At 39.4% G+C, this 72,089-nt stretch overlaps 1 long non-coding RNA gene across 1 annotated transcript; it reads right to left on the bottom strand.

Moving 5' to 3' along the window:
- Window positions 1–21,808: 21,808 nt before the first annotated feature.
- LOC118487388 lies at window positions 21,809–47,900 on the bottom strand. The gene is made up of 3 exons (XR_004881722.1): window positions 47,746–47,900; window positions 46,983–47,072; window positions 21,809–22,041 (listed from the first exon to the last, which is right to left on the bottom strand). It is a non-coding gene; the product is annotated as an uncharacterized LOC118487388 (long non-coding RNA).
- Window positions 47,901–72,089: the final 24,189 nt, after the last annotated feature.

Here is a 72,089-nt window from a genome sequence, read left to right as displayed (position 1 = left end):
AGTGCAAACTTATGCACTTTTTGACACTTTTAGTCCCTGAATGATCCAAAAGTTTATTTTAGCATACCAAACCCCTCAAAGCCTATTTCTAAGCTATGTAAAGGATATTTATGGTATGTTTAACTTATGGACATGTTCCGGAATGCTCGTTACAGTTCAAATTGGCATACTTTCGCAGTTTGTCAAGTTTAGTCCCTGTAAGCGAATTAACTTGTTTATGCTATACCAAAGCCTTCAAAACTTATTTCTAAGTTATGTAAAGGTTATTTAAGGTACGCTGAGTATATGTTGATGTTCCGGAGTATTTGTCGTATTAAACTGAGTACGTTTACGCACTAGTTTGCGTATAATGCTCCAGAAAGCGATGTAGAGTTTGGAATTGAATAAAAGTCAAAACATGAAAAATGTGAAACATAACCAAACAAACATTGGGATCAAATAACATTGTTTTATTGATAATAGAACTGTTCATGACGATTACAAGCACAAATGTTACAGTCTCCCCTACTTGTGGAAATTTCGTCCCGAAATTTATTTAGAGGAAACTGATTGAAAAAGATGCGGATATTTTGCCTTCATTTGATCTTCACGTTCCCAAGTAAACTCGGGTCCACGCTTAGATTCCCAACGAACCTTGACCAAAGGAATGCGCTTGCGTTTAAGCCACTTGACTTCACGTTCCATGATTTCTACCGGTTTCTCAACAAATTTCAGTGTTTTATCAACACGAATTTCATCAAGCGGTATGTGGAGGTTTTCATCGGCTAAACACCTCTTGAGATTGGATACGTGAAAGGTTGGATGAACATTTCCAAGTTCAGGAGGTAACTCAAGTCTGTAGGCTACCTTACCGATTCTTTCGACGATCTTGAATGGTCCAACGTATCTAGGTGCAAGTTTTCCTTTCTTTCCGAATCTGATCACACCTTTCCAAGGTGAGACCTTAAGTAATACACGATCACCGACTTGAAAATCCAAGGGTTTGCGTTTCAGGTCCGCGTAACTCTTTTGACGGCTTCTAGCTGTCTGAAGGTTATCACGAACTTTCTTTACCTTTTCTGTTGTCTCTAGAATGAGGGCAGGTCCAGTAAGTTGAGCCTCACCGATCTCATTCCAGCAGACTGGTGAACGACATTTTCGACCATAGAGAGCCTCGAAAGGAGCCATGTTGATGCTAGAGTGATAACTGTTGTTGTAGGAGAATTCAATCAACGGAAGATGTGAATCCCAACTACCACCAAAGTCGATCACACAAGCTCTGAGCATATCCTCCAGTGTCTGGATTGTTCTTTCAGATTGACCATCCGTTTGCGGATGATAAGCTGTGCTCAAATTAAGTTGGGACCCCATAGCAGATTGCATGGTTCTCCAAAAATGAGAAGTGAAACGAGCATCTCTGTCAGAAATGATGCTCAAAGGAACACCATGTCTAGCTACAATTTCATCTACGTAGATTTGAGCAAGTCTGTCAGCTGAATAATCCTCACGGATTGGCAAGAAATGTGCTGACTTGGTAAGACGATCAACGACTACCCAGATGGCATCGTGACCTTTCTTTGTGCGCGGGAGTTTAGTAATGAGATCCATAGTAATGTTTTCCCATTTCCAAACTGGGATCTCTGGTTGTTCCAATAAGCCAGAAGGACGCTGATGTTCAGCCTTAACCTTAAGACAAGTAAGGCATTTGGATACGTATAAGGCAATGTCTTTCTTCATACCAGGCCACCAATACTGAATACGAAGATCCTTATACATCTTATCTGAGCCAGGATGAATGGAATAACGAGACTTATGGGCTTCATCCATAAGCAAGGTACGAAGATCATCTTGGCTTGGGACCCACAAACGGTCCATGAAATAGTACGATCCATTGTCTTTCAGTTCTAGAGCAGGAGTTATGTGATAAGGAAATTCCTTATCCATCAAACCTTGTGAAACACAAGCTTGTTGAGCCTGAGAAATACGGGCTTGGATATCAGTTTGAATAACAGATTGGACACGTACACAATGAAGCTTAGTACGTTCCTTGCGACTCAATGCATCGGCTACGACATTCGCCTTACCGGGATGGTAGCGGATCTCGCAGTCGTAGTCATTCAGAAGTTCAACCCAACGTCTTTGCCTCATGTTGAGTTCCTTTTGATTGAAGATATGTTGAAGACTTTTGTGGTCAGTGAAAACCACACATTTTGTACCGTACAAATAGTGTCTCCAAATTTTGAGAGCGAAGACAACTGCACCCAACTCAAGATCATGAGTGGTGTAGTTCCTCTCATGTATCTTTAACTGCCTTGATGCGTATGCTATGACTTTGTTTCTTTGCATTAGGACGCAGCCGAGACCTAATTTAGATGCGTCACAATAAACGACGAAATCATCATTGCCCTCAGGCAATGTTAGGACAGGTGCGTCGCAAAGCTTTTGTTTCAAAGTCTGAAACGCTTCCTCTTGTTTGACTCCCCAATCAAATGGCTTGTTCTTCTGAGTTAGAGCAGTTAGAGGAACTGTAATCTTTGAGAAGTTTTCAATGAAGCGGCGGTAATAACCCGCTAGACCAAGAAAAGAACGAACTTCAGTAGGGGTAGTAGGTGTATTCCAATCCTTAATCGCGCTGATCTTGGAGGGATCTACATGAATACCTTGTTCGTTGACAATATGTCCTAAAAATTGAACCTCTTTAAGCCAGAATTCACACTTGGAGAATTTGGCGAAAAGTTGTTCTTTCTTTAGGAGTTCCAATGTAAGACGAAGATGTTGCTCATGATCAGCTCGCGTCTTAGAATATATCAAAATGTCGTCAATGAAAACGATGATGAACTTATCTAAATAAGGCTTGCAGACCCTATTCATTAAGTCCATGAAAACAGCAGGAGCATTAGTCAAACCGAATGGCATGACTGTGAACTCATAATGTCCATAACGAGTACGGAACGCTGTCTTGGGAATGTCTTCTTCATGTACACGAAGCTGATGATATCCAGATCGTAGATCAATCTTTGAAAAGTAAGATGCGCCTTGTAATTGATCGAAGAGATCATCAATGCGAGGTAGGGGATATCGATTTTTGATGGTAAGCTTGTTAAGCTCACGATAATCGATACACATCCTAAAAGATCCATCCTTCTTCTTTACAAAGAGAACGGGAGCACCCCAGGGTGAAAAGCTAGGACGGATAAAACCTTTGTCGGAGAGTTCCTGCAGCTGTTTAGATAATTCTTGCATCTCTGACGGTGCAAGACGGTATGGAGCTCTAGCAACGGGATTTGCACCAGGTACGAGATCAATACGGAACTCGACTTGGCGTGCTGGAGGTAGACCAGGTAAGTCTTCAGGGAATACTTCGGAATAATCCCGAACGACAGGAATATCTGAAATAGACTTACCCTTGCCCTTATCTGCTGTAACATGTGCTAAAAAGGCTACATAGTGCTTTCGCAGATACTTCCGTGCTTTAAAACAGGACATGAGTTTGAGACCACCGGCAGGCTTCTCACCATGGACCTGTAGGATCTCACCTGTCGATAGCGGTACACGAACAATCTTCTCAGAACAAACTATCTCTGCGCGATGCTTGGATAACCAATCCATTCCCACAATAACGTCGAAGCTTCCAAGTTGCATTGGCGTGAGGTCAATAGGAAAAATATGGTCGTTAAGGTTCAACTGGCAGTTGCGTAGAACAGAATTAAGAACAATGGGTTCGCCACTGGCAACCTCTACTGTCAAAGGTTTACCTAGTTTCGTTCTAGACGCGCGAAGCATTGTCTCAAAAGACAATGACACAAAGCTCTTGTCGGCACCCGAATCAAAAAGAACAGATGCTGGCTGATTATTAATAAAGAACGTACCGTTCACCACCTCGTTGTCTGCTTGTGCTTCTTGTGCATTCATGTTAAAGACTCGACCTCGAGCCGGTGCCGGATTCTGGTTTGCATTCTGGTTCTGGTTGACTAGTCTTGGACACCGATTTCTGTAGTGGGTCAGATCCCCACAATTATAACATGCACCTGGTGGGTAGTTTGGTCGTGCAGCCTGACCCTGTTGTTGAGCAACTTGTGGAGCAGGGTTCTGGACTGCGTGATTCTGAGCAAACCGACAAACATTGGCAAGGTGACCTGACTTCCCACAGTTAGTACAGAAACGACACTGATATTGTGGCTGGTGGTGACTGTTGCATCGATTGCACAAAGGTGCACTTCCTGAGTAGGGTTTCTTGGCTGGAGGCTGTGTGGCTTGGTTGGGAGCTGCCTGGTTAGCTTGGGCAGTCACAGCAAAATTTTGGGAAGCCTTACGCTTCCTTGACCCCCTTGAGGAACCAGAGTCCTTTCCCTTCTTGTTCTGACCTTTCTTACTATCCTCCTTGTCAGCCGACTGCTTCTTGCCCTTGTCACCCTTCCTGTGTAGTTTATTCTTTCGGATCTGCGACTCAGTCAACGTCGCCGATAACTCGATTGCCTGACGGAGTGTGGTAGGGTTGCTACCAGTAAGGATGTCTTGTACTGAGTCAGGTAGGTCGTCGATGTATCTTTCGATGGCCTTATCGAGTGGGGTAACCATGGTTGGGCAAAGCAGACTCAACTCTTCAAACCTATCAGTGTAAGCCCTGTGCTCACCACTGTCTTGCTTCAAATCATCAAATTCCTTCTCCAACGCTCGTTGTTCATGACGAGGACAAAACTCCCTCATCATAAGAGCTCTCAGCTGAGCCCATGTCTGAGCTAGAGCAACTTCTGCACCTTGATCCCTCATTACCCCATTCCACCACGTAAGAGCCCTCTTCTGAAACACGCTTGAAGAAAACTCGACTTTGCGATTGTCAGGACACTGCACATGACGGAAAGTGTTCTCGATGCTCTCGAACCACTGAAGAAGCCCAGTTGCTCCTTCAGAACCACTAAACTTGAGTGGTTTAGCCTGGTTAAAATCCTTGTATTTGCATGTACCATTGTTGTTGTTGGCCTGGTTCCATTGAGCAAAGAGATTCGGAAATTGAGCAGCCATCTGCTGCGCAATAATCTCCGCCAGCTCTGCAGTAGCTATCTGGTTGTCGCGTCGAGGAGGCATTCTAGAAGAGAAAAACATGAAATGAAACGAGTGAGATGATTGGATGAAGAGAATGAGATGAAGCAAAAGCAATCAAAAGCAAAGATGGCGGTTATGCATCGCAAAGCAAATAAGCGACTTGAAATGTCTAGTCAAAGTAAATGGGTCAGGATTAGTGTTTCGCGAAGACATGCTCGCCTATAAGTGAACACTCACCCCAAGAGTTCCCAGGTAAGAGTGACTGGTCCGATTATGTGGATTTGTACGAACACTCTAGCCTTAGACAGAAAACTCAGGGTACAGGCATTCACCCTTCCAGTTCGCACGTGTTCACACTATTAACCCAACACTTTGACGGGATTTTTGAAAATCCAAAGGGGTTCAAAACCTTATAATAGAGGGTTCAAAACCTAGTAATCAATCATCCTAGAACAGATGATTAATTTTCAAAGCGGATTCGGAACCGAAGTTCCCGTTGTGGTTATCACCTAAGGATAAGTGATGTGCATGTTTTAAACTCTAAACACAAGATAACTTGTGTTAGGGTCCTAAAGTTATAGTCTAGGTCAAAGCATTACTAATAACCTAGTTCCCTATAACCATTGGCTCTGATACCAACTCTTCTGTCACACCCCGGCCGCGTATAACATGCAACCGCGGCGGAAACGCCGGGGAGTGTCGTGGACAGAATTAAATTGTTTCATAACCACGGCAAACAAGTTGTATTTTATTTATAAACAAGGGTGTTACATTGTCTTGGAAAGAGAGTACGGAAATCAAAACATAATTAAGCTAGTTCAAACTTCATTTTTAGGCTCTAAGGCACAGGTCCGCCCTAGAATCATGATCATCGTCCTATGGAATAGCTCCTGAAAACACATGTGAAAGTAGGTACGTCAGCATAAAAATGCCTGTGAGATACATAGGTTTTGTGAAAATGGGGTTCATGACTCGAGTTTTAAAGAATGTTTAATAACAGTCAGTCATGAACTTTGTAATTTGTTTTGCTTTGTAAATCATTTGAAAAACGATAACATCAAACGATATGTATAGATAAGTGCAAGGTTGAACGAATAACCAAGTAAAATGAGTTGAATAAGATAAGTTGTTTGTGAAAATAATGTCTTGTGAAGAATATGTTACTTATGTAAAGTGTAATGTGTCTAAACTGAAATGACTTAGATAACGCCACGATATGTAATATTATACAAACATTTATATATAGGAAGTACCAGCGGCGTATCCACCATGTTTGTATCATATTACATACGCCACGTTACTTAAATCACTTACCCAAACCAATCCACCATGTAAATTGTTCATGTGTAAACCAAATGTCAAGTGTTATTGTAAACCATGTCAAATGTTTATGTTCAAGTGTAAACCACCAAATGTATATGTCAATGTCGACGTGTTTATGTTCAATGTAAATCATGTAATGTGTAATCCCAAAATGTATCATGTATGGTAAGCGAAATGTATCAACTTAAACCATATGCACAAAACAAGTCGTTGAAGTAAAACGTGGTTTAAATCAGCGTTATGTTCTGCGGGAAATGCATGCTCTATTGATATTAACATTTATGTGGTATTGTAAACTATGCATACATCCAAGCCTTGAGACTGTGGCGATAAACCCTTAAACAAATTAAAGGTTTATCTAAGTTATGTATATCGAATTCGGTCATTCCTTCCAGTCCTATCAAACCCAGGACTTCAGGAATGGGAGTTGTCAATTCCTATGGTACCACTACCTACTAACGAACGGCGTAGCTAATGTTAATGAATGTATTGTCCCATGTTAAACAAACCAAATGTCATAACAAAATGAAGGCATGTGCCCATATGCTGAGTAAACATATGCAGCAGAAATGTTCATGTAAATCAATGTGTCCATATGCTGAGTAAACATATGCGACAGAAATGTTTATGTAAATCAATGTGTCCATATGCTGAGTAAACATATGCAACAGAAATGTTCATGTAAATCGATGTACTAAGTACGCACACAATGGGCATACATAGCATAAAATGTAATGAAATCGTGTACTATAATGTACTAACAACATAGCAGGCATATGATGTGGAAACATGGAAAGCATGAATGTAACGGATAGGCACATGTGTTTCACCCCAAAACAGTTTGGAAAACAGTAAAAGAGGGGTTCTATGTACTCACCTGAGATTGCTTTGAGTTCCTTGTATAATAACCAGATAATGCTAAAGATCACGGAATATCAACGGCACCTAATAGGTAGCTTATGTTAATATACCGGACCAAATCGGAAGGATCAGACAGTACGCGGGTTCGAAAACCAAACGAGTATGGAGACTCGTGTAATATGGTTTAACAAAGCCTACATACTAAAATGAAACTTAACCTAAGTGCTTACGGTCCATCACGACCCGTTTAGGTAGCTTATGCCACCTTACGCGTCGTTCGCGTAGAACGCGTCTGGAACGCCTAACATTGTGACCACAAGGTATAACCTCGGAAGGTTATAGCTATGGTCACGTAATGTGTTTGGTCAGGTCCTAATGGCCGACCAAATGGGTCGGGTTCGAAAGCATAAGCGATGGTTTAGATCGCTTACCTTACGACCCTATATAAGCACTAAACTAAAAGTGACGAGCTAAGCATGTTAGAACATGCTTAACTAAGTTTAGAAACAGGTTTGACATCAAAACAAACGGCTTTGATGCCCACGAGTAGTTTGGTTACAAAATATGCAAGAATGCACATTTTGGCCGAAACTACGACTCGTCACCGAGCCTAGATAACGTGGTGATCAGTAGGTATGGTCACTATGGACCATAACCATCGTGATCACGCTCACGTTATGAAGTTCCATGAACTTCGCATCGACCATAAGCTGGTCAATGCAGAAAGTCAACAAAACGTTGACTTTCGGACTCGAAAAGCGAATAAAAGAGCGAAAAAAGACTTACGGAGGGTCCCCGAGTGCTAATCAAGATCCAATAGCTCAGGTATGAAGCCAAAGCATCAACTTAGAGCATTTAGATCTGAATTGTGGGTTTTTACACAAAAAAGGGGGGGGTATTTATAGGAAAGGTGGAACCGTTAGGATCGTTTTATCGAATAACGTGCTTTGATCTCGTGCGTACATGTGTCCAGGGGTTAGATTCAGTGAACTTGACCCTTGGCCCTTCATTTGGGTGAAAAGGCATTGCCCTTTGATCGAACGAAAGGCCAGATTCTGCATTAAATGCAGAATCTGCTGTCAGACATGTTCACGCGGCCCGCGTGAAAGTGGGTGCAGGTCTTACGCGGGTCGCCTAGCCCCGTCTGATCTGCACCACTTGCAGAATTTACGTATTCAGCCCCTGTTGCGTTTTAAGCTATTTCCAGCCCCTTTAAGACCTGTAAAGTCACCTTTAAGGCCCAAAAATGATGCCTAAACATTGTGGACATGAAACATGCCCAAAAATATGTCGGATGTCGGTTCGTTTGGCCGTACGATCGCGATGTTCGCTTAATTACGACGGAATGCGCATAAGCGTGAAAGACGAACCAAATGACGCGACGAATGGATTTTTCTCATGCCAACCACTAAGGCATAATATAAGGATGCTTACATAAATATTTGGATGTCCGGATGTATTCAGAACGTAAGTTATGCGCGAAAGTGCAAACTTATGCACTTTTTGACACTTTTAGTCCCTGAATGATCCAAAAGTTTATTTTAGCATACCAAACCCCTCAAAGCCTATTTCTAAGCTATGTAAAGGATATTTATGGTATGTTTAACTTATGGACATGTTCCGGAATGCTCGTTACAGTTCAAATTGGCATACTTTTGCAGTTTGTCAAGTTTAGTCCCTGTAAGCGAATTAACTTGTTTATGCTATACCAAAGCCTTCAAAACTTATTTCTAAGTTATGTAAAGGTTATTTAAGGTACGCTGAGTATATGTTGATGTTCCGGAGTATTTGTCGTATTAAACTGAGTACGTTTACGCACTAGTTTGCGTATAATGCTCCAGAAAGCGATGTAGAGTTTGGAATTGAATAAAAGTCAAAACATGAAAAATGTGAAACATAACCAAACAAACATTGGGATCAAATAACATTGTTTTATTGATAATAGAACTGTTCATGACGATTACAAGCACAAATGTTACACCAATATTCAGTCTTACAGGTGAATATACCACAGATGATATCTGTAAGGGGTTAGGTGCGAAACCGTGAGAGCTCGGGTCAGAACTTCCGTTCAGCAGAGAGATGATGGCTCGACTTTTGGTGGGTCCCCTTTAGAGGATCTTTTTTACAACAGCAATGACTATCAATTTTATTGTTTCATCGATTTGCTGAGGGCGGCGCTTTTCAAGCATTTGCAAAAAGTATTATCCGGGGACTAGGTCAGTACTTCCATACAGCAGAAGTCCCGGGATAATACCCCAGATATCACTGAGCATAAAGACCTAGTATCTCAGAATAAGGGATCTTTCAAACAAGATTTCTGGGGTTACCTATATATCCAAGCTTGTGTTAACCCACAGAACAAGCAAGTTTGAACTTTTTAGATTTATATCTCGTCACAATTTACTAAATGTGTAAAAACCTACTAACATATCCACAGTAAGACTGTTTATCACTATTAAACCTTCCAATTCTTTAGCATGTTCTGATAGTCCACTGATGTACTATCATTTCCTCTTTTTCACAACAAACTCATTTTTGGTTTTTATCATGTTTTTGTCTTTTTTAAATTTTCTAATGTTTTTGGATTTTCTGAAAAATTTTCTACTCCCCCTAAAATGCAAACACATTAACGAAAATTGAAAACAAACTGTACAGAAACATGACAACCGATATTAAATCGCCTCAATTCGCCATTCACTTGGCATAAACAATCAGAACTCCCCCTATCAACAAACTATTTTCTCATTTAGATTTCAAAACACTTAAGTTTGTTTTAATCAAAATGATTTTTCCAGAAAATGAGTTTGTGTTTACCACTTTTAAGTTTACCACTTATGAAGCATGGGGATATGGTTCATCATCTTGTTTATCAATCTCATATGAATAGTAAATCAAGTACAACTTAATGTCCCTGATTTACCATTTGCAGTTAAACACCCTTTATACCACTTGTAAAACAACCACTTGTAGGATCACAACCAATACCACTTGTATGTATAGCAAACTAATACCACATGTAGGAATGAATCATCTACAATTTACCCATCAAAGTGCCGATTCCTGCTTCGCACTTATCAACCTGGAAGCTCCGGCGTAGTCATTCAACCTGCAAACATCAAATACTATTCAAAATTTTCAAACAAACTTTTAAACACTAGAATGATGCCGATTCCTGATCCACGATATAAACTTGGGATCTCCAGCATAGTCATAAGACTATCATGGAAAGCAAACTTCCATCCAAGTCTTTTCAGACTTGATGGTTTTTAATTCTTGCTCAGTGGGGTTGTATGTTGCCTTTTTGGTAGCATAAAAATCTTTAACCCCCTTTGCTTTTCCACTCAACATTTTCCCAAAAATCTTTTTAACATTCCCGTTGAATGTTTTCTCGACATCAAAATCCTTTTTCTCATTGTAAAACTGATTTGAAATCTCTGTTTTACCAACTTTCTTTTTAATCTCCTCAAATTTCAGCGATGGAAAATCATCATCATTTACTGAAATTTTCTCCTCAACTTATGGCTCTTCTGGCTTTGTGGAACCAGATTCATCGCCGACAATCACATCAACCTTCTTAGCAACCCACACTTGGTTGTCTTTTCCTTTCTTTTCATACCTATTCTTCTTTGAACATTCACCAACTTCGTATGTTGAATTTTCAAAAACTTTAAGTTTTTCAGTTGGTGGTTCAATATCAACAACTTCTTCTTTTGGTTTCTGAGAAACTCCCTGTTTTGTTTTGGCATTTTTTGTACAATTCCATGCAATGTGACCAGCTTCATTGCACTTGTAACAGGTACGATTCTCTCTTGGATGAAACACTCCAGTTCCATTCCTTCTCTTCTCAGCAAGAAACTCCTGGTTCGATTGTTTCCAGAACGGTTTCTTCTGTTCCTCATTTGAGCTTCCACCTGACACAAATTCAGTTTTTGTTTTAGAATTTTTCTCCTTTTTATCATTTTCCGGTGGAACAAAACTAAACCTTTCTTTTTGTAGCTACGATTTTGGTTAGGTTTCTTTTGAAAACCAGGACCAGAATTATAACCCTTTTTCTTGTTTAGACGTTGTTGAACTCTTGAAGTATATTTTTTAGATTCTTCAAAATTTTTTAAAACTTTCAATTCAGGAATATTAATTTCTATTAATTTGAAAGTTTTGTTAATCAATTCCGTTTTAATACACATAATTGGAAACTCTTTGTTGTAATATAATTTGTCAGAACCATTCAAAGTATAAACAACTTCGAATGTTTCATCATTCAAATTTTCTTTTGATAACAAGAACTCTTTACTATAAGACCGTTTGACCGACGAGTTTTCCCTGTTGACTGACGGTTTTGACTTTCCAGACTTAGATTTTGACTCGGACTCCTCATCAGTATCCAACACTTGATCGACCACCTTTTTGATTAACTCAGACTCATGATCAGTATCGGATGAGGTAAACGTGACATCAATGTTATCTGGTAATGCATCAATTGTGTCGGTTTTTAGCTTTATATTGACTGCTTTTTCAAGTTGTTCCTCATTTGGTTTTCTAGGAGAGTATCCTTCCCAAATTGGAGGCGGACATTTGTTATAGCTAACAGTCGGTTTCTTACCACAATCTTTCTTTTCTTTCGGCTTCTCTTCTTGAAAAGCTTCCATACCTGCAACAGTTGGGTAAATACGAACATTGAGATAATCAGAACTAGAATAGCTAAGCAGTAAACGTCTAATCCTCTCACTTTCGATCTTCTCGGTCTCAAACTCTTGCTTCCATTTAGCACTCTCTTCGATGTAAAAGTTTATGGCTTTTTGCTTTGATATCATGACTGCATTCATCATTGTTAGTGCTTGTTCTCTCTCTGAGTTTGTCTTTTGGAGGCCAGTTACTGTTTTGTTCAACACATCATAAGATTCTTTCACATAATTGAGATTGAACAGTAACTTCTCCTTCTTCTTCTCGTACTCAGCTATTATATCATGTTTTGCTGCACATTCCTTGTAAGCTTCCAAACACTTCATGCAAGGTTTGATAATTTCAACAATCTTCTCAACTTCGATTGTTTTCACAACTTCAATCACCTTTTCTTCCTCGTTCACCTTCTCTTCTTCACTTACTTTATCAACTTCAGTAATCTTCTCAGTAACACTTTCAACATTTTCATTCTGAACAACTTCTTCAATCTTCACTTGTTGTTGTTCTTTGGCAGCTCGTTTCTCCTTCAGTTTCTCCATTCTATCTGCAAAATAAAAATGAAAACTTTCAGGAGAAAGATGAGATTTAGCAATATTAATATGTTTCTCTTCCTCATCATCACTGCTACTATCAATTTGTGACTGATCAAACTGTACAGACTTTTCAGAATCAGCATCTGATGAACCAGAATCAGATGGAGTTTGATCAAATATAACTTCCTTTTCAGAACTAGCCACATTTTCAACACTCTCATCTAAACTCACTGAAATTTCCTCAACATTTTCTGAAAGTTCATTACTACTTTCTGAAATTTCATCAGATGTAACAGACTTTTCATCTTCACTCGTCACATTTACACCGATAGACTTCATCCAGGTAGCAAACATGTCTGGCTCTCTGACAATCTTTGCAATGAAAGCCTTGAACTCTCCTTTCTCATCAACAAACATATCCCAGCTAAAGCCATCAGGTAGTTTCTCATCATCTTGATCAACTATACAGGCTTTGCTATCAGGAGATATGTATTTGTCCCAGCTGAAAACAACTAAACATGCTCTCTTAGAATCTTCGATCTTCCTACCATGAGCTGTCTGTGATTCTTGTGATTGACCAACTTGCTGATAAATGGCTTTCCGGTAGTAGTCGTCTTTTCTGAATGGATTCTGAGCACCACTAGCTTCTCTTCCTTTGCATTCCCGTTTGAAATGGCCTTTCTCCCTGCATCAAAAACAAGTAACTTTAGATTTATCAAAACCTAAAGTAGATACATGAGCATCAAGAAAGTCATTTCTCCCGGTAATTGTTTTAAACTTTTCAGCACGCCTAAGAACACTAGCAAGACACCATTTGATATCCATCAGTTCCATTTCTTCGGCGTCTATCTGATCGTAATCCTCCTTTGTGAGCATAGGATTCCCGATCCTACCAGCTACAAGGCCTTCAAAAGACAACAACACAGAACCAAGAGGTGCCATGTGGTCTTTAGCAGTGTCTTCTGAAAAGCTTTGACCTTCTGGAAGGTTTAGAGCTATGTTGCACTGAATCACATATCCATTTCCTGTCTTTGGGCCCTGAGACTGAAAACTTGTCTTAGACTCTTTGGGATTGACACTCGAAAATGATGAAAATCCACTGTTGCTGTTGCCCGACCCCTGATCAGCTTTTTCTGATGAATCTCCAGCACTGAACGCAGTTTGAATTTTCGGACTTCTCTCAGATTCTGGAACTGGAATGCTACCTTTGTAATACATCTTTACATCCTGTTTACCACTCGGACTATTCATCCTGGCGATCTTCTGCTGTTCCAGATCCTGACTCTCAATCTTCTCGATGAACTGAGAAATTGTCAGCCCGTCATAAACACCCGTATTCTTCAATATCATCAAATTTGTTCCCCACTCCTTCTTAGGTAACGCATCAGCCAACTTGTCTACCCACTCTTCACGATCCTTTTCAACTCCCAACATTGACAATGATCGCACTAAGTGACAGTATCTCTCAATTAGCTTCTTTGTATCCTCTCCCGGTAAGCTGCTGAATAGATCAAACTCTTTCTTTAACAACGCCTTCTTGCTTTTAATCATGTTCTCGCTACCTTCAAACTTGACTTTAAGAGCATCCCATATCGACTTTGCAGTTTTGTCATGCTGTAGCAGAATGAATATATCTTCTTTGATCGCTTGCTGCAACAAACTGATTATCATCTTCTCGGCTTTGTACATTACACGTTCTTGATCCGTGAACTCCGATAACTGTTTGATAACCTGCAACTCCGTTCTAGGTAACACATACTTCTTCAATATACACTCCCATGATCTAAGATGGTTTGCCTGAACCCAATTCTCGAACCGATCTTTCCACCCGTAGTATTCTTCAATACTCATCAACTTTGGAGGCTTTTGGGTGGTTCCAGTCTCGTTCTCTAAATTCATGGCCTGAGCAATCGCAGCTGGAGTAGTCGGCGTTGCGAACGCGTTGTAAAACTCTGAATCCATGATGACTTGGCACGTTTTTCAATAACAATGACAAATAAACGAAACTATAATGATCACAGAAGCGAAACTATTAAATGCACTTGAAGCGAAAACAAGATGTTGTCCGGACAAGCGAAAACTGTTGAAATGAAACTTTGATGATCACTAAAGCGAAACACCAAAACAGTCTCTTGAAGCGGAACCCTTACTTACTGATGTCACACAAGCAGAACTAGTACACAGTTTCAAGCGGAACTGTCGAGCGGAACTACAAAATGTCACTAAAAGCGAGACCTTTCAAGCAGAACTACTAAGTGTCCAAACAAGCGGAACCTAGTTTGAAGATGTTTTGACCCATTTTTAATTCGAATTTTGGCATGAAACTTTCCAGGATTTGTCTTTGATCTATTGCACACAATCTGAGAAATTTTGAACCAATTCTGACCATTAAATCTTTCTGAAATGAGAATAGAAGGTGTAGAAGCAAGAAAACAAGATGAAATCCAGCTAATTTCTGTAGAAAACCTCCTCCCAAGCTCTGATACCAATTGTAGGATCGTGATCTTGACCTAACGAGTCGTTCAGAGGCGTTCTACTATGTTTCAGATGCGGAATAATAAGAAACGTAGGTAGAAATAGCTTGTTCTTCACTTTAATCTCCTTGTATATTGATTTATCAACGTTTACAGCTCAAACATCACACCGGCAGCACCTCGGTATGGAAATCACAAATGTTACAAATGAATTCGCTTCAATGGTATATATAGTGATCAGGTTTCGCTTGAAGTGTCATGTTCACACAAGCGAAACCTTATGTGAACATGCAAGCGAAACCAATCACTTGACATACAGGCGAAACCTTCTAAGACCATTTAAGCGAAACCTTCTCCTAAACACATACATTCTCCTATTTTCTCGTATATTGAGCCCTAATCTATACAAAACAATATATGACTCGATCCAAGACGAAATCAACAGATGTAGTGCACCAACAGAATGGATGAGATGCAGGAAGAGTATGAGAGTGTTGTCAGCAACAGAAGATGGGATAAGAAGAGAGAGTGTTACTACAACAAAGAAGGAAAACCGGTTGTTCCAAAGAAAGACATAATCTTCGAAGATGTTCTTCTCATAATTCCTTCAAGAGTCGAGTACTATAGAAACGTGATGAAAGATGACAGATATGCAAAAGAAATCAGATATGCCATGTTATCGTGTCTGAGAAAAAGGGATGAAGAGAGAATGAAGAAGAATGTTGAAGAAATGGTGAACAATCTGAAGAAAGTTGCTGAAGATGTTAAAACTAAAGATAGAAGAAGAAGTTGTAAAAATGATTGTTGTGAATGAAACGTTTGAGAAAGCTGTTACTGAAGAACAGCAGATTGGAGAAGAGGTGAGGAAAGAAGAAGGAGAAGTTAAGAATGAGAATTTGGAAGCTGGTAATGCTGGTAATGAAGTCGGTGTTGAAGAAAAGAAGAATGATGCTGAGATGAAGCAGACAGAGGCAGCTAAAAACACCGAGGTGCCAATCACTAAGGTAAATTCTGATTCTGAAATCTTAAAAATGATTTATCAGTGCAAGAAATGCATGGAACCGTGCAGAGCTTGTACTGAAAAAGATGAGGAATTCAGAACAAGAGATCTTGAGTTCACAAAAATTGAAAACATTTTCAAAGAAAAATGCAAAGAAATGCTAGAAATAGAAAAAGTTTTAAAAGAAAATGATGAAAAACTTTTAGAAAAATGTAACAAATTAGAAAAAGAAAATGAAGTTTTGAAGGAAAACGTTTTGAAAATGACAAATGAATGTTCACAAAAAGAAAATGTGGTTCAAGAAATGAAGAAAGAATATGACTCAATGAAATTAACATATCACATTACAAAAGAGTCATATGAGAAAGTGAAAGATGAAATGAAATATGCTCAATCAAGAATGAATTATTTTTCTGAAACAACTAAAGAGCTTAAACGAATGTATTCTATAAAACAAGATGTTGTTAATTCCTATATTGAGGATGTTGCTAAGCTAAAGCGACAGATTGCTGGTTTAGAACAGGATGACAACAAGTTAAAAAGTTATCATGTGTCGTCATATGTGCTTGAACGAATTTTCAATATAAAACTGGGAGATGGTGAGTCTGAGCAAAACAAGAAAGGCATTGGCTCAGAGTTTCAATAAGTTCCACCACCGGAAAAGTTTGCATTTTATGATGAAGAAAAGGTCGAAAAAGCTTTCAACCTGGTAGATCAATTGCCAGACAACATTGACGTAACCTATTCCAAATCTGATGATTCTAGTGATTCAGAAGTGGTAGGTAAAGTCGTTGAAAGTGTGTTGAAAGAAGAGTCAGTTGATACAGGTAAATCTGAATCACAGGATGAAAATGAAGGTAATTTTCATGATGGATATCTGAAAAACACAAAATCTGAGAAAAATTTGAATGATGATTCAAAAGGACTGGTTTATACCATGATTGGATTGGACAAATTATTCTTAGATGTTGTATTCCCGATTCAGAATGTGATTTTAGAAAAAGTTGATAAAGTCTTCAAAATGGTTCAAATTGAAAAGTCTGAAATTTCGAAATTTGCTGGAAAATGTCAGAAAACTTTTTATAACAAACATGGTTTCAAAAAGAAAAATATGAAGGCTGGGTTGGGTTATAAGAAGAAACAAAGTAGGAATAAAAATGAAACTCCAAATTTTCAGGCAAAAATGAACTTTGTTCACGGAACAAGTTCAGAAAAAGAGAAAGAACTCCAATTTAGACAACAGTCTAATGAAGAGTTTCATGCTCAGAAAAAGCAACAACAACAGGTCAAAGATGTCTCAAAGAGAACATGCTTTAAATGTGATCAAACAGGACATCTTGCACGCAAGTGTCCAAATCTGAAACCTGTTGGTGTTGAGACGAAAAAGAAGTCTGTTTATATTCAAAAACAGAAATCTGAAGTTGTGAATCAAAAGTCAACCAAGTTTGACTCAAAGCAAACTTGGAAGCCTAAAATGTCAAAGACTGACTCACAACAAACATGGAAACCAGTGACACCTAGACTTAGAACGACATAAAGTTGGAAAACAACTGTTGATGCAACAAAACCAAACCAGTTTTGGAAACCAAAAGTTGTTGTTCAAAATCAAAATGTTCAAAAAGAGTCACATTTTTACAAACGGGGTACTCCAAAAGGTCAAACATGGAGTGTTAAGAAACAAATGACTTCGGTAAATGATGAAAAAGTTAAAATTAAAATTGAAAAAGTCTTTGTTCAACACGACAAAGATTTTCCGAAGTTGAATGAAGCATATTGTGTTGAAATGCCTAAGGTCAAACAGACCTGGGCTAAATTGTTCAAGTAATTGAATACTTTGAATGTGCAGGTGCTTCTGAAGAAAATTGAATGTCAACAAAAGAAGAATCGAAGCAGCCTGGCACGCGAGGAGAAGGCTGCTGAACCCTGTGTTAGTTGAAACAGGGAGTTTGTTTGTTTTCTGTACATAAATAAACAATATTTTCAAAACCCTAAAAAATTGAAAAATTTAAAAACCAAAAATATGTTTTCATTTTGTCAAAATTTGAAAAATCAAAAATATGTTTACTTTTAAATTTGTCAAAAAATTTCAAAAATTGTTGATTGAATTTGCCGGAACTCCCAGGTTGGTAATTGGGGAGTAGGAATCGGCATCTTTCTTGAGAAATGTTTTATCAAGGACATTAAGTTGTACTTGATTTAACTTTCGTACTAGTTAATGAAAGAACAAGGTGATGAATAAACCCCGTGTGTGAATCAAACAAAACTTATTTTCCGGAAAAACCATTCTGATTAAAACAAACTTAAGTGTTTTGAAATCATAATGGGAAAATAGTTTGTTGTTAGGGGAAGTTCTGATTGAATACGCCGAAACCCTCATGGCTGAACAAACATGATTAATTTCACAAGATTGAAAAACGGTTTTCAAACTGTAAAAAATCAATGGGTTGTAAATCATGGGGGTATTTACTGCTTTTCATGCAATTCGGTACACATAACGCAGAAAATGGATGGCGAGACAAAGCTATCAGTATCAGGTTGTCAAATTTTCTTTAAATGGTTTTGAATTTTAGGGGGAGTAAGAAATTGTCAAGAAAATCCAAAAACATTAGAAAATTTGAAAAAGCCAAAAACATGATAAAATTCAAAAATTGAGTTTTTGTGTAAAAAGAGGAAATGATAGTACATCAGTAGACAGTTACAGTATGCTAAAGAAATGTAATGATTAAATAGCGTTAAACATGCCGATAGGTTTTTATACATTTAGTAAACTTTTTCGGGATATAAACCTAAATTCAAACTTGCTTATTTCGTGGGGAACACTACTTGGATATATAGGTAACCCCTGAAATCTCGTTTGAAAGATCCCTCTTTCTGAGATACTACGTCTTTATGCTTAGTGATATCTTGGGTATTATTCCGGGACTTCTGCTGAATGGAAGTTCTGACCTAGTCCCCGAATAATACTTTCCACATTGCTTGAAACATAGCATCGCCCTTAGCAAATTGATGAAACAATAAAATCGATAGTCATTGCTGTTGAAGAAAAGATCCTCTAAATAGGACACACCTAAAGTCGAACCGTCATCTCTCTGCTGAACGGAAGTTCTGACCTGAGCTCTCACGGTTTCGCACCTAACCCCTCACAGATATCATCTAGGTATACTCACCTGTAAGACTGAATATTGGGATCTGGATACAGGAGTATATTCAAGAGGTGGGACACATGAATGAGTTTAAGTTCTTAAAATATCTAATTCGTATCCTGAATCAGTTGAAATTTGTGTGAAAATTTAAGTGGATCAGTATATCAACAATCTAAGTGAATTGTTTAATTCTTAGTGTGTAACTAAGCTCAACGGTACTTGTGACTTGTCAAAAACTGATATGATCCTCTGACGCATACTCAAACAAAAATATTGTCTGTAAATATGTTTGTAAATATTTCTTTACTGCTTTATGTTTCAGAAAAATACAAAAAGATTTTGATTACTGCTTTATTTTCGACAACCGATGTCTGAATGCTAAGTTTCAAAATCTAAGTATGCTGATCGTGTTTCTGAAAATAAAACAAGTTCATTAATTTGAAACTTGAAACCTTAAAATAAAAAATTCAAAAACAGTTTGTGATATCTCCAAGGTCATTAAGTTGGACTTGGATGATTAACCGAGAAGGATTTGGATGCTCAGATTGTTAAAATTTGTAAAAGAGCCAGTTTTCGATTTTGGATACTTAATACTGCCAAATTAATAAAGGTTGTTGATAGGGGGAGTGATTTAGAAAGTACAAAAGAGCCAGATTACGATTTCTGGACAATTTCAACATGTTTGTACTTATGAACGTTTGAGAATTGCAGACATGGTACCAGACTACGATCCCGACAGCCGAGTCTAAGGGGGAGTCTGAAGACGAGCTCAACGCAAAGGGAAGCGTGCAAGGAGCCAGGTATCGTTCCTGGAAGAGCTTGTAATCGGAAACCAGGTGTCGATCCCAATAGCACGGTAGCTTGACGAAAGGGGGAGCCTGAAGAGTCTACCGAAAAGGGGAGCTGAAGCTGAAGAAAGATCCACCGGGATTCTGTTCGAGCAAGAGGGAGTCTATGTTGCTGAATACGTGTTAAAGCTTTAAGAAGACTCAAGAGAGAGAGAGAAAGAAAAGTCGCTACGAGCTTGACTATGGTTTGACTGCGGCAATATCCAAGGGGGAGTTTGTTAGTGCATTTATGTCTATCGCCTCCGTTAATTCCATTCGTAGCAGAAACAAAAGAAGTTTAGTGCTTATAGTGTAATATCTAGTTACTAAAAGGCAAGGTGGCATAATGGTAATTAAGGAGAACCTCCTTATTCCTTGGCCTATAAATAGAACCCTTAGGGTTAGGATTTAGAACTTTTGCAACTTTGGTCACTTTAGAGCTTTGGAGAAGATAGGAGCTAGAGAGAGAAACTAGAGAGAGAAAGTGACATCGTGATTCAGGTGCTTTGTACGATTTTATATTCTTCAATAGAATCACAGATTAGATTACGTCTTGTGTGTTCGGTCACGTTCGTGTACGGATTCCGCACGTCACACGTTCGGTTACGCAATCGTTTCGGAGTCAAAACCGGTCCTAACAAAATGCAATATGTCAAATATTGAAATGGTTTAAATAACGATACGATATGTAATACTATTAAAGCACTTATATATAGGAAGTACCAGCGGCGTATCCACCATGCTTTTATCATATTACACATGCCTCATTATTTAAATCACTTATCAAAACAAACCACCAAGGTAAAAATGTTCATGTATAACCAAATGTAATGCTCAAGCAAATGATGTAATGTGATTGTGTAAACAAATGTAATGTAGAGTGAATAAAAGCATTTATTGATTAAAAGCATTTACTCAACCCTATAAAAAAAGAAATGTACAAAACAATGCATTTGATAAATTATAATCAAAAGTTATGTTTTGTAAAATAATGCATGCTTTACTGATACAAACATCTATGCGGTAATGTTAAACGTCTACATCCAAGCCTTGAGACTGTAGGATAACCTTAGAGTGAAGGTTATCAAAATGTTTTCGGATTCGGTCATTCCTTGCACCCAAACAAACCTAGGATTTTAGGAACGGGAGTTGTCAAGTCCTATGGTACCACTACCTACTACCGAGCGGCATGATCGGTGTTAATGAATGTATTAGTTTTGTTAAACAAACCAAATGTTATACCAAATGTAAGCATGTTTTATGAAAACAATGTACTAAGTATGCTAAGTTAACATAAAAAGTAGAAAAGTCATGTAAATTAATGTGCTAGCATGCTCAGTAAACATACATAGCAGAAATGTAATGTAAAACAATGTGCCCATATGCTAAGTGAACATATGCACAGAAAATGTAATGAAAACAATGTGCTAGCATGCTAAGTAAGCATACATAGCAAAATAAATGAATGTAAAACAATGTGTTAGCATGCTAAGTAAACATACATAGCAAAAGAAATGAATGTAAAACAATGTGCTAGCATGCTAAGTAAACATACATAGCAAAACATAATGAAATCATGTACTATAATTGTACTAATGAACATAGCCAGCATATGATGATAAATATTGAAAACACGAAAGTAACAAGTAGGCACATGTGTTTCACCCCAAAACAGTTTGAAAATAGTAAAAGAGGGGACTATGTACTCACTTGAGGGTGCTTAGAAGTCTTGAACAACAACCAAGCAAAGCTAGAGGGATCATGGAAATCAAACGACACCTAATATAGATAACTATGTAAATAACCGGACCTAAATCAGGGGATCGGATAGAACAAGGTTTCATAAACTAAATGAGTATAGAAACTAATGTAATATGGTTTAACAAAGCCTACATTCTAAAAGGAAACCTATCCTAAGTGCTTACGTGTAACGCCCGTGTGGTTTTATTAATATTTTAATAATAAGATACACATTTTTATGCTAAAATGTGTCTTTACAAAACTTGTTATACCAACATTCCCAAATGATTACAACATTTCAAAAAAACAATTTATAAGTGTTTACATAATTCACTTATAACAACACAAATCAAGATTTGACGCGGAAGCTTCATTTAACGTGTGTTCGGTTCTTTCTCGCCGCTTGATCTTCACCCGGATTAGGTCCATCTTCACCTACGGTCAAAACCATGTAAATAATTAGTTTTGACACTTTAATAATCGAGTATAAACAAGTTTCGTGCTTAACGTAACAAAACAAGAAATTATTTTTGTTTTGTTTTCAGCCCCTTCACCCGGCCGTGTCAAAAGGATCACCCGGCCGTGTCAGCTTAACATATATTTTTCACAGCCCAGTCACCCGGCCGTGTCAAAAGGTCACCCGCCCGTGTCAACTCTGCACTTTTCTCAGCCATTAGTTCTTACCGAAACGGACATAACTCTCTCGTTTTTAATCCGTTTTACACGATTCTTTTTCCTGCGCGTCCGTTATTTAATTCTCCATCATATGCAGTTAAAATCCGACATCCGGATTAACAAAATTTAAGACTTTTAAATCTTTGGCTTATTACCCTTTTTACCAAATTTTGACCCGTTCGTGATTTTATCAAACAAACATGCCTATTTGATCTTTAAACCCATGAACTTCATAATTTCAATATCTCCTATTATATTAGGCTCAAAATCACGGGTTTGTATACCTTCTTTAACCCGTTTTGACTTAGAAGCTTATTTTGACCCGTTAAGGGTATTTAAGCACTTTTACCGCATAATTCATACCCATTCACTTCTAGCATTGTACTTCCATATTATTTATCAATTTATCTTCCACCACAACTATATGTGTGGAGGATTTAATGTGGAGATCTATTTATTCCGAGTTTTACCCATCGGATTATCATTTTACGGCAAAGACTCATATAGAGTCATTTGACCCAAAGATTCGCATATTTCACTTTTTATACTTAATACAAATATCTATTTGGTCACAAAACTCATTTCTAAGCAAACTTTAGGGGTCGTTTGCTTAATTTCACTTATAAGGGCATTTTGGTCACTTTTACCCCCCCCCCCCTATTACGACGAAGGACCATTAAAGCCATGTTTGACCAAAATCCCACTTTTAAAACTATAATCTTGTTTAGAAACCATTATATTTCTAAAATACCATAATCATGACCCAATTTATTCGGTTTACCTTAATGATAACCGAATATCTATAATTTATCCTTGTCTAACTCTTATAGAACCTCAAGTTCTACATGACGAGTTGAATCATTATACAAACCTGGCTCGGATCAATATATTGACCCGTTTCGATACCTTGCCTTAGTAGCCGCTAAGTAATAGCGATGCCAACATTCAATCGATATTTATTCCTGTAATCATACAACTCGACAAACCATTAGTCGATATTGTCAAAGGGTGATATTTTCACCTTTTGACCCGTTTGGTCTAAATGACCGTTTACTTTTGCGAGATGGATTTATCATCGTCTGTTGGAACCCGAAGGTTTATTCATGTAGGTTGGCATAGTTTAGGGGTTGATTATGTATTTGTTTATTTCTTATGTTTTGGGTTGATTATGTAAGGTTTGGGCTAGTGTAGGTGATGTCGCATGGGCTTAGGTTATTGGCCCAGGTTGTTTTGTATTTAAGCACACCTTACCTCATTGTTTGAGGTTGTTGATTCGGTGAATAGTGGGTGGCGACATCAAGGAGAAGAACCGAGTTCCTATCGATTTCTTGTATCAGTCATAGCAAGTCTTTGAATGCAAGAGATCGGTTTGTGTTTTGATTATTGTTTCATCTTGATTATTAGCTTATATTCTTGAATCGACTTGTGATTGATTTCCGCGCTTTCACAAGTTAAAGTTTGATATCATTGAGAGATCCTCACGGGTTTTTACAATTGGTATCAGAGCCATTGAAGCCATTCAAGGGCTCGGTTTTGATATCATTCGGATTCAAGAATCGATTGTGCTACTGATCTATTTTGTTGCGTGTTTTTGCAGTGAAATATTTAAACTGTTCCTGACCGATTCATCAAAATTATACTGATTTTGGTTTGTTGATTTCTGAAAAAGGTGTTTGCTGATTTTACGGGAAGTTGGTGGTCAACAGATTCAAAGATTACAATATCTTTGAATTTTGGAAGTGCTAAAAAATCGGGATTGCGAGTAAACAGATCTTATCATTTATTCTTTTGCAGGTTTCGACTCGCAACCATCTCTGTTGCGGTTCATCACGTTCTGGTTACGACTCGCAACCATCATTGTTGCGGTTCATCACGTTTTGGTTTCGACTCGCATTCACCACGGTTTCGGTTCATCCTGTTTCAGTTGCGACTCGCAACCATTAGTCAGTCTCCACTCGCAACCAAAGCTGTTACGACTCGCAATCTCGGTTTCGGCTCATTCTGTTTTAGTTACGACTCGCAACCATAGCAGTTACGACTCGCAACCACAGCAGTTTCGACCCAGCTGTTACGACTCGCAACGACACTGATTTACGGACATTTGAACTGTTGACTTTTGGACTTAAATCAATTAATTAATTAACTAATTAATTAAACATGTCGTCAAACAACAGTGAATTGACTGCCCTTAATCAACAACAAGAATTGGATTCAAAGCTTGGTACCACAACACGCATTCCTAGGTTAACTGATGCTAATGATTTTCCCGAGTGGAAGTGGCGCTTTGAACAGCATCTGAAGGTTAAGGATTATAAGCTGTGGCGAAGCATTTTGAGAGGTCCTAGGGAAATCATGATGGAAAGCTCAACTGAACCAGGTCTTAAGGTGAAGAAACCTAGGGATCAGTACACTGAAGATGATTTGCTCATTGTTGAAGAAGATGATCGAGCTCTTTCCTACTTAACCATGGGTTTGGGTCCTGATATTGCTATTGGTTTTCGCACCTGCAAATCTGCCAAAGAATTGTGGGATTCTCTGATCGAAGTATATGAAGGAAACGAAGATATGAAAGAGAGCCGAAGAAATCTGCTGCAACAAAACTTCAACAACTTCAACCATATTTATGGTGAAACGATAGACAATCAGATTCAGAGATTTGTGAAGCTGATCACCCAAATGCAAATGGAAGAAATTCATACAACAAATGCATCCACAAACCGACAACTTCTTAATGCACTACCAAAGAGTTGGGATCATCATGTTGCTATGATCAAGAAGACTAAAGATCTCGCTAGATGCACTCTGTCAGAGATGATCTCTCACATTAAGGCATGCGAACTGGATGATAAGCAAAGAGAAACAAATTACAAGAACAGTATGCTAGCTGCTGGTTTCTCCATTGCTCCCGCCTCCTCTAACAACAGCAACACAGCATTATTGTCTCAAGGTGGTTTTCAGATGTTTCGCAATACTTCATCCGCTACTCCAACTTCAGCAAAGGTGCACTCATCTGGATCCTCTAATCAAGTCGTCTCTCCAGCTTCTCCTGCTTCAATTCCAAATTCTGGAAATATCTCTACTGCTGCTTCTGCTTCCGCTGCAAACAACGAAATGATAGCCTTCTTTGCTAAACAATCAAAGGAAAACTTGGATATCGCAGCTTCAGTGATCAACTGTTTGAATGCTTTTATTGCAGGAAAACTTGATCCACCAAAGTGGAGTCCTGATGATCTGACACAGATTCATCCAGATGATGTTGAAGAAATGGACATCACCTGGCAGATGGCAATGGCAGCTTTCAGAGCCCAAAAGTTTGTGAAAAGAACAGGTAAAAACAGGTGGGGAAATGCATGGAATGGAGCTGCTAAAGTGCCCTTTAATCTTCGTTGCTTCAACTGTCATGAGGAAGGACGCTATGCTCGAAACTGCCCGAAGCCACTTATAAACAGAGATCAAACTCCTGCAACTCCTGCCCAACCTGCAACTCCTAATCGAGAAAGAGCTCTTGTGACCACTACAAGTATAGCAGATGCTGCTGCTTCTGGAAGTCCACAGCCGCAAGGATTAGCACAAGCACTGGTGGTTCAGCCCAACCTCAATTTTGATTGGACTTCAGAAATTGAGCGTCTGAACATATCAGCTCCAGAGAATCAAACTGCTACATCCAACATTGCATTCATGACTTCAAGCGAACATAGCCCAAAGCCAGTGGAAGAGACTTCAGCTGATGACTTTGCGTTCATGACTCAAATTCTTTCAGCTCCTGTTAAAGGTCTCACCAAAGAAGAGGTAATTTCCGTTTTCTGTACTCCTGAGTGTAGGGAAAGGGTTGAGGCTTATAGAATACACAACGCTGAGCTCATTCAAGATTATAATGACATAAAAAATAAGAACTTTACTTTGTCTAAAAATGAGAAACTGTATAAAGAAAAAATTGAGGCTCAGCGAAAGGACATCATCAAACTAAAGGATGATGTGAGTGTAAAAACAGCCCATTTCCTAGAAGCTCAAGAAAAGGTGTGCATTTTAACAAAGGAACTGGAAGATATTAGAAACAGATATCAAATTAATGAACTTAATATCAAGAAGTTTGATTCTTCCAGTAAATTGGTTAAAAATCTTTGTGATCAACAAATCGCTTTTAAAGAAAAGAAAGGGCGTGGCTTGGGTTACACTCAGACTCCTCCTCCGTACAATGATAATTATACTTATCTACCAATGACCGAGGAGGAGATGATAAATGAGAGTAAAATGACGTATGGTTCGAAAAACCACAAATCATCTGTTCATGACAGACATGTTGAGCCACAAAAGTCTACTCCATTGAATTTTGTTCACAAAGGCACAATTGATCCTAATGTTTCATCTTCGTGTGCAGATGATAGCTCTGAAGTAAAGTGTGATGATGTTCATGGGAGTGAACCGGTTATTATTTCAAATGTTTCTGAACCATATTTTGAACATTATTCTGAACCAACTGAGTCTGACATTGCTTTTACTAGTTCTTTGTTTGCGTCGTTTTCAGCTTATGTTTCGTCTTGTGAGCATGTTGTTTTGGGCAAAACTGATAATGTTTGTGTGGATGATTTGAACAATAAGTGTGGTGATGATTATTTTTCAGCTAATGCTTGTGATCCTAACATCTCTAATGTTTCAGCTTATGAAAATGTTATAGGTGAGGTCCCTCAGGATGCATTCAGTGAAACCACTGAAACGACTTCTCAAGAAAATCAAGAGTATCCTGATTCTTCTTCTGAATCTGTCTCAGTGGGTGTCCCTAATGTTGAATCTAGTGGGACCCCATTGGAAACTGAATTAAACAATGAACCTGAAACTGTGTTACATGATCAATGCTCTGAGGAAATGCACATTGATGAAATTTCTTCATGTTCAGAAAAAGAACCTGATTCAGTTTCACATGGCAAATGCATTGAGGAAGAGCATATTGTTGAGACTTCTTCTTGTTCGGGAAGTGAACCTGAATCAGTTTCATATGATAAATGCCTTGATAAAACGCATTTGGATGACACTTGTACATGTTCAAATTCTGAATCAAGATTAAGTGAAAATAAAAGGGATGCTGATCTAAGAGAGAAATCTTTAAAAGAAAATTTATCTAAAGAAAAACCACAAGTCAAATCATCTAAATCCTCAGAGCAATCACAAGTCAAACATGTTCAGAAAATTAAAACATCAAATCACACGAAATCAAGCAAACAAAGTCAAAATGTCAAGAATATTCAAAATATGAAACGTCAAACATGTTTTAACTGTGGCATTGCTGGTCACATTGCCAGAAATTGTGGTAAACTCCCAAGGACATCGAACAAGAAAACATCAGGGCGAAATCAGAAGGTCACGTATAACCGATATCACTGTTCGGAGTCCATGATGTCTGCAAGGACTAAAACAATGAAGAACAACAATCATAGGACTAGACCTTCTGATCAGGATTGGAATGCAGCCAAACGCTATAATCTGTATCAGAACAGACAAACAAATTTTCAGCGTAATCGAAGTAATTCTTTTGGTAACGCTTTTGAAAGTTTCAATTCTAACTGGTCAAGACAGTTTTGGAAACCTAAAGCTAATGGCATGCAATCCAATTCAATAAAATCATGTCATCAAAATGTCGCCAAAAGGGATGTTTCAAAATTTCTGAATAAAGATAATTTAGTGTGGCAGAGAGTGACGTACATTGATGCACAAGGAAAACCCAGATCCACTATGGGCTGGGTTCCTAAATCTAACTAATCCCGCTAATCGTGCAGGAACAGCTGTGGAGGACTACCGTGCGCCTCTGGTACATGGATAGTGGCTGTTCCAGGCACATGACAGGAGACTTATCCCAACTGGTAAATGTCAAAGAGTTTAATGGTGGATATGTCTCATTTGCGGGAGGAGAGTCAGGCAGAATCACGTTAAAAGGAACTGTTCAAAACGGCGTCTTAAGCTTTGAGAATGTTAATTATGTTCCAGAACTGAAACACAATCTGTTAAGTATTTCGCAGATCTGTGATCGAGGGAATTCAGTTCATTTCACGAAGAAGGGATGTCATGTTCTTAAGCCTGGGATTGTTATTCCAGAAGACTGGTTCTTGATGACAGCTGAAAGGAAAGGTAATGCTTACGTCATTGATATGAACAAGAAACCGTGTGAAGAGATCACTTGTCTATTTTCAAAAATTTCGGAGCATGATGGTCTGCTGTGGCATCGTCGACTTGGGCATGTGAATATGAAAAATCTGAACCGTCTAGCTAAAGGTCAACTGGTACGTGATCTTCCAATCAAGGACTTCATGTTGGTGGAGAAATGTGTTGCTTGTGCGAAAGGGAAAGCTCATCGAAAACCTCATAAGACTAAACCAGCACCTTCGACAAAAGCGGTACTCGAACTACTTCACATGGATCTTTTTGGTCCAGTGAATGTGCTGAGCATTGGGAAGAAAGCTTACTGTCTGGTAATCGTCGATGATTACTCTCGCTACACTTGGGTGTATTTTCTCAGCCACAAAAATGAAACTGCTGTCTTGGTAAAACAATTCATTACTTTGGCTGAAAATCAAGCGAGTACTAAGGTGAAGGTTATTCGATCAGACAATGGGACAGAATTCAAGAATGTTACTTTGGATACTTTCTGAATTGATAAGGGAATCGATCGTCAGTTCAGTGCGCCTCGAACTCCACAACAAAATGGAGTGGCTGAAAGAAGGAATCGTACTCTCATTGAGGCTGCGCGTACTATGCTGGCTGATTCAAAGCTTCCTAGCTTCTTTTGGGCCGAGGCTGTTAGCACGGCTTGTTATATCCAGAATCATGCTTTAGTAAACAAACGTCACATGAAAACCCCCTATGAGATTCTGGAAGGACGTAAACCTTCGGTTTCACACTTTCGTATCTTTGGTTGTCCATGTGTATTATTACTAATGGACTCCAACGGAAAGTTTGAAGTCAAAGGTGACGAATGTTACTTTGTTGGATATGCTAAAGGCTCTGCTTATAGGGTATACAACAAAGTAACTAAAAAAGTCGTCGAGTCGTGCAACATTGAATGGCTTGAAGAGAATGCTACGGACGCTAGAGTTGGTCCAGATTGGTTATACGATTATTCTGCTCTGTTTAAATCATTTAACATTTTGTCGAGTGATGTTTCAGTTGCAGGTGTGTCTATTCCCAAACAACCATTGTCGTTTGAAGATACAGAAGACGAAGCACTGATGCAAGACAACGTGAGGCATCATACCATTGATCCACCAGGAATGGTGTTTACGCAACATCCTACACCAACTCCGACGGTCAATCGATCCCCTGAGGGTGCATCAACTAGTGACTCTGCATTGTTTCCTGAACCAATTCCTGAGGATTGTGTTGTTACTTCTCCTGTAGTTCACACTACTACAGCACCTAATGAGGGGGAGTCTAGCAACACCACCACTGAAGAAGAGATTGTACCTGATTTGGCCATACCTACGAGCGTTCAACGCAATCACCCAATCGAGAATGTGATTGGTCCTGTAAATGCAGGAATTTTGACCAGGAGTCAATCAGGAACCATTAACACTTGCTTATATTCTTGTTATCTTTCTCAAATCGAACCTAAAACTATTGATATAGCTTTGCAGGAACCTGGCTGGGTAGATGCTATGCACGAAGAGCTGAACCAGTTTGAAAAACTTGGAGTATGGAAGCTCGTCAAGTTGCCAACAGGAAAACGTAAGCTTGGAACTAGATGGGTATTTCGAAACAAGCAGGATTCTGCACGAGTCATCGTTCGAAACAAAGCAAGGCTGGTGGTTCAGGGATTTAGACAAATTGAAGGACTGGATTATGATGAAGTGTATGCTCCGGTTGCACGACTTGAAGCCATCCGGATCTTTTTGGCTTACGCGTCATACATGGGATTCACTGTTTATCAGATGGATGTCAAGACCGCGTTTCTCTATGGAGATGTGAAGGAGGAAATTTTTATCGAGCAGCCACCAGGGTTTGTGCATCCAGACCATCCTGAGTACGCTTACAAGCTAGACAAGGCGCTGTACGGGTTACACCAGGCTCCTCGAGCTTGGTATGCCACACTAACAGAGCATCTGTTGGCTCATGGGTATACGCGTGGCACCATAGACCAGACTCTGTTTATCAAGAAGGTAGGACGTTGTCACACCCCGACCACGTAGAACATACAAAACGTGGCGGAAACGTCGGGGAGTGTTGTAACAGAATCAATTGTTTCAAATCCATGGCGAATGAAGTTTCGTTTTATAAATCAAACATGAAGGTTTACATTGTCTAAATAAGAATCAAAGTGTACATAACATAAATTAACTAGTTCTTGTCTCGTTTAAGTCACTAAGGCACAGGTCCGCCAAAGTATGTCTTGATAAGTCCTATGCATCATCTCCTGAAAACACATGTGAAAATAGGTACGTCAGCATAAAAATGCCTGTGAGATACATTGGTTTTGTGAAAACGGAATTCATGACTTGAGTTTGAGAAAATGTTTAGTCATGAATCTCGTATTTTGCTTTGTCTTGTAAATCATTTGAAAAACGGTAAGATCAAATGATATGTATAAATAAGAGAACAATGCATGGTTAACTGAATAACCATGTAAAAAGAGTTTGTATAAGATTTGTTGTTTGTAAATCAATGTCTTGTGAAAAGCGTGTTATTTGTATAAAATGTTCTATGTTTCAAATTGAAATGATTCAAATAACGCTACGATATGTAATACCATACAAACACTTATATATAGGAAGTACCAGCGGCGTATCCACCATGCTTGTATCATATTACACATGCCTCGTTACTTAAATCACTTACTCAAACCAAACCTTCTAGATGAAATGTTTAACAACGGCAGAAATGTTCATGTATAGTCAAATGTCTATTGTCAAATGTAATCCATGTCAACGGATACAACTGGTTTACACGGTTCAATGGTTACAGACGGTTCATGAAATTGAAGGGTTAAGACGGTTCACATAGTCAAATGGTTACAACGGTTCAAAATGTAGTGTAATGTGTTCATATGCTGGATGAGCATATGCAACAGTAATGCAATGTGAAACAATGTACTACGTATGCACACAATGGGCGTACGTAGCATGAAATGTATTGTAGAGTACAACGGTTCAAAATGTAGTGTGATGTGTTCATATGCTGGATGAGCATATGCAACAGTAATGCAATGTGCAACAATGTACTAAGTACGCACACAATGGGCATACATAGCATGTGATGTAAAACGATGTACTAAGTACGCACACAATGGGCATACATAGCATGAAAATGTAATGTAAAGTGTTGTGCTAAGTATGCACACGATGGACATACATAGCATAAACACAATGAAATCATGTACTATATATGTACTATTGAACATAGCAAGTATATGATGTGAAAACAGGAAAGCATGAAAGTAACAGATAGGCACATGTGTTTCACCCCAAAACAGTTTAGAAAACAGTAAAAGAGGTGTTCAATGTACTCACCTGAGATTGCTTTGGAGTTCTTGTATAATAACCAGATAATGCTAAAGATCACGGGATATCAAACGGCACCTAATAGGTAGCTATGTTAATATACCGGACCAAATTGGAAGGATCGGACAGTACGCGGGTTCGAAAACCAAACGAGTATGGAGACTCGTGTAATATGGTTTAACAAAGCCTACATACCAAAATGAAACTTAACCTAAGTGCTTACGGTCCATCACGACCCGTTTAGGTAGCTTATGCTACCTTGCGCGTCGTTCGCGTAGAACGCGTCTGGAACGCCTAACATCGTGACCACAAGGTATAACCTCGGAAGGTTATAGCTATGGTCACCTAATGTGTTTGGTCAGGTCCTAATGACCGACCAAATGGGTCGGGTTCGAAAGTATAAGCGATGGTTTAGATCGCTTACCTTACGACCCTATATAAGCACTAAACTAAAAGTGACGAGCTAAGCATGTTAGAACATGCTTAACTAAGTTTGAAAACAAGTTTGACATCAAAACAAACGGCTTTGATGCTTACGAGTAGTTTGGTTACAAAATATGCAAGAATGCACATTCTGGCCGAAACTACGACTCGTCACTGAGCCTAGATAACGGGGTAATCAGTAGGTATGGTCACTACGGACCATAACCATCGTGATCACGCTCACGTTATGAAGTTCCATGAACTTCGCATCGACCATAAGCTGGTCAATGCAGAAAGTCAACAAAACGTTGACTTTCGGACTCGAAAAGCGAATAAAAGAGCGAAAGAAGACTTACGGAGGGTCCCCGAGTGCAAATCAAGATCAAACAGCTCAGGTATGAAACAATGGTTTCAACTTAGAGCTTTAGGATCTGATTTTGTGATTTTTACACTAAAGGGGGGGGTATTTATAGGAAAAGTGGAACCGTTAGGATCGTTTTATCGAATATCGAGCCTTGATCATGTGCGTACATGTGTCCAGTGGATAAGTTCAGTGAACTTGACTCTTGGCTCTTCATTGGGTGAAAAGGCATTGCCCCTTGATCGAACGAAAGGCCAGATTCTGCATTAAATTTAAAATCTTTCTATCAGACATCCCCACGCGGCCCGCCTCACATTTGGGCAAAACTCACGCGGGCCGCCTGGCCCTCTCTGATCTGCACCACTTGCAGAATTTACACATTTGGTCCCTGTTGCATGTTTAAGCTATTTCCAGCCCTTCTAAGACCTGTAAAGCCATCTTTAAGGCCCCAAAATGATGCCTAAACATTGTGGACATGAAACATGCCCAAAAATATGTCGGATGTCGGTTCGTTTGGCCGTACGATCGCGATGTTCGCTTAATTACGACGGAATGCGCATAAGCGTGAAAGACGATCCAAATGACGCGACGAATGGATTTTTCTCATGCCAAACACTAAGGCATAATATAAGGATGCTTACATAAATTTTTGGATGTCCGGATGTATTCAGAACGTAAGTTATGCGCGAAAGTGCAAACTTGTGCACTTTTTGACACTTTTAGTCCCTGAATGACCCAGAAGTTTATTTTAGCATACCAAACCCCTCAAAGCCTATTTCTAAGCCATGTAAAGGATATTTATGGTATGTTTAACTTATGGACATGTTCCGGAATGTTCGTTATAGTTCAGATTGGCATACTTTCGCAGTTTGTCAAGTTTAGTCCCTGTAAGCGAATTAACTTGTTTTTGCTGTACCAAAGCCTTCAAAACTTATTTCTAAGTTATGTAAAGGTTATTTAAGGTACGTTGAGTGTATGTTGATGTTCCAGAGTATTTGTCGCAATAAACTGAGTACGTTTACGCACCAGTTTGCGTATAATGCTCCAGAAAGCGATGTAGAGTTTGAATTTGAACAAAAATTGATATGTGCAAAACATACACATATTTATACAAGATCCCAAGTATGAAATACAATATTTCATCGGCTTGGTATTTGTTTGATGGTCGCGGTGACACAGGTGTCACAGTCTCCCCTACTTTAGGAAATTTCGTCCCGAAATTTATTCGTAGGAGTCTATTTGTGAATTTGCCAAATAACCACCAATGATATGTAAGGCAATATCTTGTCATTTCCTTAACGGTCATTCTTCCGAAACGAAAATGAACAGACGGGTCATTTTCAATGGTTGCTTCATCAGAATTGGAAATGAAGGATTACACAACGGATATTCATTTCCTCAACGGAAAATCTTCAGAAACGAAAATGAACAAACGGGGTCATCTTCAACGGTTGCTTCCTCAGAGTTGGAAATGAAGTATTACACAACGGATATTCATTTCCTCAACGGATAATCTTCAGAAACGAAAATGAACAAACGGGGTCATCTTCAACGGTTGCTTCCTCAGAGTTGGAAATGAAGTATTACACAACGGATATTCATTTCCTCAACGGATAATCTTCAGAAACGAAAATGAACTAACGGAGTCATCTTCAACGGTTGCTTCCTCAGAGTTGGAAATGAAGGATTACACAACGGATATTCATTTCCTCAACGGATAAATCTTCAGAAACGAAAATGAGCTAACAGAGTCATCTTCAACGGTTGCCTCCTCAGAGTTGGAAATGAAGGATTACACAACGGATATTCATTTCCTCAACGGATAATCTTCAGAAACGAAAATGAACAAACGGGGTCATCTTCAACGGGTATTCTTCAGATTTGGAAATGAAGGATAAACGGATATTCATTTCCTCAACGGATAAATCTTCAGAACGAAAATGAACAAACGGGGTCATTTTCCTCGACGGGTATTCTTCAGATTTGGAAATGAAGGATAAACGGATATTCATTTCCTCAACGGATAAATCTTCAGAACGAAAATGAACAAACGGGGTCATTTTCCTCGACGGGTATTCTTCAGATTTGGAAATGAAGGATAAACGGATATTCATTTCCTCAACGGATATTCTTCAGAAGCGAAAAATGAATAGCTAGTTCATTTTTCCTCAACGGATGCTTCATCAGAATTGGAAATGAATAGGGTTATCTCTAGACACATGACTGAACTTGCTGTGATTTCTGTGCACTAAATTCCATAATTATGTATGCATCCATAATTACGTAATCCCTTGCACAGTCCGCACAGTTTGTTTTGTAATGTTTTGGGGAAGGATATCAAACTTGTGACGAGGGTGACTAGACTTCCGTCGGTTCCTTTTAATTAGATCGACAGGGGATCCTCTTGGTTAGGCCACCAAGGAGTCCTTTCAGCTATATCATCACATGATATCCCTAACCAGATTTTTGGATGAATCTGTTTAGCTAGACCACTCAAGGGGTCTAATTATGAAGTAGTACTTTATAATCCGAGGGACTTAACTATAACATAGAAGTCCATTGAGGATTTTAGGTAATACCTTTGGGCATCCTACTATGAATCTCTTGTACACGGATATGTAAGATTCTACGAAGATTTGGATAACATAATTTGGATCACACAACAATACATAAGGAAACACATAAGCACATGGTCACATAATTGTTTAATTTGATCATAATTTGTTATTAACTTGTTATCGATTGAATACGGATATGGAAACCTGTCGACGGATCTCAAGGTTCACTGGAATCTATCTGAGAAGATAGAAAGATCTCCCAAAATTCGATTTTTGATTACAAGGAATCACCACATTCGAATGAAGGTATACAACAATTAAAGACTTACGGGAAATTCCTAGGTACCCTATTAAGGATTTATAGTGGTACCTTGGGTATTCGTCTTGTGTTGTAACCTGCGCCTTGTACTTCGTTTCCTTAGAATAAACGGGTACTTAGGAATTCCGTGGAAGACGCAAGCGATTATAGAATGGGAGAATTTTGGGGGTAGTTTGTTCTTCAAGGAATACGGTTCCTTGATTGTCGGTATTGCAAGGGATATGTCGTTTGTTTATACATGCAACCATAGAAATACATTGCAATGTAAATGAAAGATTTATTTATAAACAACGATATCAACTGTTCCTTGGATCTTGACAACAAAAGAAACTTAATACATAAGACATGATTATTTCTAAACGATGTTGTCTTCTAGTCAGTCGGGTGATCATCCTTGTGCTGGATTTGCATTAGCAAGCTTTGGGCAATTTCTTCGGAAATGACCCATCTCGCCATAGTTGAAACAAGAACCTGGTAGAAAACGACCTTGAGCGGGATTGTTGCCAGCTTGGTTTGGTGTAGCTGCAGCTGGGCAGATTCTTGTTGTATGGCCTATGAGTCCACAAGTTTGGCATTTGCGGCACTGTACATTAGCGTGATGATGGAGGCTACATTGGTGGCACAAGGGTGCAGTTCCATTGTATGGTTTTCTAGCAGGGGGTTGAGCTGGTTGGTTGGGGACGGCTTGACCGTTGTGAGCGACCACGGCGAAGTTCTGAGAAGCCTTTCGCTTCCTTGACTTCTTAGGAGATTCAGTCTGTTCATCCATGGTCTTTGATTCCTCGATTGGGTTCGATTCCCCGGCCGATTTCTTGTCACCTTTTCGAAAAAGTTTATGCTTTCTGATCTGCGATTCAGTCAAGGTTGCAGATAGCTCAATGGCCTGACGGAGTGTGGTAGGGTTGCTACCAGTGACAATGTCTTGTACCGAGTCAGGCAGGCCGTCGATGTACCTTTCGATAGCCTTGTCGAGTGGGGCGACCATAGTCGGGCAAAGTAGACTCAACTCCTCAAACCTATCAGTATATGCCCTGTGTTCGCCACTATCTTGTTTCAAATCATCAAACTCCTTCTCCAACGCTCGTTGTTCATGACGAGGACAAAACTCTCTCATCATAAGTGCTCTCAGTTCAGCCCATGTTTGTGCTAGAGCAACATCTGCACCACGGTCTCTCATTACCCCGTTCCACCATGTAAGAGCCCTCTTCTGAAACACACTCGAAGAAAACTCGACCTTGCGATTTTCCGGACACTGCACGTGGCGAAAGGTATTCTCGATGCTCTCGAACCATTGGAGAAGCCCAGTTGCTCCCTCAGAACCACTAAACTTGAGTGGTTTAGCCGAGTTAAAGTTCTTGAAATTGCATGTACCATTGTTGTTGTTGTTGGCTTGGTTCCATTGAGCAAAGAGATTTGGGAATTGAGCAGCCATCTGCTGCGCAATAATTTCTGCCAGCTCGGCAGTTGCTATCTGGTGTTCGCGTCGAGGAGGCATTCTAAAAGAGGAAAACATGAAAGGAAACAAACAAATAAAATGGTATTGGGTAAGAATAGGATGTTACAATCACTGACCATAATCACGGTTGATGGTCACTTGTTTGAATCATGAAGCAAACAAACAACACCAGGGCTGAATCAAAGCAAATAGATCCTCATAGTGTATCGCGAAGACATGCTCGCCTATAAGTGGACACTCACCCCAAGAGTTCCCAGGTAAGAGTGACTGGTCCGATTATGCGGATTTGTACGAACACTCTAACCTTAGACAGAAAACCCAGGGTACAGGCATTCACCCTTCCAGTTCGCACGTGTTCACACTATTTAGGACCCAAAACTTTGACGGGAGTTTTGAAAATTCAAAGGGGTTCAAAACCTTATAACAAAGGGGTTCAAAACCTTACAATAGAGGGTTCAAAACCTAGTAATCAATCATCCTAGAACAGATGATTTGCTTTCAAGGCGGTTTTGAAATTTATGTTCTTGTTGTGGTCGTCGCCTAAGGGTAGGTGACGGTATTGTTTTGTGACTAAACGCAAGTAAACTCGCGTTAGGTTCCTAGGAAGGTTATAGACTAGGTCAAAGCATTACTAATAACCTAATTCCCTATAACCATTGGCTCTGATACCATCTTTTCTGTCACACCCCGACCACGTAGAACATACAAAACGTGGTGGAAACGTCGGGGAGTGTTGTAACAGAATCAATTGTTTCAAATCCATGGCGAATGAAGTTTCGTTTTATAAATCAAACATGAAGGTTTACATTGTCTAAACAAGAATCAAAGTGTACATAACATAAATTAACTAGTTCTTGTCTCGTTTTAAGTCACTAAGGCACAGGTCCGCCTAAGTATGTCTTGATAAGTCCTATGCATCATCTCCTGAAAACACATGTGAAAATAGGTACGTCAGCATAAAAATGCCTGTGAGATACATTGGTTTTGTGAAAACGGAATTCATGACTTGAGTTTGAGAAAATGTTTAGTCATGAATCTCGTATTTTGCTTTGTCTTGTAAATCATTTGAAAAACGGTAAGATCAAATGATATGTATAAATAAGAGAACAATGCATGGTTAACTGAATAACCATGTAAAAAGAGTTTGTATAAGATTTTTTTTTTGTAAATCAATGTCTTGTGAAAAGCGTGTTATTTGTATAAAATGTTCTATGTTTCAAATTGAAATGATTCAAATAACGCTACGATATGTAATACCATACAAACACTTATATATAGGAAGTACCAGCGGCGTATCCACCATGCTTGTATCATATTACACATGCCTCGTTACTTAAATCACTTACTCAAACCAAACCTTCAAGATGAAATGTTTAACAACGGCAGAAATGTTCATGTATAGTCAAATGTCTATTGTCAAATGTAATCCATGTCAACGGATACAACTGGTTTACACGGTTCAATGGTTACAGACGGTTCATGAAATTGAAGGGTTAAGACGGTTCACATAGTCAAATGGTTACAACGGTTCAAAATGTAGTGTAATGTGTTCATATGCTGGATGAGCATATGCAACAGTAATGCAATGTGAAACAATGTACTACGTATGCACACAATGGGCGTACGTAGCATGAAATGTATTGTAGAGTACAACGGTTCAAAATGTAGTGTGATGTGTTCATATGCTGGATGAGCATATGCAACAGTAATGCAATGTGCAACAATGTACTAAGTACGCACACAATGGGCATACATAGCATGTGATGTAAAACGATGTACTAAGTACGCACACAATGGGCATACATAGCATGAAAATGTAATGTAAAGTGTTGTGCTAAGTATGCACACGATGGACATACATAGCATAAACACAATGAAATCATGTACTATATATGTACTATTGAACATAGCAAGTATATGATGTGAAAACAGGAAAGCATGAAAGTAACAGATAGGCACATGTGTTTCACCCCAAAACAGTTTAGAAAACAGTAAAAGAGGGGTTCAATGTACTCACCTGAGATTGCTTTGGAGTTCTTGTATAATAACCAGATAATGCTAAAGATCACGGGATATCAAACGGCACCTAATAGGTAGCTATGTTAATATACCGGACCTAATCGGAAGGATCGGACAGTACGCGGGTTCGAAAACCAAACGAGTATGGAGACTCGTGTAATATGGTTTAACAAAGCCTACATACCAAAATGAAACTTAACCTAAGTGCTTACGGTCCATCACGACCCGTTTAGGTAGCTTATGCTACCTTGCGCGTCGTTCGCGTAGAACGCGTCTGGAACGCCTAACATCGTGACCACAAGGTATAACCTCGGAAGGTTATAGCTATGGTCACCTAATGTGTTTGGTCAGGTCCTAATGACCGACCAAATGGGTCGGGTTCGAAAGTATAAGCGATGGTTTAGATCGCTTACCTTACGACCCTATATAAGCACTAAACTAAAAGTGACGAGCTAAGCATGTTAGAACATCCTTAACTAAGTTTGAAAACAGGTTTGACATCAAAACAAACGGCTTTGATGCTTACGAGTAGTTTGGTTACAAAATATGCAAGAATGCACATTCTGGCCGAAACTACGACTCGTCACTGAGCCTAGATAACGGGGTAATCAGTAGGTATGGTCACTACGGACCATAACCATCGTGATCACGCTCACGTTATGAAGTTCCATGAACTTCGCATCGACCATAAGCTGGTCAATGCAGAAAGTCAACAAAACGTTGACTTTCGGACTCGAAAAGCGAATAAAAGAGCGAAAGAAGACTTACGGAGGGTCCCCGAGTGCAAATCAAGATCAAACAGCTCAGGTATGAAACAATGGTTTCAACTTAGAGCTTTAGGATCTGATTTTGTGATTTTTACACTAAAGGGGGGGGGTATTTATAGGAAAAGTGGAACCGTTAGGATCGTTTTATCGAATATCGAGCCTTGATCACGTGCGTACATGTGTCCAGTGGATAAGTTCAGTGAACTTGACTCTTGGCTCTTCATTGGGTGAAAAGGCATTGCCCCTTGATCGAACGAAAGGCCAGATTCTGCATTAAATGCAAAATCTTTCTGTCAGACATCCCCACGCGGCCCGCCTCACATTTGGGCAAAACTCACGCGGGCCGCCTGGCCCTCTCTGATCTGCACCACTTGCAGAATTTACACATTTGGTCCCTGTTGCATGTTTAAGCTATTTCCAGCCCTTCTAAGACCTGTAAAGCCATCTTTAAGGCCCCAAAATGATGCCTAAACATTGTGGACATGAAACATGCCCAAAAATATGTCGGATGTCGGTTCGTTTGGCCGTACGATCGCGATGTTCGCTTAATTACGACGGAATGCGCATAAGCGTGAAAGACGATCCAAATGACGCGACGAATGGATTTTTCTCATGCCAAACACTAAGGCATAATATAAGGATGCTTACATAAATTTTTGGATGTCCGGATGTATTCAGAACGTAAGTTATGCGCGAAAGTGCAAACTTGTGCACTTTTTGACACTTTTAGTCCCTGAATGACCCAGAAGTTTATTTTAGCATACCAAACCCCTCAAAGCCTATTTCTAAGCCATGTAAAGGATATTTATGGTATGTTTAACTTATGGACATGTTTCGGAATGTTCGTTATAGTTCAGATTGGCATACTTTCGCAGTTTGTCAAGTTTAGTCCCTGTAAGCGAATTAACTTGTTTTTGCTGTACCAAAGCCTTCAAAACTTATTTCTAAGTTATGTAAAGGTTATTTAAGGTACGTTGAGTGTATGTTGATGTTCCGGAGTATTTGTCGCAATAAACTGAGTACGTTTACGCACCAGTTTGCGTATAATGCTCCAGAAAGCGATGTAGAGTTTGAATTTGAACAAAAATTGATATGTGCAAAACATACACATATTTATACAAGATCCCAAGTATGAAATACAATATTTCATCGGCTTGGTATTTGTTTGATGGTCGCGGTGACACAGGTGTCACAGACGTGATCAAATCTTGGTTCAAATCTATGTTGATGATATCATTTTCGGATCTACAAGTGAGGATCTTTGCAAGGAGTTCGAGAGAGTTATGAAGAAGAAGTTTGAAATGAGTGCTCTGGGGGAAATGACACTGTTTTGGGTCTACAAGTCAAGCAGAGTTCACAAGGAATTCTTATTCATCAAGGGAAGTATGTGGATGATGTGCTGGCAAAATTCAAATTCACGGACGCAAAGCCTGCTGAAACACCTATGGCAGAGAGACCACTATTGACTGAAGATGAAGAAGGAGAGTCTGTCAATCAACGTCAATATAGGTCCATGATCGGGTCATTGATGTATCTCACAGCTAGCCGTCCGGACATTATGTTTGCTGTTTGCAACTGTGCACGCTATCAGGCTAATCCTAAAACTTCTCACCTTACTGCTGTTAAAAGGATCTTTCGGTATCTTAAAGGCCGACCTCGGTTTGGCCTGTGGTATCCGAGGGATCCCAATTTTGACTTGTTGCTTTCTCTGACAGCAATTTTGGAGGTACTGACAGTGACAGGAAATCTACATCTGCGGGATGCCAATTTTGGGGTGATCGGCTCATTTCTTGGCAATGCAAGAAACAACAAACAGTGGCGATATCTACAGCTGAAGCCGAGTATGTTGCTGCTTCTGCTTCTTGCTCTCAAGTGGTGTGGATGCAACATCAATTGCAGGATTATGGTTTGACTTATCTTAACACTACTATTTACTGCGATAATGATGCTGCAATACAAATTGTTCGAAATCCTGTTTTTCACTCCAAAACCAAGCACATTGATATTAAAGTTCATTTTATTCGAGACTGTTTTGACAGAGGTCTTATTACTCTTGAACAAATCGACACAGATGCAAATGCTGCCGATTTGTTCACCAAACCTGTCAGCAGCTCGAAATTCAGAGTGCTTGTGGATTTTCTAAAAATGATCCGTTTTACCGATTGAGCATGTTTTTTGTTTTTCGTAGGTAATTTTGTTCATAAAGTTTTCTATTCTTAGGTAGTTTTTTTTTATGCTCAAATTTAGGGGGAGAAAAATCGAAAAATACAAAAACATTAAAAAATCGAAAAATACAAAAACATTAAAAAAAATTGAAAAAATACAAAAAGAAGTGTGGCTGGACTGGGAAATGAAATGAATTTTCACATTATGGTCGAGGGCTGACTCATGTAAGACCAGTATCGAAAAAGTTTGACTCTAGTATGATGTGTTGGTAGGCACTATCCTTAAGATTGGAAACATTAGCTGTTTCTGTTCAGAACTAAACTAGTACATGACCTCAGAAAAGAAAATCACTTGGAATTAGCTCATGTCTATTTGAATGTCTGTATGTTTTTCCCGATACACACAATTTTGATCTGATTCTGAAATCTTATCTGAAAAAGTCGTGTACCTCCTCTGCTGCATCCAGATACATGCTGACCTGGAGGTGCTAGGCAACTACAGCTTCTGCTGCATCCAGATACATGCTGACCTAGCTGTACGTTGTCGATCTGTAGATCAATTAATACCCGAAAGAGGCCCTCAAGTGCCCAAAAGAAACCCATGAAACCTATATCAAATTGAGAAAACTCATTTGATTTGTATATTACACCATCTCTGCTTAAGATCTATTCTGTTCTCTTCTCAATCTAATCCCAGTTAAGATTTCAGAAATTTGGATTGGACTTGTGAAATATGTGGTAGGGAAACTGCTTGCATGATAGAGTGAGCTGTGCATAATTCCAGGATTTGATTAGTATTTGTTTGGGTGATCATTATTAAAAATATCAAAACATGATAAAATGAGATACAGGCAGTGATATGGAAAAGGTCTAGGGAGATGAGTTTAAGAGGACAAATATACTAGCAGTTGTCTAGATCATCCTGTAGTAGATCAGTGTTGATAAGTGAAGTCAAGCCCGAAACCTTGTGATTTGATCCCTGAGTATCTATGCTAATTTCCTGATTTATTTTTGTAAATAATATTTTATTATTTAATTTTTTTTAGGTTTTTATGTTGCAAACATTGCTCAAAAGGTTTAATGGATAATTTTTATTAAATCAGTTTTTGAAATGGGGTTAAAAATTGCTTGATAAATCTGTTTTGAGCCCAAGTCCATAAGGCCCAAGCCCATAAGACATGGGCCCATGATAACAGTTGAGTATAAAAGGGAGGTTACGAGTCATAACCCTTGTTCACTCGTAATCAATTCTCTCTTTTTCTCTCAAGATTCCGGTGATCATCAACAGTTCCGACTGGTTTCCGGTTGCGACTCGCAATCTGCTTCGTTAATCATCAAGGTATAATGACGTCATCATTCAAGTTTTGCAGGAATTATGAATGTTTGTTGAATATTCCGATGAAGTTTTGAAGATTCCGATGAGGATTTGAAGATTCCGATGATGTTTCCGATGAAGTTTTGAAGATGTTGACTCGCAATCAAGAACACTTAGGACTCGAAACCAGTGGTTATGAGTCGCAACATCAAGATTGCGACTCATGGTTGCGACTCAATGTTTGTCAGTTGCGACTCATGATTGCGACTCGAAATCTGTTGGTTGCGACTCATGGTTGCGACTCGCAGACAACTGGTTTCGACTCGAGACCTTTTGGTTGCGACTCATGGTCTCGAGTGAACAGTAACAGTAAAATGGATTTAAAGTTTATATCTTCTCATAATCAAGTTGGATATTTAGCACCTCCACCAGTGAAGCACAAGCAGCTGTATACGTCGTTAATGAAAGGCCTAAATACATGCCGGATTGTTCATGCTCTTCGTGAGAATCCAGTTGTTTATGAAAGCCTTATTCGAGACTTTTGGAAGACTGCTAACGTTGAAATCATTGAAGGAAAGGGAGCTATAGTTGCTGAGATTCAAGAGACGAAAGTTATAGTGACCGAGCAGATGATTAGAGATGTGTTAAGGTTTAATGATCATGAAAGAGATCCTATAGAACTTCCTGCTGGAACAGTGGAAGCAATTCTACCTCGTTTAAGTTATGAAGGAAAGTTTCCTCCCCTGGTAAAGAAGTTTGTGCATCCTTACTGGCGTCTATTACTGCACATGTTCCTTTTGTGCATGACAGAAAATAGAGGGGGAATTGATCAGTTGAATATCACCCAGTCTGCTGCTTTGATATGTGTGATTACAAATGAGCCGTTTAATTATTCTAGATATATCTTGGAAGCAATGAAGAGAAATGCAATTGGGCTTCGGAAGGATAAGTTTCTTATGTATCCAAGATTTGTGCAGATGATTTTGAATGAGCGTTATCCGGAATTGAAGAGATATGGTAATACGTTGGAATTAAAGCCTATGGGTCCTTCATGTTTTGGTGCTCTTACTTCGAAGAAAGGAACTGAGAAAAAGTTTGAAGGTTTGCTTGAATTGGAGAAATTTGGTCAGTTCGCTGAGACGGAAGATGTTGGTGAGAATCCAGTAATGGCACGATCTGTTCCAGAGCGTAGTGTATCTGCACGTGCTATTGTTGCTGAAGAACATGATATTCCAAGGAGAGTTGAAGGTGAGCCTGAGCCAGAGCGTATTACAATTAACTCTGACGATGAAGGTGTTGAGATAATGTGTAACTCTGATGATGACATAGAACTTCCTCCTGAAGTTAATGCTGATGCTGTTTCTACGGTTGAGCCAGTGATTACTGCTGAAAGTTTGGCTATGCTAATAAAGTCAGTAACTGACAAGATGGGAAATCCTCCTTCCGATCTGTCAGTATCAACTGAAGAGCCTGTTGAAAGCCCAAGGGATTCTGATTCCATTCCATTAAAAAGGAAAAGGAGGGATCCTAGACCTGGAATGTTTGTTGAACAAGGAAAAGATCAATCTGTAAACATTGCTGATGATGACGAAGGTTTGTATGACTTCGATTTTGAAAAGAATGTTAGCGATACTACCACCACTGCAGAGAATATCTTTGAGTTTGACGTTGGTACTCAAGGAGATGATATAGCTACGATGGATGTTGAAGTTCAAAATGAAACTGGGCCCAATGTTGAAGTTCACAATGAAGCTGGGCCCTCTGGAATTGTTGATGCTGGACCTTCTGGAATTGTTTATGAAGAACCTGGCAGTTCTAGTGGTAAAAGACCTGAAGAACCACTAAGAATGCCATTTGATAGTGATTCAAGTGATGAAGATGAATTTATCAGCATGAGAGATATGAAGAAACGAATGGTTGTGCTTGAGCAAGATTCGATTCATAAAGATGCAAAGATTATTCAACTTGAAGACACTATTGTAAAGAAAGATCAACAGATTGAACAACTTCAAGGAGACGTTAGCTTGTTGTTCAACATTGTTTATGATTTACGAGGAAAGTTGGAAAAGAAGTTTGGGCAAGAATTTTCTGATCCAACTGATGTTGAAAACAGAAGAAAAGCTATTGCTAAAGATTATGCTGAAAGAAGTGCTGCAATGGAAAAATATTTCACAAGAGTTACAGATCCAGTTGCAGACAGAGAGAAGGCAGAGAGGATGAAAAAGAAAAGAGAGTTAGTGATCTTGAAGAACAAGAATGTGAATCCAGATGATGAAGATGCTCATGCAACCCATCATTTAATGGATGTTGGTGAAACTCTCTATGATAAAGTTGGAAATCGTTCTGGTGTAGTTAGCTGGGGATATGACCATGATCGTAAGAGATGGTGGATAAAAAGAAAAGTTGGACCTGTCGAGTGGTACAAACGTTCAGGACAGTTTCAGTCTTTCACTAAGGTGGATTTGACAGACTTGTCTAATGCACCTTATGTGGATGATAAGCCTGGTGGTCCTGGATATGCATTCTTTGAGAGGTTGAAGAGGGAGGTTGCTAGAGGTTTTCCCTCAATGCGTACGGCAGATTCCATTGTTAAACCGGCTAAAGGGATTAGAGATCCTTACACAAACAAACGTATGAAGATTGTGCATTGGCCAGCTACAGATAAAGAGAAGACAATTCCGTTAGTGAGAAAGATTCCCAAAGGTGCACTGAAAACATTACACTTTTGGGCATATGATGAACGTCTTGGGCAAGCGGTGATAGTTTGTGGTGGAAATGCAAGTTATTGTTTGGTAGATCAGATTGACTTGTTGAATCTTGCAGTTGAAGATCTGGAAGTATTGGCAAGCAATCAAATCAGAGTTACAGAGAAATATGAAGAAATTGCTAAGGGTTGGACGTCTGCTGTAGCGTCTGTTCTGCATATTCAAAAGAAGGGATTCGGTGGATATAAAGATCGTATAAGTGGTGGTGATCAAGGAAATTGAAGTCAGAAGAACCTTCATACATAAACCTAGGGGGAGATTGTTGGAACCCGAAGGTTTATTCATGTAGGTTGGCATAGTTTAGGGGTTGATTATGTATTTGTTTATTTCTTATGTTTTGGGTTGATTATGTAAGGTTTGGGCTAGTGTAGGTGATGTCGCATGGGCTTAGGTTATTGGCCCAGGTTGTTTTGTATTTAAGCACACCTTACCTCATTGTTTGAGGTTGTTGATTCGGTGAATAGTGGGTGGCGACATCAAGGAGAGGAACCGAGTTCCTATCGATTTCTTGTATCAGTCATAGCAAGTCTTTGAATGCAAGATATCGGTTTGTGTTTTGATTATTGTTTCATCTTGATTATTAGCTTATATTCTTGAATCGACTTGTGATTGATTTCCGCGCTTTCACAAGTTAAAGTTTGATATCATTGAGAGATCCTCACGGGTTTTTACATCATCTCGTCTACATGACTTGTACCGGTTTACACCGTACGGTCAATTTTCCTTATAAATCTATTTTTTGATCATTTTGACCCCTTTATATCTTACGCCATAAAGTGTCCTTCAAAACTAACGGTTATCGTCAACTAGTGACCACCTTACCGTTTTACCCTTATTAATTGTATTGATTTAGCTTACAAGGTAATCATTCAGAACTCGTTATTTATTAGTCATTGCATGACTAAATGATCTTATTAGCTCTTTTTAATCATTCAACATGGTTTATCATTAATGTCTTTTGTTCCGAACCGCACATGACGGGTCAAAACATCATAAGTCAAATATGACTTTTGATTATTCATAATCTATAAAACCAATAGTTGTTAATAAAAGGTGTAAGCTTTAACTTACCTTGTATCCGGATTATGCTCTTTTCCGCGTATACGATCCGTTTGACCCGCTTCTTTCCCCAAGCCTCCATCTAGCTTGTCAAGAGTCAAACTAGCATCATAATTCGTAAGATGGTTAGATTAGTCATCATTATTATGACTAGTTCATCTTACGGACTTTATGTCGAAACTTCTATTCGACTTCATCATAGGTTTGTTTAACTTTCTAAAGTCAACTACCTTTAATCATATAATATGCATGATTAAGGCAAATCAACATTATGATTAGGACCCGTTTTATCCCATATCTCATGTAATTAGTCAAGCTTGCCAATTACGCGTTTCACTTGAATTTCAACACTTTACTTCTCATTTAGGCATTTTAACAAACACCTAATGGGCATAATTCTACACATTTGCTAACTAGTTCATAACTAGTCATTTTTACCAAGATTAACATCAAAATTCAACCACTATCACTTATGATCAAATACTCAAACTTGCAAATTGTTTAAGTATTTCTTGATTACTTAACATGCATGATTATTCTAATCATAATCATATCATCAAATCCATCTTATGACTAATACCCACTTAGCCTAGTGTGGGAATTCATTCAATCATTCAATTCATATCATGTTATGCATGATTTTCACTTAGGGTTTTGTTACTAAACATGTATACATCACTAATTCAGTCCTAATTTCTATGATTCATACCAAAATCGCATATAGTGATGTTCATCCAATTTTTACAACTTCATGTAACAACAAAATTATACATACCTCTTGATCCCCTCGACTTGGTGATCATTTGTATGTATTCGTCTCTTTGATTCGAGCCCGATTTGGCCTTCAATTTGATTGATTTTGTGTATGCTAGGGTTCAATGTAGAGAACCCCTTTTTCTCCTGTGGAAATCTCGACCAGAACACACACTATAGTGTGTGTTGTGGTGTTTTATTTTTAATAAATTAAAAAACCATTTAAGTTCTTTGTCAACTTTGGTCCCTCACTTATTCAAGTTTTATAAAGGGTGTTTTAACCAAGTTTTCTTATTATTCTTAAAACACTTAACTAACTAGGTTGATATTCCTAGTTACTTAGTGGGTCCCGGGAGTTATAACCCGGTTTATTTTAAGTCCCGTTAACTCGGGCTCTTATAAACTCAATTCCTTAAACCTTTGATTCGTTTGTATTAAATATTAGGATTTCTTATTTAAATCCAAATATTTACCGGGTTATTTTTACTACTAATGGTGTTTTACCCATCTTTTAGTATTAACGGAGCTTGATTACCAAACCCGTTTTCGGGGTGTTACAAGTCTACCCCCCTTAAAGAGGTTTCGTCCTCGAAACCTTTTCTTACATAATTCATTGAGTTTAAACTCAATGTATTTGAGCCGAGAAATCTTTTAGACATTACTTATACTTTTAACCAATTGTTAATATTACCAGAAAAGTATGGTAACATCATTTTGGTTACTAATTGTCTACGTATCTCACATGTCATAGTGCAACTCGAAATAACGTAATCTCGTTATTTCCACTAGTTTAGTTAACTTAGCGATATTCATCACTTTCATATACTATCGAATTCTTTATGGATCCGTTACTTTGACCCGTTTAAAGGTCTTTAGTGAAATCTTTCACTTTTAGCAACAAATTCTTTTGTTTTCAAATTTATTTATTCGGTTCAGTTATACCGAATCCACCGCTTTCAAGCAAACCAAATTTCTTGATTTGAATTGCTGACCTTAACCGGTCTCATTAACTAGAATTATTAGTCCAGTTACTTTTTACCGCTCGCTTGGTTATAATGTGATTCTACTTCACATTGCATTTCTTGACCGTGATCGTGTCACATCATGTTTAATTTATATCAACCTTTCATTTTCGAAAATATCACTTTTCGAATATATCTTCTTGCGCCTATCAGTGTCAAGACTTGTATCTTTCATGCTTACTATTATTTGATTTGATATATTCTTATTTGGTTATGTCCCATTACCGGGCTCATTACCCTTTTGCTTTTAACGTTACCATTATCCCGCTTGCGTTTACTCATGCCGTCCGACATGATATTATATTTGACCCGTTCAACTTAAAAATAGTTGAACATAATTTATTCAAAATTTCTAATTACATTATCTTGTCGTCTTTTAGTTATGACTCAAAACCCGAGTCTTTTAACCTTCCATCCGAGTTCCCGTTTCTCGGTCTACGCATGTGTTAAATTCTTACCCATCAACCGGGTGTTTTACCGAAGTCGTTATTATTGCAACCCTCCCGGTATGCATTAAGACCTCGCTTCATTTTTATATTCCAACCTTGTCTTCAAATTTGACGTTTTACAAGAACGACCCGTTTAGAGACATATTCGCATTTTCCGGGTTTGAGTGTAAGTGCACTCCCTCCCAATGCATATCTTGATCATTCTACATGCTTATATTCTTCGGGTTCGAGTGTAAGTACACCCCCTCCCAATACATGTCTACATCATTTTACATGTTTGCGTTTTCCGGGTTCGAGTGTAAGTACACCCCCTCCCAGTGCATATCTTAATCGTTTTACATGTTTACATTCTCCGGGTTCGAGTGTAAGTACACCCCCTCCCAATACATGTCTACATCATTTTACATGTTTGCGTTTTCCGGGTTCGAGTGTAAGTACACCCCCTCCCAGTGAATATCTTAATCGTTTTACGTGTTTACATTCTCCGGGTTCGAGTGTAAGTACACCCCCTCCCAATACATGTCTACATCATTTTACATGTTTGCGTTTTCCGGGTTCGAGTGTAAGTACACCCCCTCCCAGTGCATATCTTAATCGTTTTACATGTTTACATTCTCCGGGTTCGAGTGTAAGTACACCCCCTCCCAATACATGTATACATCATTTTACATGTTTCTTTGTCCTTTCTCTCGGGTTCATTATCCTAATATAATACGCTTCCGTCACTCGGCTGTGCGTTTACATTATGATCAAATATTTTGCTTATCTGATTCATTTGGGTACTTTTTAATTTGTCCCACTCGCCCCGTCCTTACTACATCGGGTGTAAGCGTGTCCATCATAAAAAGTTCATGGTACCACGTGCTCACCACTTACTTGGCCAGAGTAAGCGATCAACACCTAGTATACATGACCTTTTTATAATTTTCACATTCCACCCCATGTAAGTAATGCCTCTATTTGTTTCTCTTGGAAACAATATCCCGGATAGGTTTTCTATTCGGGGTTTTCCAAGTTTTCAATCTACATATGCAACTTTCAATCTCTACGTATTTTTTTGCATATTACTATATGTGCAATTAAATTTAAAATGTGCACCTGGTAACGCTTGCCCTGACAGGCTTTTCTTGCCATTAGCCTTGTTCGCGATCGCTGCTGCGTGATTTAGGTCCTTGGTGAGTATGTTCTACTTGTCGTACTTTGGACCGTTCCTCCGTCAAGTCCGCAATTTGTTAGACTCCCGCTATCTTTAGATGCGAGTGTCCTTCAACTAAAACATTTACAAGAGTTAATAATATCAACTTCAGTAATCGCACAGTGGAGGATTTAATGTGGAGATCTATTTATTCCGAGTTTTACCCCTCGGATTATCATTTTACGGTAAAGACTCATATAGAGTCATTTGACCCAAAGATTCGCATATTTCACTTTTTATACTTAATACAAGTATCTATTTGGTCACAAACTCATTTCTAAGCAAACTTTAGGGGTCGTTTGCTTAATTTCACTTATAAGGGCATTTTGGTCACTTTTACCCCCCCCCCCTATTACGACGAAGGACCATTAAAGCCATGTTCGACCAAAATCCCACTTTTAAAACTATAATCTTGTTTAGAAACCATTATATTTCTAAAATACCATAATCATGACCCAATTTATTCGGTTTACCTTAATGATAACCGAATATCTATAATTTATCCTTGTCTAACTCTTATAGAACCTCAAGTTCTACATGACGAGTTGAATCATTATACAAACCTGGCTCGGATCAATATATTGACCCGTTTCGATACCTTGCCTTAGTAGCCGCTAAGTAATAGCGATGCCAACATTCAATCGATATTTATTCCTGTAATCATACAACTCGACAAACCATTAGTCGATATTGTCAAAGGGTGATATTTTCACCTTTTGACCCGTTTGGTCTAAATGACCGTTTACTTTTGCGAGATGGATTTATCATCATCTCGTCTACATGACTTGTACCGGTTTACACCGTACGGTCAATTTTCCTTATAAATCTATTTTTTGATCATTTTGACCCCTTTATATCTTACGCCATAAAGTGTCCTTCAAAACTAACGGTTATCGTCAACTAGTGACCACCTTACCGTTTTACCCTTATTAATTGTATTGATTTACCTTACAAGGTAATCATTCAGAACTCGTTATTTATTAGTCATTGCATGACTAAATGATCTTATTAGCTCTTTTTAATCATTCAACATGGTTTATCATTAATGTCTTTTGTTCCGAACCGCACATGACGGGTCAAAACATCATAAGTCAAATATGACTTTTGATTATTCATAATCTATAAAACCAATAGTTGTTAATAAAAGGTGTAAGCTTTAACTTACCTTGTATCCGGATTATGCTCTTTTCCGCGTATACGATCCGTTTGACCCGCTTCTTTCCCCAAGCCTCCATCTAGCTTGTCAAGAGTCAAACTAGCATCATAATTCGTAAGATGGTTAGATTAGTCATCATTATTATAACTAGTTCATCTTACAGACTTTATGTCAAAACTTCTATTCGACTTCATCATAGGTTTGTTTGACTTTCTAAAGTCAACTACCTTTAATCATATAATATGTGTAACATTTGTGCTTGTAATCATTGTGAACAGTTCAGTTATCAATAAAACAATGTTATTTGATCCCAATGTTTGTTTGGTTGTGTTTTACATTTTTCATGTTTTGACTTTTGTTCAATTTCAAACTCTACATCGCTTTCTGGAGAGTTATAGGCGAACTGGTGCGTAAACGTACTCAGTTTAATGCGACAAATACTCCGGAACATCAACATATACTCAACATACCTTAAATATCCTTTACATAACTTAGAAATAAGTTTTGAAGGCTTTGGTATGGCAAAAACAAGTTAATTCGCTTACAGGGACTAAACTTGACAAACTGCGAAAGTATGCCAATTCGAACTGTAACGAACATTCCGGAACATGTCCATAAGTTAAACATACCATAAATATCCTTTACATAGCTTATAAATAGGCTTTGAGGGGTTTGGTATGCTAAAACAAACTTTTGGATCATTCAGGGGCTAAAAGTGTCAAAAAGTGCACAAGTTTGCACTTTTGCGCATAACTTACGTTCTGAATACTTCCGGACATCCAAAAATTTATGTAAACATCCTTATATTATGCCCAAGTGTATGGCATGAGAAAAATCCGTTCGTCGCGCAATTTGGATCGTCTTTCACGCTTATGCGCATTCCGTCGTAATTAACCGAACATCGCGACCGTACGGCCAAACGAACCGACATCTGACATATTTTTGAGCACATTTTAAGTTTCCCTATACTTTAACTTCATTTTAGAGCTTCGAAATGGGGTTAACGGGGCTTAAACGTGCCAAAAACGCATCAAATACCAAGTTTTGGTGCTGCAGGGACCAAAATGGTAAATCTGCCAAACTAGGGGCTTACGGACCGTAAGCCAAAGCCCATACGGTCCGTAAGGGGTCCCCAGTACAGCAGAACCCACATTTAATGCTGATTGGCTCTTCAAATGGCGAAAGGTCCAAATGCCCTTTCACCCAATCAAAGGCCAAGGGCCATATTCAGTGAATCTAACAATGTAACACATGTACGCACAAGATCGTGGCACGATATTCGATAGAACGATCCTAACGGTTTCACTTTTCCTATAAATACCCCCCCCCCCATTTTGCTCAAAACCCACACAATCTGATCTTAAGGCTCTAAGTTGGAACCATTGTTTCATACCTGAGCTATTTTGGTCTAGATTAGCATTCGGGGACCCTCCGTAAGTATTCTTTCGTTCTTTTATTCGCTTTTCGAGTCTGAAAGTCGACGTTTTGTTGACTTTCTACATTGACCAGCTTATGGTCGATGCGAAGTTCATGGAACTTCATAACGTGAGCGTGATCACGATGGTTATAGTCCGTAGTGACTATACCTACTGATCACCACGTTATCTAGGCTCAGTGACGAGTCGTAGTTTCGGCCAAAATGTGCATTCTTGCATATTTTGTAACCAAACTACTCGTGGGCATCAAAGCCGTTTTGATGTCAAACCTGTTTTCAAACTTAGTTAAGCATGTTCTAACATGCTTAGCTCGTCACTTTTAGTTTAGTGCTTATATAGGGTCGTAAGGTAAGCGATCTAAACCATCGCTTATACTTTCGAACCCGACCCATTTGGTCGATCATTAGGATCCGACCAAACACATTAGGTGACCATAGCTATAACCTTCCGAGGTTATACCTTGTGGTCACGATGTTAGGCGTTCCAGACGCGTTCTACGCGAACGACGCGTAAGGTAGCATAAGCTACCTAAACGGGTCGTGATGGGTCGCAAGCACTTAGGTTAGGTTTCATTTTAGTATGTAGGCTTTGTTAAACCATATTACACGAGTCTCTATACTCGTTTGGTTTACGAACCCGCATACTATCCGATCCTTCCGATTTGGTACGGTATATTGACATAGCTACCTATTAGGTGCCGTTTGATATTCCGTGATCTCTAGCATTATTTGGTTATTATACAAGAACTACAAAGCAATCTCAGGTGAGTACATAGAACCCCTCCTTTACTGTTTTCCAACTGTTTTGGGGTAAAACACATGTGCCTATCTGTTACTTTCCTGCTTTCCATGTTTTCACATCGTATATCTGCTATGTTCATTAGTACATTATAGTACACGATTTCATTACATTTCATGCTATGTATGCCCATTGTGTGCGTACTTAGTACATTGATTTACATTACATTTCTGTTGCATATGTTTACTCAGCATATGGACACATTGATTTACATTACATTTCTGTTGCATATGTTTACTTAGCATATGGACACATTGATTTACATTACATTTCTGCTGCATATGTTGTTGGTGCATTTCGTCTATTGACTTCGTCTTGTATCATGTTATAGGATAGGATAGATTAGAATAACCAGTGCACGAGGTTCGAGAAACGAGAAGTGGTTGAATAGCATGATGGACCGCTTATATGGACATTGTCCATAAAAGCGATCCACACAACTTCTTGGACCGCTTTTGTGACATGTACGTATAAGGGGTTCCAGAATTCTATAAATAGGTGCATGGTTGATTCATTTGTAACGGCTCGGAACTTGTAACGAAGTGCTGCCGAATTGCTTCCAGGTTGTAAACATTATCAGAATCAATAAAGTGAAGCATTATATTTAGTTTGAGCATCTAATTCACTGATTCCGCCTTTGAATTGGAAAACGACTCTTCTGATCGACTCATTCAGGGTCAACGACGATCCAACAAGTGGTATCAGAGCTCAGGAAGAAGAGTTCAGCTCAAATTTGATCCGTTTTCTGTCTTCTACACCTTCTTTTTTGATTTAAACGAGTTTCCACGGTTAAAATCAGACGAATTTTTCACAGGACGTGTATTATTGGACAATAACAAACCCTTGAAAATTTCAGACTAAAACTCGAACTAAAAATGGACAAAACAGCCTTCGAATGTAGGATCGCTTTTTCGAACAGTCAGGACCGCTCGAAAGAAGTTGTTTGGACCGCTCCAAAATTGGTTTAGGACCGCTTATCTGAACAATTTAGGACCGCTTATTTGTACAAGTTTGTATCTGGACCGCTTTTCTGGACATCGAGGATCGCTCTTTTGTACAAATTGTTGCATCTGGCCCGCTCGAACGGATAAACTTGGCCCGCTTATTTGAACCGCTCGAACGGACAAACCTGGTCCGCGTTTATGAACCGCTCGTAGTACATCTTTGGACCGCTTTTATAGACAGTCGTGAACCGCTTATCTGACATAGTCTGGTCCGCTCATACGACATAGTTTGGGATCGCTTATTCGTCCAACTAGTTCAGTTCGCTTATGTGACCATTCCTGGTTCGCTCATTTGTCAACGTGGTCCGCTTTTCTGACAAATTTGATTTTGCTCGTTCGTTCAATCTGATTTCGTTCAAGTGTCAAGATTATTTCACTACAATCGAGTATTAGTGTATTTCAAAAATTACTTGATATTGTTTTAACTGATTTAGTTTGTTTGGTTGCTACAAGTCTTTGAATTTTAGGTAATTCACGAATATAAGAACATGTCAAAAGAAGAGCATGATAGATGGTGGAGAAGAGACAGAGCAAGATGGGAGATTGGCAAGTTGTATGCTCCGTTTCAAGAAGCACAGAGAGCTGAGAGGTGGAGTGAAGAGTTGGAATGCTATTTGGATCCGTATGGTAATCCGGTGGTTGATCCATCGAAAGTTGATTTTGATGCGGTAACTAATGCGTTTCCAAGTGAAGGCGTTTACAACACAAAAAGGCTCTCTGACAAAAATTATTTGATAGAATTCATGAAAGAATTGAAAGAGATTTTTGAGGCAAGCCTACCGAAGGTGGTAGAGATGAAGAGGAGAAAAGAAGAAGATTTGAAGAAAATGTTTGAAGAAGTCAAGGCTGTGGTAAAGATTGATGCTGAAGAAAAGATTGAAAAGATACAGAAGACAGAGGCAGCCGATGTGTCGTCGATCACTGAGGTAAGAAAATTTTCTGACTCATTAAATGATGAAGTGATTGTGGATAAAGAAAACAAGTGCAGGAATTGCATTGAACAGTGCAAAAACTGTACCGAGAAAGAAGATAGATTAAAAACAAAAGATGCTGAAATGCATAAACTTGAAAATGCTTTAAAAGAAAAATGTAAAGAAAGAATTGAATCGGAACAAAATTTGAAATCAAGAGTCGAGAAATTAACACAAAAATGTGAAAATCTTGAAAAAGAAAATATGGTTTTGAAAGAAAAATGTGCTACAAAATGTGTTGATTGCATTGAAAAAGAATCTAAGTTTCTAGAATTACAAAAACAGTATGATTCTTTAAAATGGTCAAGTCAGAGAGTACAAGAAGCTTATGATACTTTGAAGAGCCAAGTCAAAAGTTTTGATCAGAGATTGTCTGAAACTTTAACAACCAAAGAAATGTATGAAAGACAATTTAAAAATAAGCAAATTGAATTAAACAAACGTGTTGATGAAATTGCAAATCTTAAACAAGTCTTGGCTGAAAAAGAAAAGATTGTTACAAAACTTCAAAGTTATCATGACTCTTCGTACATTCTCGAACGTATTTTCAATATCACACCTGATAACAAAGATACTAATGTTTGTAAAAAGGGTATTGGTTCAGAATATCATCAGGTACCACCACCATTGAGAGACAATTATACTTTTTATGATGAGGAAAAGGTGGCAAAGGGTTTGAACATAGCTGACCAATTACCTGACAGTATCGATGTTACTTACACCAAATCTGATGATGCTGATGATTCAGAGGTGGTGAGTAAGGTGGTTGATAGTGTTTTGAAAGGAAAGTCTGAATCACAGGATGAAGATGAAGGAAATCTTTATGATGGATATCTGAAAGACACGAAATCTGAGAAGAATTTGAATGATGATTCAAAAGGATTGGTTTATACCATGATTGGATCGGACAAACTATTCTTGGATGTGGTTTTCCCGATTCAGAATGTGATTTCAGAGAAAATTGACAAAGTTTTCAAGATGGTTGAAATTGAGAAGTCTGAAATGTCGAAGTTTGCTGGTAAAGGTTTCAAAGGGTCTTATAACAAACCTGGTTCTAAGAAGAAAAACATGAAGTCTGGTTTGGGGTATAAGAAGAAACATCATCAAAACAGAACTGAAAGGCCTAATTCTCAGATAAAAATGACTTTTGTTCAAGGAAAAAGTTTCACTGAAGAAGAAAAACTCAAACTTGGAACACAATCTAATGCGGAGTTTGAGGCCATGAAAAAGAAACAACAACAGCCAAAAGATGTGTCAAAGAAAGTTTGTTTTAAATGTGATCAAATTGGACACGTTGCACGAAAATGTCCAAATCCAAAGTCTGTTGATGTTGAAAAACAGAAATCTAAGAGTGTGAAACCGAGGTCAACCAGATTTGATTCGAGACAAACTTGGAGGTTTACAACAAACAAGTTTGCCTCAAATCAAAATTGGAAATCAAATCCGAACAGGTTTAACTCTAGACAGACCTGGAATTCTCACACACCCTGGAGTCGGAAAACATCGGTTGGTGTGATAAAACCTCAAAAGATTTGGAAACCTAAAAATGTTGTTCAAACTCAAAAGGTTCAGAAAGAAACAAATTTTTACAAAAGAGGTACTCCGGAAGGTCAAGTGTGGTCGGTTAAGAAAAGTGTTGTTTTGATGAAAGATGAGAATGTTGGCATGAAAATTGAGAAACATAAACAAATTTGGAAACCAAAAACTGCAACGAAAGGTTCAACTTCTGAGGTGAAAACGTCTGAGGTTTCAGATGTGGTTGCTTATGATGCAAATTTTCCACCACTTAAGGCTGAAAATTTCAAAATTCAGGTTGCTAGAATCAAGGTTACACCTAAGGCTCCTGAGGCCTGGGTGGACACCATGTTTGATTAAGTGGTTGGAATTGCCGGAGCTTCCTGGATCGCGAAGCATGAATCGGCATCTATCTTTATTGTTTGAAATTTTTATGACAAATTGTTTGTGTATTTGATAAAGTTTGAATGTGCAGGTGCTAAATGCTGATGAAGATTGTGAGAGTGTTGCATGGAAAGAGATTGAAGATCCCTGGTTTTGGTCAGACAGGGAGTTTGTTGGTTGTTTTGTATGAATTTGTGTCGTGTTTGATGATTGATGTATGATTGTTGGTTGTGTTGGTTTGGATTGATGTTTGGGATGTTTGATATTAGTTTACTTAGAATAAGTGGTGATGGACTATGCCGAAACCCTCACGGCGGAACAAACATGATTACTCACAGGTTGAAGAATGGTTTTCTAATGGTCAAAATCAATGGGTTGTAAATCATGGGGGTACGTTATATTTTCTGCGAAACAGAGCATGAGAAGCAGAAAATGGATGGCGAGACAAAGCTATCAGTATCGGTTTGTCAAATTTCTTTAATGGTTTTGCATTTTAGGGGGAGAAAAATTGTTAGAAAATACAAAAACATTAGAAAATTTGAAAAAGCCAAAAACATGATAAAATCAAAAATTTGAGTTTTGCGTAAAAAGAGGAAATGATAGTACATCAGTAGACAGTTGCAGTATGCTAAAGAAATGTAATGATTAAATAGCATTAAACAGTCTCACTGATGATATGTCGATAGGTTTTTATACATTTAGTAAGCTTTTTCGGGATATAAACCTAAATTCAAAACTTGCTTATTTCGTGGGGAACACTACTTGGATATATAGGTAACCCCTGAAATCTCGTTTGAAAGGTCTCGTATTCTGATATACTAGGTGTTTATACTCTATGATGTCTGGGGTATTATTCCGGGACTTCTGCTGAACGGTAGTTCTGACCTAGTCCTTGGCTAATACTTTATTACAAAATGCTTGAAATATAGCATAAAGCCCTCAGCTGATTAGACAATAAAATTGATAATCAGTTGTTGTAGCTAAAAGATTCTCTAAAGGGAACACACTGCAAAGTCGAAGCTGATATCTCTCTGCTGAACGGAAGTTCTGACCTGAGATCCCTCAGTTCTCGCATACCCTAATTTATGTACAGACATCATTGTAGTATTCTTACCTGTAAGACTGAATATTGGGATTCTGGATACGGGAGTATATTCAAGAGGTGGGACACATGAATGAGTTTAAGTCTTAAAACATCTAAATCGTATCCTGAATCAGTTGAAATTTGTATGAAAATTTAAGTGGATCAGTATATCGACAATCTAAGTGAATTGTTTAATTCTGAGTATGATTTAAAGCTTAACGGTACTTGTGACTGATCAAAGACTGATATGATCCTCTGATGCATACTCAAAACAAAAATATTGTCTGTAAATATGTTTGTATATATTTCTTTACAGCTTTATATTTTCAAAAAACACAAAAAGATTTTGATTTCTGCGTTATTTTCGATAAACCGATGTCTGAGTTGCTGAGTTTCAAAATCTAAGTATGCTGATTGTGTTTCTAAAAAACAAAACGAGTTCATTAATTTGAAACTTGATATATTCAAAAACATGTGTGATATCTTCAAGGTCATTAACTTGAACTTGAATGATAATTTGTGAGGGAATTGGATTCTTGATATTGCTATATCTGTTAAGTTTGTTGACAGGGGGAATGTATTAGAGAACATGATGAATTTGAAAATATTGTTACTTATGAATGTTTGAGAATTACAGGAAAGATTCAGATTACGATCCCGAAGAGCTGAGTCTAAGGGGAGTCTGAAGATAAGTTGTAAGTGAAGAAGAGCTTGTAGCTTGAAAAGCAAGGTGATGATCCCTAAAAGCATGGAAGCTTGACGAGAGGGGGAGCTTACTGATGATGAAGATGATCAATGAGAAAGGTTGAAGATTGTTACAATCTGAACAAGTTGGCAAAGATGATAAAGACTGAAGAGGTGGCATAACAGAGAATGTTCACTGAAGACTTCGTCAATATCCGAGGGGGAGTCTGTTGGTGCATTTCGTCTATTGACTTCGTCTTGTATCATGTTATAGGATAGGATAGATTAGAATAACCAGTGCACGAGGTTCGAGAAACGAGAAGTGGTTGAATAGCATGATGGACCGCTTATATGGACATTGTCCATAAAAGCGATCCACACAACTTCTTGGACCGCTTTTGTGACATGTACGTATAAGGGGTTCCAGAATTCTATAAATAGGTGCATGGTTGATTCATTTGTAACGGCTCGGAACTTGTAACGAAGTGCTGCCGAATTGCTTCCAGGTTGTAAACATTATCAGAATCAATAAAGTGAAGCATTATATTTAGTTTGAGCATCTAATTCACTGATTCCGCCTTTGAATTGGAAAACGACTCTTCTGATCGACTCATTCAGGGTCAACGACGATCCAACATATGTTTACTCAGCATATGGGCACATTGATTTACATGAACATTTCTGTTGCATATGTTTACTCAGCATATGGACACATTGATTTACACGAACATTTCTGCTGCATATGTTTACTCAGCATATGGGCACATTGATTTACACGAACATTTCTGCTTCGTATGTTTACTTAGCATACTTAGTACAATTGTTTACATCACATGCCTTCATTTTGTTATGACATTTGGTTTGTTTAACATGGGACAATACATTCATTAACATTAGCTACGCCGTTCGTTAGTAGGTAGTGGTACCATAGGAATTGACAACTCCCGTTTCTGAAATCCTGGGTTTGATAGGATTGGAAGGAATGACCGAATTCGATATACATAACTTAGATAAACCTTTAATTTGTTTGAGGGTTTATCGCCGCAGTCTCAAGGCTTGGATGTATGCATAGTTTACAATACCGCATAAATGTTAATATCAATAGAGCATGCATTTTTCCACAGAACATAACGTTGATTTAAACCACGTTTTACTTCAACGACTTGTTTTGTGCATTTTACATATGGTTTAAGTTGATACATTTCGCTTACCATACATGATACATTTTGGGGAACACATTACATGATTTACATTAAACATAAACACGTTGACATTGACATACACATTTGGTGGTTTACGTTGAACATAAACATTTGACATGGTTTACACAATAACACTTGACATTTGGTTTATACATGAACAATTTACATGGTGGATTGGTTTGGGTAAATGGTTTGAGTAACGTGGAGTATGTAATATGATGCAAACATGGTGGATACGCCGCTGCTACTTCCTATATATAAATGTTTGCATAATATTACATATCTTGGCGTTATCTAAATCATTTCAGTTTAGACATATAACATTTTATTCAAATAACATACTTTTCATAAAACATTGTCTTACAAAACAACTTATTATATTCAACTCATTTTACTTGGTTACTCGTTTAACCTTGCACTTATCTATACATATCATTTGATGTTATCATTTTCCAAATGGTTTACAAAGCAAGACAAATTACAAGGTTCATGACTGACTGTTATTAAACATTCTTCAAAACTCAAGTCATGAATCCCACTTTCACAAAACCTATGTATCTCACAAGCATTTTTATGCTGACGTACCTACTTTCACATGTGTTTTCAGGAGCTGTTCCATAGGATGTTGATCACGATACTAGGGCGGACCTGTGCCTTAGAGACTAAAACTGAAGATAGACTTAGTTAACTATGTTATAAACTCTTTGTTTTCCTGTTTAAGACAATGTACTGCCCTTGTTTAATAAATAAAATTTAACTTTAATTTCCATGGTTGTATAACAATTAATTATGTCCACAACACTCCCCGACGTTTTCCGTCGCGGTTGCATGTTATACGCGGTCGGGGTGTGACAGAAGAGTTGGTATCAGAGCCATTGGTTATAGGGAATTAGGTTATTAGTAATGCTTTGACCTAGACTATAACTTTCTAGGACCCTAACACAAGTTATCTTGTGTTTAGAGTTTAAAACATGCACATCACCTATCCTTAGGTGATAACCACAACGGGAACTTCTGTTCCGAATCCGCTTTGAAAATTAATCATCTGTTCTAGGATGATTGATTACTAGGTTTTGAACCCTCTGTTATAAGGTTTTGAACCCTCTGTTATAAGGTTTTGAACCCTCTGTTATATGGTTTTGAACCCTTTGGATTCTCAAAAATCTCGTCAAAGTTTTGGGTTAATAGTGTGAACACGTGCGAACTGGAAGAGTGAATGCCTGTACCCTGGGTTTTCTGTCTAAGGCTAGAGTGTTCGTACAAATCCACATAATCGGACCAGTCACTCTTACCTGGGGACTCTTGGGGTGAGTGTTCACTTATAGGCGAGCATGTCTTCGCGATACACTAATTCTGGCCCATTTACTTTGACTAGACATTTCATGTCGCTTGTTTGCTTTGCGATGCATAACCGCCATCTTTGCTTTTGTTGATTTTGCTTCATCTCATTCTCTTCATCCAATCATCTCACTCATTTCATTTCATGTTTTTCTCTTCTAGAATGCCTCCTCGACGCGACAACCAGATAGCTACTGCCGAGCTGGCGGAGATTATTACGCAGCAGATGGCTGCTCAATTCCCAAATCTCTTTGCTCAATGGAACCAGGCCAACAACAACAACAATGGTACATGCAAATACAAGGATTTTAATTCGGCTAAGCCACTCAAGTTTAGTGGTTCTGAGGGAGCAACTGGGCTTCTTCAGTGGTTCGAGAGCATCGAGAACACTTTTCGCCACGTGCAGTGTCCGGATAATCGCAAGGTCGAGTTTTCTTCAAGCGTGTTTCAGAAGAGGGCTCTTACATGGTGGAATGGGGTTATTAGAGATCAAGGTGCAGAAGTTGCTCTAGCTCAGACATGGGCTGAACTGAGAGCTCTTATGATGAGGGAGTTTTGTCCTCGTCATGAACAACGAGCGTTGGAGAAAGAATTTGATGTTTTGAGGCAAGATAGTGGCGAGCACAGTGCTTATACTGATAGGTTTGAGGAGTTGAGTCTGCTTTGCCCAACTATGGTTACCCCACTCGATAAGGCCATCGAAAGGTATATCGACGGCCTACCTGACTCAGTACAAGACATCCTCACTGGTAGCAACCCTACCACACTCCGTCAGGCAATCGAGTTATCAGCGACACTGACTGAGTCGCAGATTCGGAAGAATAAGCTACACAGGAAGGGTGACAAGGGCAAGAAGCAGTCGGCTGACAAGGAAGATAGCAAGAAAGGTCAAAACAAGAAGGGAAAGGATTCTGGTTCCTCAAGGGGGTCAAGGAAGCGTAAGGCTTCCCAAAACTATGCAGTCACTGCCCAAGCTAACCAGGCAGCTCCCAACCAGCCTCCAGCAAAGAAGCCCTATTCAGGGAGTGCACCTTTGTGCAATCAATGCAACAGTCACCATCAGCCGCAATATCAATGCCGTTTCTGTACTAACTGTGGGAAGTCGGGTCATCTTGCCGATGTTTGTCGGTTTGCTCTGAATCGCACAGTTCAGAACCCTGCTCAACAAGTTGCTCAGCTACAGGGTCAGGCTGCACGACCAAACTACCCACCAGGTGCTTGTTATAACTGTGGGGACCTGACCCACTACAGAAATCGGTGTCCAAGACTAGCCAACCAGAACCAGAATGCAAACCAGAATCAGGCACAGGCTCGAGGTCGAGTCTTCAACATGAATGCACAAGAAGCACAAGCAGACAACGAGGTGGTGAACGGTACGTTCTTTATTAATAATCAGCCAGCATCTGTTCTTTTCGATTCGGGTGCCGATAAGAGCTTTGTGTCATTGTCTTTTGAGACAATGCTTCGCGTGTCTAGAACGAAACTAGGTAAACCTTTGACAGTAGAGGTTGCCAGTGGTGAACCCATTGTTCTTAATTCTGTTCTACGCAACTGCCAGTCAAACTTAACGACCATATTTTTCCTATTGACCTCACGCCAATGCAACTTGGAAGTTTCGACGTTATAGTGGGTATGGATTGGTTATCTAAGCATCGCGCAGAGATAGTTTGTTCTGAGAAGATTGTTCGTGTGCCGCTATCGACAGGCGAGTTCCTACAGGTTCGTGGTGAGAAGCCTGCCGGTGGTCTCAGACTTATGTCTTGTTTTAAAGCACGGAAGTATCTTCGGAAGAACTATGTGGCTTTCTTAGCACATGTTACAGCAGATAAAGGCAAGGGTAAGACTATTACAGATATTCCTGTCGTTCGAGATTACTCTGAAGTTTTCCCTGAAGAGTTACCTGGTCTACCTCCAGCACGCCAAGTCGAGTTCCGTATTGATCTCGTACCTGGTGCAAATCCCATTGCCAGAGCTCCATATCGTCTTGCACCATCAGAGATGCAAGAATTATCTAAGCAGCTTCAGGAGCTCTCTGACAAAGGTTTTATCCGTCCTAGCTTTTCACCTTGGGGTGCTCCCATTCTTTTTGTCAAGAAGAAGGATGGATCTTTTAGGATGTGTATCGATTATCGTGAGCTTAACAAGCTTACCATCAAAAATCGATATCCCCTAGCTCGCATTGATGATCTCTTTGATCAATTGCAAGGCGCTTCTTATTTTTCAAAGATTGATCTACGATCTGGATATCATCAGCTTCGTGTGCATGAAGAAAACATTCCCAAGACAGCGTTCCGTACTCGTTATGGACATTATGAGTTCACAGTCATGCCATTCGGTTTGACTAATGCTCCTGCTGTTTTCATGGACTTGATGAATAGGGTCTGCAAGCCTTATTTGGATAAGTTCATCATCGTTTTCATTGATGACACTTTAATATATTCAAAGACGCGAGCTGATCATGAGCAACATCTTCGTCTTACATTGGAACTCCTAAAGAAAGAGCAACTTTTCGCCAAATTCTCCAAGTGTGAATTTTGGCTTAAAGAAGTTTAATTCTTAGGACATATTGTCAACGAACAAGGTATTCATGTAGATCCCTCCAAGATCAGTGCGATTAAGGATTGGGATACACCTACTACCCCTACTGAGGTTCGTTCTTTTCTTGGTCTAGCGGGTTACTATCGCCGCTTCATTGAGAATTTCTCAAAGATTGTAGTTCCTCTAACTGCTCTAACTCAGAAGAACAAGCCATTTGATTGGGGAGTCAAACAAGAGGAAGCGTTTCTGACTTTGAAACAAAAGCTTTGCGACGCGCCTGTCCTAACATTGCATGAGGGCAATGATGATTTCGTCGTTTATTGCGATGCATCTAAATTAGGTCTTGGCTGCGTCCTGATGCAAAGAAACAAAGTCATAGCATACGCATCAAGGCAGTTGAAGATACATGAGAAAAACTACACCACTCATGATCTTGAGTTGGGTGCAGTTGTCTTCGCTCTTAAGATCTGGAGACACTATTTGTACGGTACAAAATGTGTGGTTTTCACTGACCACAAAAGTCTTCAACATATCTTCAATCAAAGGGAACTCAACATGAGGCAAAGACGTTGGGTTGAACTTCTAAACGACTACGACTGCGAGATCCGCTACCATCCTGGTAAGGCGAATGTCGTAGCCGATGCATTGAGTCGCAAGGAGCATACTAAGCTTCATTGTGTACGTGTCCAATCTGTTATTCAAACTGATATACAAACCCGTATTTCTTAGGCTCAACAAGCTTGTGTTTCACAAGAATTGATGGATAAAGAATTTCCTTATCACATAACTCCTGCTCTAGAACTGAAGGACAATGGATCATACTATTTCATGGACCGCTTGTGGGTCCCAAGCCAAGATAATCTTTGTACCTTGCTTATGGATGAAGCCCATAAGTCTCGTTATTCTATTCATCCTGGCTCAGATAAGATGTATAAGGATCTTCGTATTCAGTATTGGTGGCCTGGTATGAAGAAAGACATTGCCTTATACGTATCCAAATGCCTTACTTGTCTTAAGGTTAAGGCTGAACATCAGCGTCCTTCCGGATTATTGGAGCAACCAGAGATCCTAGTTTGGAAATGGGAAAACATTACTATGGATCTCATTACTAAACTCCCGCGCACAAAGAAGGGTCACGATGCCATCTGGGTAGTCGTTGATCGTCTTACCAAGTCAGCGCATTTCTTGCCAATCCGTGAGGATTTCTCTGCTGACAAACTTGCTCAAATCTACGTGGATGAAATTGTAGCTCGACATGGTGTTCCTTTGAACATCATTTCTGACAGAGATGCTCGTTTCACTTCTCATTTTTGGAGAACCATGCAATCTGCTATGGGGTCTCAGCTTAATCTGAGCACAGCTTATCATCCGCAAACGGATGGTCAATCTGAAAGAACAATCCAGACACTGGAGGATATGCTTAGAGCTTGTGTGATCGATTTTGGTGGTAGTTGGGATTCACATCTTCCATTGATTGAATTCTCCTACAACAACAGTTATCACTCCAGCATCAACATGGCTCCTTTCGAGGCTCTCTATGGTCGAAAATGTCGTTCACCAGTCTGCTGGAATGAGATTGGCGAGGCTCAACTTACTGGACCTGCCCTCATTTTAGAGACAACAGATAAGGTAAAGAAAGTTCGTGATAACCTTCAGACAGCTAGAAGCCGTTAGAAGAGTTACGCGGACCTAAAACGCAAACCCTTGGATTTTCAAGTCGGTGATCGTGTATTACTTAAGGTCTCACCTTGGAAAGGTGTGATCAGATTTGGAAAGAAAGGAAAACTTGCACCTAGATACGTTGGACCATTCAAGATCGTCGAAAGAATCGGTAAGGTGGCCTACAGACTTGAGTTACCTCCTGAACTTGGAAATGTTCATCCAACTTTTCACGTGTCCAATCTCAAGAGGTGTTTAGCTGATGAGAACCTCCACATACCGCTTGACGAGATTCGTGTTGATAAAACACTGAAATTTGTTGAGAAACCGGTAGAAATCATGGAACGTGAAGTCAAGTGGCTTAAACGCAAGCGCATTCCTTTGGTCAAGGTTCGATGGGAATCTAAACGTGGACCCGAGTTTACTTGGGAACGTGAAGATCAAATGAAGGCGAAATATCCGCATCTTTTTCCACGAGTTTCCCCTAAATAAATTTCAGGACGAAATTTCCACAAGTAGGGGAGACTGTAACATTTGTGCTTGTAATCATTGTGAACAGTTCAGTTATCAATAAAACAATGTTATTTGATCCCAATGTTTGTTTGGTTGTGTTTTACATTTTTCATGTTTTGACTTTTGTTCAATTTCAAACTCTACATCGCTTTCTGGAGAGTTATACGCGAACTGGTGCGTAAACGTACTCAGTTTAATGCGACAAATACTCCAGAACATCAACATATACTCAACATACCTTAAATATCCTTTACATAACTTAGAAATAAGTTTTGAAGGCTTTGGTATGGCAAAAACAAGTTAATTCGCTTACAGGGACTAAACTTGACAAACTGCGAAAGTATGCCAATTCGAACTGTAACTGTCACACCCCCAAAAATCCTACCTGCAGAGTACTACCGCTTGGAGGCGTGACTGACCAGGATCCAGCCACCAATCACACTGAACGAGCATATAAATAGTTATAAAAGTCTAATCATTACGATTGGTGTTCAAACAAAACAAAGTTTAAGTTGCAAGCGGAAGCATAAGTCTCAAAAGTTAAAACGTAAGTTTAATTGTATCAAGTTTAACATGGCACACAGCTATCCATGTCCCACAACGACTCTCCTCCATGCAAGCTCCAGCTAAGTACCTAAGGTCCTGCAAAGCATGTAGTAACGAGTCAACAACTAGTTGAGTGAGTTCACAGTTGGGTGTTCGTTTTAGTTATTTCGAAAACAGTTTCCGTTAACTGGCATCCTGCCGTGGGGGCTACCCCATAGTTTAAAAACGTGACATGTTCATTCCCAGTTACTCCGGCATTCCAGCCGTGGGGGCTACCCCATGTTAGTTATCAGGCATTTCGGCCGTGGGGGCTACCCCATGCGTACACTAGACTCGTTACCATATCGACTGCTGACTGTAGTCATGTTTATGTGCCCTGAAAACATCAATGTCTATCATCATTGACGTGCCCCAGATCCATTAGTTCACGCCCGTCCTCTGCGGCACGGTGTGAGGTTTGTCAGACCTAAATAGCGCTATCTAACTAATGACCCGCTCGCCATTGGCCCGGCGATTAAGTCGATACAAAAAGGAGGGACTTCGTGATAGAGTTTTAGTCTAGTACGAGTTATCCGTCCATCCGGACGAGGAATCACATTCCTGAACCACTGACGTCCTACCCAAGGAGGACGAGGAATCCACGTTCCTTAACCCCGTTCCCAACCCAGGGAATCCCATGCTTTGTAGAGGGTGTGAACTCACCTTGGTTTGCTCGGCAGTAACACAGAAAAGATAATCAAATTGCAGGAAATCAATTAGGTCCTATCACAGATATCATTCGTATCAGATTCAAGCCAAGCAGTGCACGAATGTTCAACACGTATGGCAAACACGTTTAACAGCTCACAGTATTTTCAATTAACAGTAGCACATTCGACTCATAAGTTCAGTCCAACTACTTAAGCCCAAACACGTAATAACAGTTAACACAGAAGCCCATAAGTCCGGCCCATTAATTTAGGCCCATAACTAAGCAAGTCCAATAAGTGGTCTCGAGTCGCAACCGGACTCGCAAGCATGGTTTTGAGTCATGCTGTTTGTGCTGATCATAAATGGTTGCGAGTCGCAACCTGTGTCGCAACCATGGTTTCGGCTCGTCATGCTGAGGTCTCGAGTCGCAACGGGACTCGTAACCTGTGGTCTCGGCTTGTCATGTTATGGTTGCGAGTCGTAACCAGGTGTTCTCGACTCGCAACTGGTGTCGCAATGTGGAGGTTTCGAGTCGCAACCAGGGGTTCCGACTCCCCAACAGTTGCTGATTCTGCGCAGATCGTACTATCCAATAGAATTCATGCAGAAATATGTACAGCCACTAAACATGTTTTGTTGTCTAAAATTTACCCAAAATGGATCAAACAATTCAGGTTTCAAATATTCAACACCCCTTCATTGTATATTCAAGTTGTTCTTCACATATTCAAACACATTCATCAAGTTCTTCAATTATTCAAATCACCAACAACCCTTATTCAAACACATTTTGCATCAATCACCAACATAATCATGAATAACAAATCAACACATTTAACCGAACACTACAAACTCGGTTCTATACTAAGCCGATTCTATGACACATGTAAACCGGTTTCATGAACATCAACAACTAGGGGTTTAAGCTTCATTTAGACACAAATCTCATAACTCTACATGCCATATATCCAAAATGAAGATATGTTAACCGATTTATCACTATCATACATGTAATATCATCATTTGACAACAAGTAACTATTTTCTATCAAGCAAACAAATCATTTCTCATGTGAAAACTTAGCAAGCAACATAACCATCAATCCAAACACCAAAACACAACATGAATCACTAACATTCAACAATAATCATCAAGAAACACTAACCGGTTGATGGATTTCGAGGATGTGTGTGAGCTTCCAACCGATTGTGTGTGAGCCGATTCCAAGAGTCCAATCCGAAAGTGAGGGGTGTGCTTGTGTCTCTAGGGTTTTAGTGAGAGGGAAGATAGGAGAGTGTGTGTGTGTTGTTCAAAAATGACAAGGTTAACTAGGGTGTGATATATATATATGCTAGTTCAAGTGGTGCACCCTTAATGGGTTTCGGGTGAGGGTTTACGGCCCAAATAGCCCAACCGGCCAAAGGCCCAAACCGGCCTAATGGTTACTGTTCACTCGAGACCACATGGTCTCGAGTCGGGTTCTCGGCTCACATATAACACGTACCTATATACATACAAATGCACACATACAAAGCACATAACACATAAAAGGTTCACGTTTATCATTAAGTTTAATCAGTTAACTAGTCACATAACATACAAGTATGTTGCATCAAGACACAACGAAGGTTCTAGATTTCGAGTTGTCACATCATCCCCAAGTTGAAAGAAATTTCGTCCCGAAATTTGATGGCACTCACTGAGGAAGCTAGTTAGGTTGCGTGGTTTTCCCGGTTTTCCTGGGGTGTCACATCCACCCCCTGTTGATCTGGAATTTCGTCCCGAAATTCCGTAGCTTCAGCCTCAGTAGTGGTCGCACCGTTTGCAAACAGTTGGGGATACTTTTGTTTCATCCGGTCTTCGCGCTCCCAGGTGAACTCTGGGCCGCGACGTGAGTTCCAACGAACTCGAACGAGAGGTATTCTAGTGCTTTTGAGGACCTTAACATCCCGGTCCGTGATCTCGACTGGTTCTTCGACGAATTTCAACTGTTCGTCGATCGTGAGTTCCTTCAGAGGAACTACGTGGGTCTCATCTGACAGACACTTCTTCAGATTCGACACATGGAAAACGTTGTGAACTGCACCGAGTTCTGCTGGTAAGTTCAGTCTGTAGGCCACCTTGCCTATTTTCTCAATGATTTCGAAAGGTCCAACGTATCGTGGGTTGAGTTTGCCTCGTTTACAAAAACGAACCACACCCTTCCAGGGTGAAACCTTGAGTAATACCCGCTCCCCAACCTGGAGCTCAAGTGGTTTCCTGCCCTTATCGGCGTAGGCCTTCTGACGGTCTCGAGCGGCCGCCATGCGTTGTCGTATTTGAGCAATCCGCTCAGTAGTGTCCACCACATGTTCTGGACCAGTGATTTGACTATCTCCCACCTCTGCCCAACAAAGAGGTGACCGGCATTTACGTCCGTACAATGCCTCAAACGGAGCAGCTTTGATGCTGGTGTGGTAGCTGTTATTATATGAAAATTCCACAAGTGGCAGATGCTTTTCCCAGCCGTTGCCAAAGTCGATTACACATGCCCGAAGCATGTCTTCTAAGGTCTGAATAGTTCGCTCGGACTGCCCGTCCGTCTGTGGGTGATATGCTGTGCTCATATCCAAACGTGAGCCAAAAGATTTGTGCATTGCTTGCCACAGCTCTGAGGTAAAACGCGCGTCTCGATCCGAGATAATAGAAGTGGGCACCCCGTGCCTCGAAACAACTTCCCTGAGATATATTTCCGCTAGAGTGGAGAATTTATCTGTTTCCTTAATTGCCAAGAAGTGTGCGGACTTTGTGAGTCGATCCACGATCACCCAAATAGTATCGTTTCCGCGCTGTGATCTAGGTAGGCCAGTAACGAAATCCATGGAAATTTGCTCCCATTTCCATTGTGGTATCTCTGGTTGTTGGAGTAGGCCTGAGGGTTTCTGATATTCCGTCTTGACTCGCGCGCAAGTCAAACACTTGCTGACGTAAGTTGCTATGTGGGCCTTCATGCTAGGCCACCAATACGTAGTTTTAATATCGTGGTACATCTTGTCCGAACCAGGGTGTACCGAGTAGCGAGACTTGTGTGCTTCATCCATCACAAGTGTAAGTCGCCATAGAGTGGGACCCAAATGCGTCCTGTTACGTAGTAAGCACCGTCTTCCTTCTGTTCTAAGCGTTGCCTTGACCCGCGTAGGGCTTCAGCTCTAACGTTTTCTGGTTTCAGTGCTTCTATCTGAGCAGCTCGTATTTGTGAAGGTAGACTAGAATGGATCGTGAGTTGTAGAGCTCTTACGCGCTTAGGCGCAGTGTCCTTTCGACTCAGGGCGTCGGCCACAACATTGGCCTTGCCCGGGTGATACCTGATAGAGCACTCGTAGTCATTCAGCAGCTCGACCCATCGTCGTTGCCGCATATTCAGTTCCTTCTGCTTGAATATGTGCTCTAGGCTCCTGTGGTCGGTGTAGATGGCGCACTTGGTTCCGTACAGGTAATGCCGCCATAACTTAAGTGCGAAAACAACAGCTCCCAGCTCTAAATCATGCGTAGTGTAATTCTTCTCGTGAACTTTGAGTTGTCGTGAGGCGTAGGCTATGACCTTATCTCGTTGCATCAATACACAACCAAGACCTTGAATTGATGCATCACAATAAACCACAAAATCTTCTGTGCCCTCTGGCAGTGAAAGGATAGGTGCACTACAAAGTCTATCCTTTAGATGCTGAAAAGCTAACTCTTGTGCATTTCCCCAATGATAGACAACGCCTTTCTGTGTTAGTAGGGTGAGAGGCTGCGCGATCTTAGAAAAATCCTTAATGAACCTCCTGTAGTAACCTGCCAATCCCAAGAATTGGCGAATTTCCTTTGGTGTACGAGGTGCAGGCCAGTTCTTAATAGAGTCCACTTTGGATGGATCAACGTGAATCCCATCCTTGTTCACCACATGCCCTAGGAAATGGACTTCACGAAGCCAGAAGTCACATTTCGAGAACTTTGCGTAGAGCTGTTCTGTTCGAAGGAGTTCCAAAATAAGTCGTAGATGCTGTTCGTGCTCCTCTTTGCTCTTAGAATAGATCAGGATGTCGTCGATGAAGACTATAACGAACTTGTCCAGGTAAGGCTTGCACACTCGGTTCATCAAGTCCATGAAAACTGCGGGTGCGTTTGTCAGCCCAAACGGCATGACCAAAAACTCATAGT

Source organism: Helianthus annuus, chromosome 2 (genome assembly GCF_002127325.2).
Source record: "Helianthus annuus cultivar XRQ/B chromosome 2, HanXRQr2.0-SUNRISE, whole genome shotgun sequence".
Classification (NCBI taxonomy): Eukaryota; Viridiplantae; Streptophyta; class Magnoliopsida; order Asterales; family Asteraceae; genus Helianthus; species Helianthus annuus.
This window is presented reverse-complemented; position numbering and strand designations above follow the sequence as displayed.